General features: G+C 42.4%; 1 protein-coding gene across 1 annotated transcript; it reads right to left on the bottom strand.

The window, feature by feature from the left end:
- Positions 1 to 30740: 30740 nt before the first annotated feature.
- On the bottom strand, positions 30741 to 71389 carry cplx1 (complexin 1). Its single transcript, XM_029512824.1, has 4 exons — positions 71288 to 71389; positions 70215 to 70333; positions 36756 to 36931; positions 30741 to 31893 (listed from the first exon to the last, which is right to left on the bottom strand). Exons 2-4 carry the CDS (start codon positions 70243 to 70245, stop codon positions 31699 to 31701), a joined length of 402 nt encoding a protein of 133 aa, XP_029368684.1. The 5' UTR covers positions 70246 to 70333; positions 71288 to 71389; the 3' UTR covers positions 30741 to 31698.
- Between the last annotated feature and the right edge of the window lie 700 nt (positions 71390 to 72089).

Raw genomic sequence — 72089 nt, 5'->3', positions numbered from 1 at the left:
CTACATGCAGCACCCGAGGGGCCGGCATGTTGTTCAGCGCTCATGTTTACATGTGTGTCGGTGTCAGAACACACAACTGGTTCCTTTAATTTGGGCTCCAGGTTGTTGGACCGACTGCAAGAAATTGATTTCTCCACTGTTAATAAGATGAAGCGTATTGTAGTTGCATCTACTGCGTGTGCTTTAGGAGAGAGTGCAGCTGCTGAAGGGGCCAAAACAACGTCCAGTTGCTCTATAAATGATGCTGCCGCCATCACTAGGGGTTGCCTAGTGACAAAGTCTCGGCCAATGGGCTGGAAGGAGGCAGCCAAGATGGATGTGGCGTCATTTTGTCCCTCTTAATCACGACAAAAACTTTAAGCAAGTTTAACCAAGATATTAAAAAAAAAAAAAAAAAAAAAGTGAAGAGAAGTGTGTTGTCATTAATCGGTGAGATCTCATTGGCCGGTTCGTAACCCCCAAAAATGGATCCCTCAAATAAACTGAATTAGCTAAAACTAAAGTGCTTGCTGGAGCGTTTGTGAACACTGACGAGGGATAATCGTGGTAATTTTCTGGCGTCTCACTTGACATGAATATTTGATAATCAGCTCCTTCGTAGCCGGCTGAGGAAGATCAAATTTCACGCCACTCTCTGTTTCAATATTGACTCCTCAGACTTCAAAAAGTAAGCAGAGCAATTAATCGCTTTCTCGCAGGGCCCTGATGACTGAAGGCTTCACGGCTGATGATACTTTTACAAACTTTTTAAATGCCTCTGTTTTCTGCTTTCTCTTCCAGGCCTCCAGTCGCTGAGCTCTTCTCCTCGGTGGTTACCTCTTCTTACCTGCACAGCCTGAACAAAGCGGACACCAACGAGCTCAGCCGAGAGCCCGCATGGCTGGAAAGTAAGAAAAAGTCTCTTTCATCTTCGCCCACGTCTTCCTCCGTCCTTGAAGCGAGGACAGCGGCCTTCTTCTCTGGAAAAGCCCAGCGGGCAGCCGGACTCGCCACTTTGAAGATATTCTCTCTCCAGCTCAGAGAGAAGAGTTGACGGCTGAGACAAAGATGAGACTCCATTAAGGAATAAATCGGTTACTAAACAAGAAGATAACCAACTTCTGCAGGTTGTGAATGTGATGGAGAGCATCCATCAGTCATATTTCCAATACTCGTACACATAAATCACCTTCTCACACGTCATGACTGCAGGAACAGATTAATAATAGACACACAAACACGCACAGAAACACCCACAATTGTCTTCTTTATCACACTTGCTGATTCTTCAGTGAATTCATCCATCATGTCCTCACTCAGCTGACGTCTCCTGAGGAACCGGTTGTGATCTCTCGTCCTCACCTTAAAACAAACTTCTTGTTTGTGTGTGTGTGTTGGTGCGTGAAAGTGTCACCGCCCCCCATCTTTTGTCTGTGTTAACAAGCCGTCTTGTTCTCAGTCTTTGTCATCACTCATCCACAGAAACTCATCACGATGAAGGAATCGCATCATCACTCATCGCTGGTGTCTCCTTTTGACTGGTGAGAGTTCCTTTTTAAGTTTCTTCAGACTTAATCCATTAATCTCCTTTTAATATCATATTTGTGAATGTGCTTATTCATTTCTCGGGGAGAGGCCTGCTGTTTTTACAGATCAGTGGCAGCACTTCATCTAATACCTCATCCAACTTCTCTACCACAGCAGGTTCAGGATCATGTAAACAAAATCTTTTATTCATGATTTTTCTTTTGTTATTGTTCCTTAATCACCATCCAGGAAAATAAATAAAGAGATAAGTAAAACAGTCGTATCTGCACACTGTGGGAGGAGAACAGTCTCAGCTTGGTGGAGGCAGGAAGTCAGGACACTGTTTGGCGAGAACATAATGTCTTCTGGAAACTTTGGGTGTCTCAGCACAGAGTTTGGCTGAGCGGGACATGAGATAAAAACACATAAAGGAAATGGACAGGACACACACACATATATTTCCTCTCATGCTTTAATTCTTAGAAATCAGTAAAATCTGCTTATTGGAGCTAAAAGTGGTTCTAAACAGAATTATAATATAAACGGTTAAATGCCGGTATATAAATGTCATTAACTCATTACTGCAGGTATTGATGATTGAAAAAACAACACCCCCCTCATCACGGAGTCAGGAACCTGGGATCACATTGTGATGGATGTACTTTGCTTTTTCGTCTTTTCTCTCAAAGATTAACACCGTTAAACTCTATTCTGAGTTATGAGTGTCTAGATGGAGCCGGTATTATCCCTGTTGTCATGGAAACCAAGGCCGCATGGATAAGGATGCAGCAAAAAGCACGACTGCAAAGCTGCAGCTCCAGACCAGGATGAATGAAGCGAGGCGACGCAGACGTCACGTGACCGACCGCGGCCGGCTTCAGGTGACCACTTTGGTTGAATCTGCACATCTCTTCACATCTCCACTTCATTTCTAGCAGAAACAGAAGGCAGGTGATGATTTAAAGGATTTAGCTTCTTTGTCTGTGCAGCAGGTGGTTTAATTTCGAATAGTGAAGGAGCTGTGAGGTCTGACGGCAGAGGGAATGAATGATTTTCTGTGTCGTAGATGTTTGTTGATGGATGTTATGAAAGGATAGTCCGAGTATTCTAAGATGGTTTCTGCCTTTGTTTGTGTGCACGGCTCCACCACAGCCCCCACGCACACACAGGGAAGAACATGCAAACTCCACACCAAAAGGCCCCAGACCGGGACTCCAACCCAAGACTTTGTTGTTGTGGGGCACAAACCACCATGCCACCATGCCACCATAAGTGTGATGTCTTGTGCTGATCTTAAGGATCAGTATCTGGGTTGATCCAGGCTGAATTAATACTGCTGCTGCTGCTCTGCTCTGTCGTGTCATTTGGCTGCAGCGGTGAGTGACTGAAGAAAACAGACGGATTCACTGAACTCAGCTGCAGCTTCACTTCCAAAAACATCTCCAGCGCTGAAGCCATGTCACTCCAGCTCTCGCTAATGAATGTTCATTTCTGCTGATAACATGACGACAGCCCCAAATTAAAGCTGTTGGTTTGTGCGCTGTCAGTGTTTGAACGACCAGCGGCAGTCTGTTTGTTTCAGCAAGTTCAGAGCGTCACGTCACTGTCAGGGATGATTCTCTTATCACATCAACGTCTACATTTGTTGAATCCTGACCTCCTACAGTCGGTTCAGAGATCTCATCCTTTGTGCATTCACATGCGGTTTGCAGTTTTTGGCATGAAGGTCTGGAGGTTCCGAGAAATCGAGTTTGAGGCGAAAGACAAGAAGAGCTGAGTTTTTATTGGAACTATTTTAAGTTGTCCAACCAACCACATCTGCCGTCCACATGCATGATGATCTTTTATTAAAAAAAACAAACATCCTTCAATTTTCTTTTTCTTGGGAGAGAAAAATGTAACTAACTAAACTGTGGAAGATGCAAGCCAGGCAAATATTTTGGGATATTTTGGGACGGACAAACGGACGCTCATATTGGCACAAACGAGAAACGTCCCATTCCATTAATCACATTAAGATACATCTTAGTGATGAATTACACACCAGAAAAAAGAAACAAACAAAAAGCAAAACTTTTCCTGAGAATTAATAGGATAGAGTTGTAGCTGTAACATATTCAAATGTTTACATGTCAACAAGTTTATTTTAAGTAAATCTGGAGCTCAGTGATATAAAAACATCTAAACAATCAGATGATGTACATTCAGTCCCGACAGAGCAGAGAAACCTTGAGGTAAGATTTAAGTTCATATAAAACATAATGGGCTTTGTGATGAATGAGAGCTCCATGTGTAAATGTGCAGCATGTTACCGTCTGCGCTGCTTCTCTTTGTAGGGGGAGACTATTTCTCATTCAGGGTTTCTTCGATGTATAATGAATGTATTTCCCCCCCGAACAATCACTTTTATCTTTATACACACGCTCAGCACAGACAGCAGACCCTGCTCACTGTTCTACTCCTCTTTGTTACTCCTACATTTTTCTTTCTCCTCCTTCTCTGCCTCTTTTTTTTTTTTCAGTTCTCTCTCTGCAGAAAGCTTTAAAATGCAGCAATGGACTAAAACATTTTTTAAAAAGCGTGTTAAGTCGGGGGGAAATAAATTGAGTACAGACGTAACTATCAACCAAACCTGTAGTTGGCTATCACCGCTCAACCGTGTTTTTGAGGTGAGATCACCACCTGAGACTCAAACTGTTGTATGGGCTCCACACAGGGCTTTTAAAGAAATGATGATAAAGAAAGAACATTTGAAATGGATTATTTCAATCTTAGATCACCATGTAATGTGTGTTAGGGTTTGAATAAAAAGCTAAAACATAAAAGTAAGAATAGAGATGTAGGCTTGACAGGACACAACAAACTCAAACTCACACTTAAACACCTCACGCTGCTAAATGGCTGCAGCGCTGTGCAATAACAGCGTTTGGCGGGCTGCGGAGGTTCGGTGCTCGGGCTGAGGGTAATGGGATCTGTAGCATGGAGAATGTGGAGGTGGCATCGCTGCTAATCCCACCAGGAATTGGAGCCATTACGGAGATGTAGTCAGCGGCGTGCCCTTGGCCGACTCCGCAACGCAGCGACTGACCTCTAAGCACAAGCAAGGCAATTAACAGCAAATGAAATCCGTGGAAGAGAGCTGATTGGATTATTTTGGTTGGATTCTGCGGGCGCGGTGAAATGAGCAGGGAGATACGGCTGACGGAGCCGTGCAGCACACAGAGGGGAAGACTGTTTCTGCCCCAATTACTGTGCTGTAGCTGCCTGCGTGTCACAGGCACACCGGACCGATTCAGCTCTCTGGTTGAGCAACACCACGCTGGTTATTGTCGGGGTTCACCAAGCAAGCTTCAGACGACAGCAACATCAAACCACCAGCTGACTTCAAAGCTCCGTGTGGTCGTCAGAGAGAATCCCCTCCTCGACGTTCTTTGGGCCCTGAAAACGAGCCCAAAACCCAAACACACCCCAGATACAGGCAGCTCCTGTGACACTGGCAGAAAGACCGCAGCCATCTGCAGCCTTTGGCTCGCCGTTTTCCCTCTCTTAGTTTTAGAGAGTTCACCTGCTGAATATGTATGGTGTCTTTAGTTGGAACTACGTCTTCGGGGCATTTACACAAAGCCCGCAGCACTTCAAAGCATGCATATATAGTATGTTCTTTACTTCTACAAACCCATTTGGCACATGTTCTCCACGTATTCATACAGAATCTGATTCTCACATAGGAGCATGTTTTGCATTTCATCGGACTCGGAGTGATATTTCAATAAAACGGAGAGGTCAAATGTTCAGGCGGTGAATAATTTATCATTCCAGTGCTGATGTAAATGTGTGTCTTTGTCTTTTCTACTACCAGATCACACATTGGATCAAGCACAAACACACATCTGTTCAATTTGTGCAGGGCTTAGTCCAGGCGTAGCGCGAATGTCACATAATTTAGATGCTACCACCATATTTAAAATGGGCGCCGGCGTCTCTGTGAAGCTCGTTACGTGCATGATGCATGTTCAGAATGCCAATTCTGTTGATGGAGAATTACATGCTAATGAAGGGGAACCGTGAGTCATTCACATTTCTGAATCTTAAATAATGTCCAGATTACAAGGTCCTTGCAGCAAACACAAGTATTATTAATTATGAGAGCAGCTGTCCGGTGAGAGCGGCCTGTCATGGCCAAGCACCTTTTTCTTATTATTACACATACTGTAACCTGGCACTTACACTTAAAGCACTTTATTATTCTGACTCTTACCTGCCTTTGCTTTGGTTTTTGTTTATGTCATATAGATTAATGATGTCATGGGTGGTTGTGTGTGATGCAGAATGTCACTGTGATTTGATGCTGGAACAGAAAGGAAAACTCCATCTGAAGCGAATGTGCAATCGCTTCCTCTTATTGAAATCGTAAATCTTTTGGCGTGTCGTGCAGGTTACAGCGGACCTTTGAGCCATTCAGGATGAGAGGGATGTTCTGAGGTTTCCTCAGAGGTGATACTCACGTCTTTAGTGAAAATAAAAACATCTAACATTGAAATTTTATTTGCTTTAGGAATATCAGCTTGTGCTTTAAAACCTGATAGGGAATATAATTTCACTCGTGAGAAGCCTAATGATCCTGTGAAGCGTCAGGCTAAGATGTGCTAACTATGCCACAAGCCTGAACAGTAAAAGGAACAGGCAAATAAACATCTGTGTGTTAAAATGTTGGCAGCGCCGCCTCGGGCTTTCCAATGGAAACACAACCAGGAAAGCTCGCAGTCAAGAAGCCGTCGAGGGATTTTGCCCACGAGGGGCAGAAGTTTGAGTCATCCTCGCTAGATATTTATGTCTTTGGGCCATCAGCTGAAGTTTCAAAACAGAAGCTTCCCAGCATGAGAGAAACATTTGTATAGAAAAAAGTTACAGTTGTCTGACTCACTCGCAGATGCAATCGTCGCCGCCTCAAAAGGGCGAAGTTGTTAAGTCGCAGGAGGAGAGTTTAAGCGCAAACATCAGGGCTGTAATTATGTTTCTACAGCCCATCAGCTCTCTGCATATTGCCCAGGGAAGTAGATGTGAGACCCAGATGAAGGACGGTTCCTCCCCAGTCACTTGTTCACTGCATAAATTTCCATATGGAACCTCCGGTAATCACTGCAACACCCAAATCTTCAGCCTCAGTTTGTTTTCCTCTTTGAAATTCATCACAGCAAAAGCAGGCAGAGAGAAAAGCGCTTTTTTTCGTTCTTCATTTTGTACTTTGTCTTAGACCTTTTATGTCAAATCTGCATCATTAACATGAGAAATCGTGTCATGTTTCTAATATGAACTTGGCTGTTGCTTCCCAGCGAAAACCATCTTTGAAAATAAACCTTTTTAAGTTAAACACACAATTCAGAAACAATTAAAACAGCTGGAAGATAACTTCACATTTTGGCAGCCACGATGTGTGACTTTAATGGTTATATGCAGCTCTATTGCTGCAGTAAAGTCCGTCAGGATTCATGTTCCTAAGATAAGTACGACTGTTTCATACTGCAGAGGAGTTAGCTGTGATTACTCCAGGGACAAAACACATTTACACAGACATAAGGACAGAAAAACACTGCATTAGTTGAGACCCAGTCGACGAGGACAAGATCGGAATATTAGCTGCAGTCAATCGTGTAATTAAATATAGTTTGAGTGGAATGAAAATATTACTGCAGTAAGTTAGAATCCTCATTTATACAAACATAATTTCAGTTATGAATATGGATTAAATGGGGGGAAAATAAAAGGCACATTTACTCTACTGATATTTATATCTGATACAAAACAAAGTTTTGTGCTGATGCGGTTTCTTTTCCATCAAATTTGTGGACCAAAGTTTTAACATCAGGTAACTGGCTAATTGGTGCCAAGTAACGGTCTGGACCACAGCAAGGAACAGCAACCCCCCCCAGCTCCTAGACTGGACCGGACCAGACCAGACCAGAGACAGGACCCCTCCAGAGACTAGACAGGACCAGACCAGTATGTGATAAATGTATGTGGTGACTTGAGCTGCACGGTGTGACAGTGGTTAGCACCTGAAAAGGTGCTCCGTTAACTGGCTCATTGGTGTTGAGTGATGGACTGAACTACAGAAAGGAACAACAAACCCCCCCAGCTCAGCTCAGACCAGCGTCACACTGGACACGTCACCAGTCCCACTCTTCCTGATCAGTCATTAGAATATTAATACATCTTAGTGTGTACGTTTTTTATTGCGATATGAAATTGATTTAGCGAAAATCTGTAAACTCAGCTACTATTTCCCCACATTTCCATCATTGACTATAAGTTCTTTTTTGTTCTCCCTTGACAGCTGGATGAGGATTGAGAAGCAGCGACCCATAAATCAATGCACCAGAGAGTCCGCCTCAAGACAATACTTTCATGGCACACTGCAGTCACAATGCTAAATTGGCTGGATGAGGACAAAAGCACAAGGAAGATTCAATACTGCTCATGTGGCCCGGAGGCAACAATGGCAGCAGCACGGAGCAAAAATCCCTTCAGGTGAATAAATGTCAATGTCAGAAATGTTCTCCTCTACACTGTGTGGTTTTTACCACAAATCCAAATCCAATAGCTTTTGGTAAACTATCGTAGATAAGTCTTTTATCTATCTAATATGTATGTTGGTTGTCACTTCTTCTAGTTCACGGTTGTGATTTCTTGATAGATCTTTCAGTCACACTCAGATATGATGAGGGGCGATTATTTGATCAAATTCTGCTCCAATGAGACTCCATCATTTTCCACAGTATGGATTTTCTGAATCTAAAATAAAAAAAGAGATCACAGTGAGCCCAAATGAAACCCGAAGGAACCAAAATGTATATTGGTGAGCTTGTTTTTTTGTTTTTTTTTAAAGAAGATAAATACAAAAACAGGAAACATGTGATGTGCAAGAAAGAGAGAATCAAAATGTGCATCGGACCTAAAAATGGGTTTCCAGACATTTAAATTAAAGTAATACTGATCAACAAACAAACAAGGGCAAAGGTATAAAAAGGGAAATAGCTTTCAGAAAGTTTGATAGCAAACTCCAAAAGTCACCAAACTATAATATGACAAACTAAAAAATAAATAAATAATTTAAAAGGAAACAGGAAAGAAGTGAAATAAGCAACAAAGAAAGTCAAACTTCAACACAACATGACTAAATGAGAACAGAATAGATTATATGTAGACAAAAGGGAAAACTATACCAACTCCAACAACATTTAAACATCGAACAGTCAATCTGTTTTGTTTTTTTTAAGGTTTGTAAGGAGGATATTTTCATGTGTTGTGAAGCCAGTCACACTGTGCAGTCACTGTGACGCTCCTGGCCAAGTCCAGGCCGAACATGTTGGGCTCCGTCTGATTCAGACTAATTTATTTTGGTTTCATCTGACCGAAGGATTTGCTGCCAGCCTCAATCAGCCTCGCCTTTCCGTGTTCTCTGGAAAAGTTCAATCCTGCAGTCCTGTGCCGTTCTGTGAGAAGCGTGTTCCTTCTTGGATGCTGTCAGTCGAGGTTGACTTCATTGCAGAGTCCTTCACGCCGTGATCAGCTGCTGAATTGCTGCTTGCCACAGATAATCCTTATCGGAAGACGGAAACACTTTCCCGTGATGTTTCATCTAAGGTTGAATTTGAAAACGGGGCCTCCTGGTGTCAGTAGGATGGTTCTGCCTTTCCCATCCAACCACTGCTGTCACCACTTACACTTATTTTTACTTCTTTAAGCAGTTTCTTACCAAAGACTGAAGAAGCTGTGCTGGTCAAGCACTATTTTATAAACTAAACTACTGGTCACAGGTAGAGAATGTTTCTTGCACAGAGACTGTAATTTCAGATCCTTATTTTCAATGCGGTCTATCGAAGCCTGCTTTCAATTTTTCAAATATTCTCAATTTCGACAAAAAATAAAACATTTTTTTCTTCCTGCACTGAGTGACATTAAACTTCATGGTTTTTACAGCAGGTAGGAAGAATTTGAGCTCTCTTCTCCATAACATCTGTGAAAACTTTGGCATCTTGACTATAATTTAAAGTTGTGCAGCTTTAACTGAGACTTGCCCTCATAGAGTGGGTCTTGACCCACAGGCTGGTATGTCAGGACTGGAGAGGTAAAAATAGTCTGGAGCAGCCGCACGTTTGGGATTTCAGCTATAATTCACTACTGAGTCATATTTCAATATATTTTGATGTGAAACTTGCCAGGTGGATTAATAAAATCACAATTAAAGAGTCCACTTAAAAAGATTCTCACTCTGATTGTCATGTTTTGTAAAATTGAAAAAAAAAACAAACAGTTAATTTTATTGCTCCTGTTATCATTTATTGTGAAGAAAAGTTTAGTGTGAGTTGACCTGGTTTCCTTTATATGGTTTATCTTTATTGCAGACTCCATAAAATACAATACAAAAGACAATAAAGAAGCTCACCCTTTCTCTGGCAGACTATGATAGAAGACATTTTAAAAAGTGAGTAATGTAGTTTTTTTTTTTTTTCTGTCAGTTCAAATCAGTGGTTACAAACCATTTAATGTCTACCAGGCTGTAATATCTGGATGGTTTTCCAGTAAAAAGCATTCAGCTAAATCCGCTGAGATGATTCAGTTATTTTTTCTGCAGCAGGAGCCGAATACTGACAACTGACCCAACGACAGAATGAGCCTCATAATCAGTGAACTGGTTCTTTACGGGTCCATACAGTGACTTTGTGAAATCTTAGCGATGGTTATCAGTCAGCGGGAGCCCAAAAGAGCTAATTCTGATTTATCTGTTGAAGAAAACTAAAAAGCGGGGACGCCATTAATCTCTCTTTTGGAGCAAACAGGATTTAAAAAGAGATTAAAAATACACTTAGTACGCAGAATCTCTGAGCTGTTGTGATCGATGCTTGGTGTCAGTTGGGTCCCAGTGGAGGACTTCTAAGATCAGAGTGTATAATAACTTCTGAGGCATTAAATTAAAAACAGGACGGACCACCAGATAGAGCAGATAAAGCCACAGGATCCTAAGATCAGGGAAACAGCGAGGCTTTCATATCAAAGATTGTAATGTGATTTATGGAGACTTGATGGACAGAAACTGGCTTGATAAGAACAACAAACGTAAGAGTTTTGTACGTGTGTGCAAGGTGACAATGTTTAAAAAAGGTGTTTCAAGTTCTAAAAATCATGGAGACCACAGTTTAATCAATCAGCTTTGCTGTCCAGTAGAAAAATCTGTTGATTTTTCTTGTTACTGTTGTAAGGAGCCATCCACCAGTATGTCCAAAATCCTCCTCCTGAAACCTTTGAAACGTGTCACAAGTGTCGTGAGTGTCATGATTCAGCAGGTCTGCTGCAGATAAATGAGCCATCACGGTGCTTCAGCAATCCACACATCAAATATCACGCCACTAATTGGACACTTGGAATGCAATGAGATGACGATGATAGTTGGATGTTGTCTCTCAGAAAGCAGAAGTGCATAATTGGAATGCAAAACAGACGCTCCGGGGGAGCCGTCTCCACCTGAGCACCTTCCCGATTTTATTTATTAACCTTTATCTCGTCAACAGATGATGAACGTGAACTTCATCTGTTGACCTTTGGATGTTAGCTGCTAACTATGCAGGAGGAAATTGGGGGGGTCAGGTGCGGATAATGGCACGTCAAATATCCCTTTTCCAAGCTTTGTAATACCGTGCACAAATTGATGAGCCTCCTGTGCGAATAAAAGCTGCCGGGGAGATTGATGTGCCTCTCTCCTTCACGTCTCGCTTCCTCCCATGGCTGAATGAAAATCCTGCCCATCTAAAGCAGAGCTGGACAACAGAGCAGCTGCACCCCATTTCTAAATGAGCGCTCGCCCTTCGTTGAGTCTGAGCCTTTGATTCATGAGCGCCGGCTCGCTCTCAGTCAAGCTGATAAAACAAGACATAGTTCAGCGAATTGAAGTTTTGGTTGTTGTACTAATAACCAGGCATGACAGCTTTCAGGCCAGACATATACGGCTACACATGTTGCTGAGTTTCATGTTCAAAATACCTCTGGAGACATTAAAGCAGCTGCCGTGGGATTTCAAACACAATCAGAGCTGTGCTGTCAGAGCGCCCTTCAACAAAGCGCTGAATTGTTAATTGAACGCCGCTGAAATTGTACTGAACGAAAATAAAAATGCTACCTTCTTTTTTGCCTTGTTCCCATTTCTGAACGAGCGTGTTGAATAAAAGAAGCTGTATACAGTATGGAAAAGTATGGCTGTAGTGGTTCAAGCACTTTTCATCCATCCACCTGACAGGTGTGCCTGAGGCTGGTCACAATAACAACACAACTTTGCTTTACACAGCTCCACCAGCACGCAAGAAGTTTTTGTGGTGCCCTCTTTGGTCTGGAGAGAGGAAGCTTTGGTGAGGACAACATACGGAGACCTTTTTCCCCAAAACAGCATCAGCTGAATGGTGATTAATGGTGATTAATCCACAGCTACCCTGTGATTAATCACATTAAAAATTTGAATCGATTGACAGCCCTAATTTACATACAAATAGAGCCTGGAGCAATTATGGCAGGAGCAAAGAGGGAGCCATGTGACCGTTAAAGGGTAAAAAGTGTTCTCCCATGGCCAACCAACAGTCAATGAATTCTTTTCGATCAGCACGATCAGTGTTAGAGGAACGTCCCTGTAATTTTAACATAAACTAGCTGCATTCCTCTAAAGCAGAAAGTTGTTTTTAATGCCAAAACATATTTTATTATGAACCAGATCCCACGTGTCCGTTCCCGTGGAAAGTCTGAGGGGCATCTGAGCACCTAATGGAAAAGATGGAAAAAAATAGAGGATTAAAAAGGCCTAAAAAAAATTACAAACCTTAAATATCGTTAAGAAGACATTTCCAGCTGTGATTCTTTCTCTAATATGAAATCTTTCTGAAATAATAACTGGTTAAATACATTCATTTTGTCCTCAGAAAGTATCCATTAAACAATAAACTCTTTTGATCTGTCCTCTGTTGTTCAGTTGGCAGAGGGTCACTTTTCATAAAAGAAGGAGGACGAAATAAATCTCAGCTTCCTGCGGGGCATTTCCACTTTGACACAACATATATTTTAAGAGTCTTGAGACATTAATTTCCCATTTTCCTCTCAATCATGCCCAGTTTGGAATCCACGTGCTCCGCAGCCGTCGATTAAATTATGCAGGGGAACAAATTGGTGCTCTGAGCTAAAGGTGGTCCTTTTCATTCATTTCCCTCCTCTTCATTATCATGTTACAATTCAAATGAATAATTCAAAATATAGCATCACTACCCAAAAATGTCTCTGAGCACAAAGACAGGCCTTCACTTTTGGCCGTCTCGTTACTAATCTGTTCAAACCTTCCTGCAGGAGTTGTCGATCGGCATCTTATGGCTTTCTGCTTTCTACGTTGTTGAGTAAACAACATCAAAAAGCTAAGTTTCCCCTCGTGGGTTGTGTACTCTTTAAAATAGCAGGTATTTCAAAGTTACTTCATGGTTTGATGTTGTCCATCGGTGTGTGTGTCAGGCGGCTGCTGTGCGGTTTGTCCCGGAGGACTTGCCGTAGTTTCCTTTCCTCTGCGGGAGGTCTGCTGTTTTTCACTCTTCGTTCATTTTTCTCTGCAAAACCCGAGAGAGCACATGTCTGTAAGTCAAGTTTAGTCCTTTGTGTTTATTTTATTTGTGGTGTTGTTCTGAAACAGTCCATGTTTGTGTAAAAAAAAAAAACAAAAAAAAAACAACAGAAACTTACAAACGCGAGCGATGCTAACGCGCTAGCCCGTTAGCATCAAGTTAGCATCAAGCTAATTGCTGATTATTCAAATTGACCTTGACGTTTTTTGTTTTTTTTTAAGAAACCAGTCCAGTAAAATTGGGACGATTTAGAGACAATAAATTATGTTCAGTGCACACCAGTCTGCAGCTGACCTTTATCTAAAAAAAGAGAAAAACATTTTGAAGTTAAAAGACACAAAAGTAACTGGATTGTTGAAATGAACTGTTGTGTGCCTTTAATGGGGTAAAATGTAGTAAAATGGTTTGTTAACTTTGTCTGAGCTGCTTTGGAGTTTGTTCGGTGATCCATTGGCCGCTACAGTTTTCACTCATGTTGGTTGTGTTACTGTGGTACCATACCTGTCTGCAACAAACTTTGTATACTGCTGTGGTCATGTCTCACGCCGTCTCTCTGTGAATTGTATTAAATCCAAAGTGTGTCCGTAATTTGGATTTAAAGTGTTCAGGTCTTATCTCCGGTGGTGGCCAAAGTTTCCACTGGTGAGTTGTACAGTGATTAAAATGCCAAGTATTTCAAAGTTATGTCGTAGTTATCTGGGAGCGTTTACTCAAACTAAAGTTTGACTAAACTGCAGGCAGGCAGGCAGGTTGTTGATCAGGATCTCATAGTTTCATGCGTTTTACATTTATCCACTCATTTCATGGAAATCACTCAAAGTGCAAATGTAGCCTATAGCAAGGTTTGGCTTTTTACTGTCAAAGCTATTTATACTTCTTTCCTTAATAAGACATTTAAGCCCCATGGCCTTGCAATATTAATGGTGTGCTGGAATAATTAATTTGTTTCCAGTGCTGGTGGTTTATTTTTTATTTATTTTTTTATTTTTTTGAAAATATAGCTTGTTTTCTCTGTTTTGTCAACAGAGTTAATAAGGAGACCAAATGTTTTGGTCCAGTAATTTCTTAGAGTTGCTCGGTGCTGTGCTTTTTCCCCAGCAACCTCCGACAGGCTTACATTTGTTGGGGAACTATTTTCGGATGCAGATAAATCCAAATGTGCTGCTGGAGTGAACATCTGTAGATAAACAGATGGACTGAGCCAAAATAACCTACCATGGTCATGCTCATGGTGATGAGGGACTGAACCTTTGAGGCTTGTGTATGTATTTTGGATGATGGAGCACACTGAGTCCTAAACTCCAGGGGGCACGAGGCAAAGACTAGCTACTGCACACTGAAGGGGTTCTGGGACGGGGCAGCACACAGCGTTGTGTTTTTATAGGACGTTTAAGGGCATTTATAGCTGGTATTGTGAATAGTATAATTATGAGGGGCTGTTGTTGTTTTTACCCTTCAGAGGATACAAAAATGTGGCTGGTGTGCCACCTCGAACCAGATAAAACATAACATACCCACATTCATCATGATTTCTCAAAGATGGTGAATTTTATTAACATTTTCTTTATAAAACATCATGTTCAACCGCATTCAGCAAATCCCACGACCCCTTAAATGAGACCTGGAAAGCAATTGGATAAATCTTTCAGGGTTGTCTTGTTTTTCAACATGACAGTTCAGTACAGTCCTTTCAGCTACCTTCAGCTCCTTTCTTCTTTCTTCTCCTCAAACCTCAATGTGACCTTGAAATCCTTTGCAGCTATTTCCTCATGTGTATTTTATATACCCATAAATATATTATATATATATGTGTGTGTGTGTGTGCTGGAAATGAATGACACTTCTACACAAACGACTTCACCACAAACTCACATTTAGTGACAGTTGTGTACGGTTGAGGTATCTGGAGCTACACAAAGGTTGCTGATGGGGGACTGAACTGATCGATGAGGAATGAGGAGCGGTGGGTGTTGGTCAACCAGGGAGCTACAGGCTGCACTGCAGCAATCCATCATTTTGGGTTTCCAGATCTTTTCCACACCCTCCACATATTGACTTACTGGGTGATACATGGTTACAGGGGACGTGTGATGTTTTTGCTTTTGTTGTTGCTTTTTTTACGTCATAGACATCGTACACATGCCCTTTCAACCACGCTGATATTCTGGTAAATAATTTATTTATCCTCTTTCCTGCAGGAGCTCAAGTGTAAGTAGGCCAATGTGTGGCGATGTGGTTAAACACCTCTGGTAATTCCGTGCATTAAGCTTTGTTGTATTTGCTCTTCTTTCAGCTCTTGCAGTGCAGTTGTAGCTTTGATGCCAGGTCTGTTCAGCTTTTTTGATCTCAGAACACAGAAGCCTGCAGAAAGCTGGTTTGGCAGTGGTGTTCAGTTCAGATGGTGGATCAGGGGAAAAGAAAAAAAAATCATCCCCAATGTGAAGACCCAGATAAACCAACAGTGATCACAAGCTGGAAGGTAGTCTGTCGCTTTTGGGCAGGGAAACTCCTCTCAGTCTGTCTGCTGCAAGAGTGAAGAAGATATTTATTCTCAGTTTATATATGGATATATATGTGTGTGTGTGTGTGTGTGTGTTCTTACTAAAGTTATTTAAGCAAATCTCATATTGAATTGTGGGTTTCATGTGGGTTTCATTCATTTAGCGTCCGATATACAGGTATCAAACTAACTCTTTGTAAATTGAGGCAGCGATGTAGCAAAAACATTTTTCAGCAGCAAATCAGCAACGACGATCTCAATGGACATGCCACACATCTGGTAACGTAATGTTTTAAATCAAATCACTTTCTAATCCTGCTAGGTTGTTCCATTGTATATAACCTAACCAAAGCATGGACATTATTGAAAAATTCAACCTTTTTACAACTGAAGACATCATCTGAAATTCACTGCAAAGAGTTTCCATCTTAAAAAGGTCTTAAAAGGTCTTAAAAATCCAAAGCACGTTGTAGTCATTTCAAAAGTGCACTTATTTATTTTTTTCATTGTGGTTATAAAATGCTGTGAAAGTAAAAGCGTATGTGCAGGATGAGGTAAAATCAAACAGGACTTTAGAAATGAAATTATCTGATTAGTGATGAAGATGAACATTTCAGGAAGATAATTATAAATTAAACGGACTTCAGAAGGATATTGTTCGCAGGATATTTGATTTCAGAGTTTCAGTGTAAAACTAATTTGAAGATAAAAGTAAATGAATCTACTATAATTCATCTTTCTCTCTTCAGGGGGATGTATAATGTTTGAGTCCCGCACTTATAAAACAAACTTTTGCAATAAAATCTCATAGTTTTAGAAAAACCATTCCCCCACAATGAGAAAAAAGCGAGTGTTTTAATCAGCAACAGAGAGAAAATATGATTATCGCAGGATTTCCAGGTTTTGGTTATTGTGATCCTGCAGAGAGATACTTGATATTCGATTAAAGCTTACTCTCAGCACACACAGCAGCAGCTCAGCGATGGCCAGTCCAGCCAACATGAAGCCTTGTCTGATATTTTCATCACAGCCGCTTCCACACTCGGATCAATGTGTCAGTTTCTCCTTCAGTTGCGCAACGATAATTCTCATCAGCATGTGACAAGATAAAAAAATAAAATAAATGTAAGTGGCAGCTGTCACACATCATCAGGGAGAGGGAACCAGACGTCTTAAGGGTCCATGATAGAAATTTAATGAGATCTTCTCTGTACGCCGCCACAGTTTTGTCACAGCTGGACTCTGAGCGGTTCACTGCCCTCGCTGGGGAACTCTCACTATAAATCTTGTTATTTGTGCATTTGTGGCTGACTGCGGCACACCAGATGACTACAGTTAGCCACATGCTTCGGTTAGCTGAGGGGAATTTGAACCAACTCAGCGGCAAAGCAGCGTTCTGCTGGATGGACTGCTGCTTTCATTCAAATCCCGAGCATCTACCTCACCTTCTTATTATAACAGGATAAATGGTAAACACAGAACTATGACTTATTCAGCATGACACTGTCTCACTCTGACACACTGTCACAGGCTGACTGAGGAAGTGTGCAATACCAGGGAGAAGTGTGTGCGTCTTCCACATCAATGTTTCAGTATCTCTTCAACTCTACTGGTCCCTGCAGAGTCCAGCCCTGCAGCCCCCGCCTCAGCAGCCACACACAGCGTATAGATCAGAGCTGGACTGAAGGAGACCAAGTCTGTCTTAAATGCCTGTGAATGGAAATACTCCGTTAAAGATGGCTGATAGTGGTTGTTATTGTCTTAATCCACCACTTCTTTTTAAGGACGGCCTCCCTGTCCAAAGTCCTGAAGAGAGTGTCCCGTCTCGTCTTTTTCTGCTGAACTGGACTATATAATGCTTCATGTACTAGATCTGCCATTTCAGTTTTGAAAGACCAACAGCCAATGAGGAAGCTTTGAATGACCGACGGTGCGAACACGATTGAAGCGATGAGCTGACCTGAAGGTATCGGACAACCCTGGATCTTAATTGGAAGGTCGAGAATGAACTCTCATCTTTGAGTCAAAATAAATATAAAATCTTTAGGAAGATGGAAGAGCCAACGAAAAAGAAAAAGAAATCTAATTTTGTTTTGTCGGCTGTTATAAATTAGAAAGTAAAAAATTAAAGTTAAAATTTTTGTGGGGCCTGGTTTTGATACTGCAAGTACATTAAAATAGGAATGGATTTCATGTTTCCTGCAGCATTTAATTACACGTGATTCTTAAACACCTGATTATAATCAAGATAATTATGCATGAGATGAATATTTCTAAGATCTAAGAATAGGCCATGGTGGAAAGACACTGGTGCAAAGTAAGGACCAAATGAAATTTAAATGAGCAGGCTAATTAAATGTCTAAGAGGACTGTCTTTACGAGGGCGCCAACTGTTTTTGAAAACCACCAAAATGCGTCTTGTTTTATTTCTAATTATAGTATATACATGTCCCTTGGGCTGCAAGGCTGTCTGCACTGATATTAAACAAATTAAAACAAGTTTGGAAAGTCCTTTACAAAAGGACTGCATGAGCTTGTAGTCAATGAATCATTTTCAGTCCAGAAACGTGATAAAAGATTAAAAACAAAAACAAACAAAAAAAAAAACAAACAACAACAAAAAAACAAAAAGCAGCCCCTCACTGACGCTTTATATTAACGACTGGTTCATGAATTTGATATATTTTATCAACCACCCAAATGCATCAGTAACATTTCCGGTTTGTGTAAGAAAAATCAATCAAAGGGAAGTCTAGACGTGACGAACAGCAGCCCCGAGAAACACGAGTGATTTAATCAGCTTCACAGAGAGGCGAATTTAAACTGGGCGTCAGGCAACAACCATAGACAGAGGCCCCCTCGAGCTTAATCTGAACTTTCAAAGAAATCCAATTAAAAAAACGCAGACACTAAAGAGACAAATACTCGCGGGGCATCTTTTGTATAACACCGCTTCTGTACGAGGAAAAATAAGGGTACTTTCTCACCACGACACCTGGGGAAAAGGCCCTGGATGCTGTGGCTATTAAAAAAGTCAGCACTTCCTTTTGTGCAGCACAAATGCGGAGTCTGCCCTGACACAAACACTGTTTATTAGCTCCGTTTGTTTTCATGGGGTCACATCTTTCTCTTGAGACGACAGAATTGGTATACACAATTAAACTGCAACACAATAGCAGAAGCTCAGACCAGACCTGGAATTGTAAAACCTTTAAAACTGCCTCCTTTATAACCTGAAATACTAGAAAAGGATACAAATAAAAATAAAGTGAGACACTTTATGAGCCTTTAGCATGCTGCTTGAGGAGTTTGTGGCGTCCGGGGCCAAGATTGGCATGGAATCCTCAAACAAGTTTTATTAAAGGTGAAACAAAACTAAGAATAGATATCGAACTAGTATAGTCCAATAAAGACAAAGATGTGTGTTGGGCCTGGCTTTGGTCGGGCCTTTTAATGTTAACTCATTAACGATGACCTAAGATACATCAACAAATACGCACATTTCAATGGATATTTACACTGAGCTACATAATCATGCAACAGTGGATGTCATTGATGGTCGGACATTGTGAAACTGCAATATTCTGGCTTCTTTGACTCCTCCAAACTAAATGTCAACGTGCCATTTATAATCCAGTCCCATCCACACTGTGACTCGTGCGACCCCCAAAGTCACTTCTTGGTTTGTTCTTTCTTCATTTTATTTTCAAGAAGATTGATTAAAAAAAAAAAAAAAATTCAATTAGGAGAAGTTGGTTTTGTTGTGATTTATGTTATTGCCTTGGTGGCATGAGCTCTACTTCCTGGACTGTTACAGTGCGATGTGACATACGTGGGCTCTTTGATACTCTCGAGGTTTTTATGGCGACTGTACTGCTCCTTTTCATCCCAATTATAATTCCTCACAACATTCCTTTACACCAGTTTGTTGACAGTTAAGCAAGTGGAGTGCAGATTTTCTCACTAAACCCCCAAAAGTATGCGCTGCTCTGCTCTCGTGTTGCACAGCAGTGCACTTAATCTCAAGAACTCAGCCGGTCTACTCCGGTTCTACTTAAGGTGCAGTCTGCACTGCGCTGTTTTCTCTACTTTTGCATTTTTGTTTTAATCACAGTTTAAACGATTTTCAGGAGGTCGAAGATCAAGGTCACCCCGAGATCACATTCATTCATCTCCTACCGTTTATCCATTTTTGGGTCACAGTTCTTCAGCCATTTCCAGCTCACACTGGGCGAGGGAGGGGCTAACCTTGGACAGATCACCAGTCTATCGCAGCTGACCTCGCACAACATCTTGATGTATGTGATATTTCAAAGCCCTCCATAGGAATTTCATCATTTCAGACAACTCAGAAATTCATATGGTAATTTTGACATTTCATATCTAAAAGGTCAAAGTTCACCTTCACAATGGTTTGCACACCCTTGACCCTTGAGGCCATTATTGAAAGCTATAACTCGGGAAGGAGAAGATTGTGACCATATTTTCCTGACAAGGCACTGATTTTAGTCTGCTATGATTTAGGAAATGATATTTTTGAAAGCATGTAGAGCTTTCTGCAGATGAACTGTGCAGCAATAGGCATGAATTCTTTTCTTCTGCCTGTGGACTCGTAAATGCTGAGCTGACCCAGAGCAAACAAATGCAATATTTCAGTTGAGTTTCTGTGGCATTAACCATTTACGGCAGAACTACATGAGTGTGAATCTGAATTTAAACCATGAAACTCTTCTGCATGAATATCAAACATTGAACCTTGAATTAAATGACCTTCTCTTTTAGCCACTGACTTCACATTGAACATCGTTCTGCTTCTAACACAAAAGCCCGACATTTCAATTTCAAAGCTGCCCAATTGCTTGAAGCAGCCCAGAGTCCCTCCTTGCATAATTCTTGGCCCATCTCTTGACTCTGGAACAAATGAGTGTCTTAAATTAAATTTGGGACAATTAAGCTGCCTGCTATATGTAATTGGTTCCTCTGGCCGGATCAAACCTTCACAACATTGAGGCCTGGATGGGGGGAGATGTGGGCGGAGTAAGAAAGACAACAAGGGAACATGAGCTGATGAGTCCCAGATGTTTCATCAAACACTTTGGTAATAAGATATCACAGAGTTTCCACTGGGAACCAGTTCAGCCTCAGTCCAAGACTTAGATTTCGCCCTTGTCTCTTTTCACTTTGCGGTCGAGGCTTTGACGGCTTGTAATCTCCTGTAAAAGCTGATGACTTTCCTCAGACTGAAGTAAAAACAAATTCAGATTAAAAACAGACACTTGTTTGATTATTTAACAGCAACCGAGTGGTTGTTCGAAGTCTGACAGTCAAGAAGGGACGTTACATCATACTCGCTCTTTTGATCAGCACATTAAAGGCATCACCACTATGTATTTCACTGACAAGGAAAAGATGAAAATGTGTTTTCTGTCAATGGCATTTACTGGAATTGCAATTCACACCTTCGCATCACCCTGCTTGCTTTCTATCCTGCCACGTGTCTTTAAATGGTTCAGAAGAGATCAGCTAGAATGTGAACCATCTGACCTTGTTCAGAATTTAAGCTTCCTTTTATGACATGAAATGGGCTGGTCCCTTCGTAACTGTCTGATAACCCAAAAAGATCCACTCCACCACTCTCACACAACAGTCCTGCAGCTTCCTAAGGTGAGTCAGAGGATATGAGACTCTGTTGAAGCCTTTAAATCCAATCTGAAGACTCATCTTTATCTTTATGTCTTGACTTATGTCTTGACTTTCAATCAGTAGCTTTCTGATTACTTCCGGCCTGGTACCTGCCACCACACTCAGGATGTTCAGTTTAGTCCCCGTCATCCGCTGATTCTCGCTGTTTATTTCCTCAAACACGTGACCATCCAGGCTGTGCTTCCTCTCTCTCCCTTTTTTCTACTCCCACTCCTGTATTGTCAGTCAGACTCCCTTTCCTGGACCAGCAGATATTCTGGTACCTCTCGCCCTCCCTGACGCCTCAATCCAGATGTTTTGAATCTAATCTTCGTCCTCCAGGAGTCTTAGCTTTCCTCTGTGTGTCTTTGTTTCCTTCTCCCAGATGGGTGAATGCTCTGCTTGGTTTTGTCTTTTATAGCCACCTGGATGGTCATACGCTTCATTCATGTCTACAGTGCGTGGTGATGTCATAGTTTTTTTTTTTTTTTTTATATTGTCAGTCCATTTTGGTTCATCAGGTCAAATGTCATAATGCTGTATAATAAAATTAGGCTTGACCTGACTTAAAGACCCTGATGCACTTTTGCACCCTTCTCTATCACAGTCAAAATGCAGATGTCGAGCTCAGAGCATCACGGTCTGTTATAACATTTCCATAGATGACTGGCAGTTCAATTTTGCAGCTCAGCAGAGCTTAATCCAATGGAACCCTTTCTGGGAAGTTAAGCTCCAGATTTAGTCCAGCGTGCTGTAATGTTGACTGCATTGTCCTTGAAAGTAACAAGATGGAGCTTAGGGAAAGACCTAAACCAGGTCTGATTATGTACAGAGTTGAAGTAGAGGCAGGAAGTAAAAACAGAATATTACAGGAATGTGTAGTTAACATTGATAGGTTGTTTATTTTCACAGAGTTTGCCAGGTTGAGCTTACCGTTTACAATTTCTTTATAAACTGCAGTGACAAATTATAAAGTATAAATGACGTACTCTTTGTCTTTAATGAAAGTTTGGGCAGCGTTTGTGATTGTTCTGCTGCTGACGCTGATCAGCCCAGAACGTGCAGTCCATTTTCCTACAACTAATTACAACTACTAAATACTAATTTGGACCAGAAGAAACCAAATTTGGAGAAGGTGGCACTGAGCAGGATCAAAGTTTCAATCTGACCTCATCTGGAGACCATCCTGATTGTGTTGTGCAGTCGGTCAGTCACACACTAGCCACGCCTCCCTAATGCTACAAACAGACTACAGACTCATGGGGAAAATGTTTACAGAGCTAATAAAGAAGTAGTAAACATTTTCCAATAGACTTCGGTCGTAAGGTCGTAAGCTCCTGCTGAGCTGCTGAGCTGTTTTGTGAGGGTTGGAGAGTGCTGGGTAATGGCCGGTTTTGCTGATTCCCTTTGTTCTTTGTTAAATATGCTCAACACGATGCAGTGGTGGAGATTCAGTTGGATTTTGGTTTTCCGTTAGCTTACTTAGCTAACGCTAGTTGTTTTCCTTTTAATTTGAATTAGGTAGGCTGTAAAAACTTTTAGTTCTTGCAGAGGCCTCCTTTTTTTTTATATTCTGTTTGTTCTGAGTCCTTGTTCACCGTTATTAAATAAAATCTTGATAATAATTAAGTAACAAATAACTGCTTTACTTTTAACAACTGTTTTCTTCGTGTTACTTCTCTTTTCCATTGTGAGCCCGGTTGTAGCATTCATATTTATAGAGAATCTGCAGCAGAGAGGCATGAATTTTGTCTCCAGATCGATGTATCCTGACTGTACATTGACTCCGTTTTTTCTGACGCACTCTCAATATTAAACATGACAGCAAAACAGAACAGTTTAATAATCTCACCTGAAGACAGAAAACAACAGAAAGGCAACAAGGCGGCAACAACGATTACACAAATCCATCGATGTCACATTTTCAAGACACTCTGAACTGGATCACCGTGAACAAATAACTGCATCTCTGAGCCACATTAGCTGAATCGGCACCAAAGCTGGTTTCACAGTGAGAGCGCTGGTTGATGAAATGTAAGATGATGTCTTTGTTTTTATTTTTTTTTGCAGACAGGAGAAGCAGCACATCAGTAACAGTAGCAGAGTGACAACTTATCCCCCAAGGATACGTTACTGAAGTGCAGCAGTATTTATAGACAGAGCAAAGCATCCTGTTTACTCCCCTAAATCCTCACGGATACACATGCAGTATTCACACTACCAGTCTTCATCTTCTATTTATAGAGGCAGGAATTTTTCATATATAAAGCAGGCCTGTGTGCTGGATTAGTCAGTTCAGCAGTTGTGTGGCAAAGACTTGGGATCATCGTATTCCAGCTCGCTGTTCAGACTCAGAGGAGCAATGCTCACTAATTGAGGTCAGGATTGCTCTTTAACTGAACTTTTTTTTTAATGTATATATATTTATCCTTTTTATGTTATGTGTCTGCTCCCCTTTATGTGGCGAAATGGAGGAACGGTCCCCTCGGAGTCCCAGGCTGAAATTAAATGCTTTATAATACGTCAGACCTCTTGCCACTGAGGTGGATGGATCTATCACTCACATGGGCAGGGAGAGAGAGAGAAGCTCTCTGGGCTACTTTAGTCATTAAACAGTCCTATTATAGCTTCATCTGAGCCGCCACGGCTGCAGCGGTCTCCTGTCAGTGGACTTGTCAGAGACTCTGTAGGATGCTTTGATACCCATCGAGGTTGCCTGGATTCAGAGACAGTGCCGGTGCTCTTCCTGTGCAATGGCAGTGATAGATTACAAATCCCGTGCACCTCTCCAGCGGTTATTTGCAAATAATCAAAAAATATGCAAAACTGGAGGTGTATCTGTTTGGAGCGCTGGCTGTGTCCGTTGGGTGGAAGGAGCTGGGAAAACAGAGTTCTTTCAGGGCGGCCGCCTGTCTCTGTGCATTAGTCCTGCAATATGGAAATGCAGCTCTGCCGGTCATGCACTGTCGGCCCCACAGATGAGAACCTATTGTGTTTCACGCTGCTCCCACACACAGGCACTGTTAGATAAATGGCATGTAAACATACAGTATACGGGCCCCTCTCTTTTGGTTGTCTTTATATTTTAGTCACACACATTCAGATGCAGAAAACACACATTAGCTCATTGATAAATGGAGCAGGCTTGTCGGGTGGCTGTGCTTTAAGTGTAGTTCATGCTAATTTATGGGCTAATACACCAGCATGGGGCATTTTTCACCACAATGGCACTATTTGGTGGTTGGAAAGAATAAAACTTTTTGAACGTCATAAAAAAGGCCGGCTGTTTCCAAACAGTCAGGTTCTGACATTTGCCCATGACTCATGCACACATGCTGACCAATCAGTGTTCCCTTTAGAGACATGGTCCACATTTCACATTTCCTTAAGAAATATATTTCTATCTTTCATTACTGTAATTTGAATTTTGCTGAAAACTGGGACAATTTGGCATGAATGTTGAAAAGCAAACCACTTCGATGTTTCTGCCAACATTTGTTGTGGCAAATAAAGATGTTTGTCCATAAAAATTCGTCAGACTTAAAATCACCTGATTCGACCTAATTCCTTTCCTCTTATACAATGGAATGGCCCTCGCCGTCATCCATGGTCGCAGCGACTGCTGAGATCTTCTTTAAATCTTCACCCATCAACGTTAAGTGTTTGCTGAGTGGGTTGAGTCAGGTTATTTAAGCGTGGGTGGCCAGACGAGCAGGTGACAGCCTGCTCTTTCTCAGTTTGAGACCAGGCCATTATGAATCTTTTCCTCCTGGTCCCCTCATGACTGGTATTATCAGAGTTTGGTGTCAATGATGTGAACTGGAGCTACTAAAATGACTGCTGATGCCTGCTCCAAGACAGAAAACACAGAAGTTTATCTTTTCTAATGTTTTGTTTTTATGTGGAGTGCAATCTTACCAAATTCACTGAGCTAATTGGACGATGGAATCCACAAATATGTTCAAAATGAAGCTGGATGCACGTATGTAGTTATTCAAACAGCATCTTCCAGCTGTGTGGTGGTCACTGCTTGCGGTTGTGGCGCGTTGATGTTGCAAATAAAATTCAAAATCCAGAACTATATTTAGTGTCTCTGACCATCGTATTAAAAGCACAATGACTATTATCCAAATCTTTACCGTATAAATGTTACATATTGGAGCTGCAGCTGCTTTCTGGACCACACAACCACAAGATCTCCCCGTTTTACAAACACTCCAGCAGCTCGATACAGTCTTAATGTCTTTGCTTCTCTTCACGGTCTTTAGCTTTGCACAGTGATTTAATGTGCATCTGCTCGGCATGCTCAGAAATACATCACAGCATTTCACACTTTGACCCACTGAGGTTTGGTTCAGCCAGTGTTACAGAAAACACAGCCAACCTCAATACGAAACAAAGCAAAACAAAACCGATCCTGTGCCAGATTTCCGTTCTCGCTCCGTGCACGATGGCCAGTCAGCTTTTCCCAGCGGAGAGCAGTTAATTGACATCGACTGTAGCAAATCTGCAGGACACCAATTGAGCTGTGGCTCCCCTGCAGCCCGAGTGCTGCTCAAAAAACACAAAGGCAGCTCGGTTTGAAAAGGCTACCTCTGAGCGTGAATACTAATGGAATGGATTTATACCTCCATTTGTTGGCGGGAAACGTGTGGACTTTTTATTGTCGAGGAGGTGCCAAGACCCTTATGTGTCCTCGACAGCCTGAAGTGGAGAAAAAGAAGCTGCATAGCGAGACCTCCGCCACAAACTGAGCAGCGAGGAGCCGTGATGGAAGTGAGCGTGAACATGATGGCGAAAAGATATCTAATCTAAAAAACTGTTGATGTAATTATGTTTTTTCGTGGCCAAAGAACTGTCATTAGTTTTGCTTTGGTTGTTTCTTTTGTTGTACTTGAGCTCATTAAATTTATCTGACCCAATGTAAATTAGCTCAGGAAGGTGGCAGGATAAGAATAAGTATCTACTAGATCAATAGTAACAAATCAAATGGTAACAAATCTGAGAGAGAATGAGCTGGTAAGTCAGTGCTCACAAACTCTGATATTCAGTGTCACAGCAGGTTTAGTGTTGTTCAAAGGAGGTTTAAAACACTTTACTAAATCTGAGGAAACCGCCAAATTGTCCCTGATGGTGCGTTTAGGAACCATTTAACATTCAAGTCCTCACAGAATTGCAGTTATCACGAAAAGTAAGGTAATATCGTTGATTTGGAGAAATTGAGAGGTTAGAAGTTGAGAGTGATGGACGGTGTCTGAATTTGCTAACATTAGCATTAGCAGCTGTTAACAGTCTCATAAAAAGCATTTCAAGTTCATCACAGAAGATTTGCCTCCAGTGGTGGAAAACAATGCTTGAGCCGCTTTTATTATCTATCACCACTTTTCTTCTACTGAGTCACTGTAATTACCAGGCTGCCCCGAGGAAGTAGCTCTGTTCAGAGGATGAATCCGACCCCCCCAGTAAGTGTGTTAATGCTAATGTTGGAGGTGAATACTGATTTCATGTTAAGCTGAATCTTAAATCTGTAAATCAGACCCAAGCTGCCGTTGATGTGTATTGACTTAATAAATACTATTAAAATGTTGATGTGACATTGTTTGTCTCTTCGTTCACTGTAGGAGCGACGGCAGATTTAATGATTCTGCGGGAGCCTCGAAATCAAAGATGCACAACTTTTCAGTTGAGCAAAGGTTGTCCAGTGTTAGCTCTACGGCGCATGCCTTGTTAATAAGAAGAACCTGTCTCAGGCTTTGGGGGTGTTTGTATTGTGGAGCTGGCAGAGCGTAAATCACTCACATCTGTTGCAACAGACAGTAAAAAGATTTTGTTTTCTCCAGTGATGGTCGAACCACATGTGCTTTTTGAAGCATGACAGCTTACGACCAAGATGGCTGATGCGCCAGGCAAGTCAAAAACAATCATATATGTGGCACACAGAACATTAAAGAAATTATTGTGCACAACTGTGTTCATTGGTCTTCCAAAGAACTTTTTTTTATTTAAAAAGATACAGCTACACTGCAGATAAGGAGACGACAGCCGACCTGTAAATGTCAAATTTCTAAGTGGAAGGTAAAGACACTAAATGACTAAATGGTTTTTTGCACTGTGCATGTTAAAAGGTGACATCGGCAACCTTACGGAAGAACCTTGCTTAAAATTCAACCCACAAATCCAACAAGCAGCAAACTCAGAAATGCCAAAGCGTCATAATCAATTAACTTTGTTTTAACATCAGACTCCTTTTCTCACCAGAGTTAAAGTCGGAGCCATCTCTAATCCTGGCTTGGCCTTCCTCCATAATCTCTTCAGTGGATTTGTTTGATTTAAAAAGGTTTGCTGACACCCGTATCATAGTCCCAATTATGACAAACAGACTGCAGTGAGAGAGAGAGACAGAGATGATTTTGCATCGTTTTGTAATCTCGCTCGCTGTGACATGATCACATGTTGGGTCTGTGTTTTTCTGAGAAACTCTCCAATCACGATTTGAACGACACAGTGCCTTCTGTTTACAGCCCTTTTAGCGTTTATTGAATAGATGTTGAAATTCTTTTTGAGGAAAAAAAAATGTAAATAATAAAAAAACAAAAAGCACAACAGCCATGTCGAGATGAAAGACAGAAACAGTAACATGTGATATACATTGAAGGTCTTTGCACATATACTTCCTTCATGAATGTCATGCAAATGGGATACGACTGCAGGTCGCGTCTCAGTCTCACAAATCAGGAATGATCTTGCCTCCCAAACCAGAAATGAACTGCACGTCTGCTTCCATATAAATATTTCTGAGAACTTTTTTTTTGTTTGTTTTGTTTATTTTCTTTTTATTTTACACACAGAAGGAGCAGCAGCCAAAAGCCGGCCGCAGAACTGTTTGAATGCAGAAACACAAGACGATGAAAAATTCTATGAAATCACTTTATTCTCAGAGTGTGCGGTGATTCCATTTTTGCAGGAAAGTTACAGATTTTAAATATCTGTCTAAAATGGCATGCAGTGAGGCTAACAGGTGGAGCTTTGAAACACAGAGGACACGTAACGAGTATATCAACAACCTTGCCTACATCGCACACCATAAGCATGCATACATTTTGTCAACAAATAGAGCGAGAGAGAGACACAGAGAGAGAGAGAGAGAGATAGGAGGGAGAAGAGTGAGAAGATTTCGCAGTACAAAAAAAAAGAAAAATGCACAAATACTTTTTTTTTGATTGTTTTTTTTTTTTATTTTTTATTCCTCTCAAAATATCAACCACCAGAGGACAGAAACGGGACCGACCACAGACGAGAAATAGCGGATCACTGCACCAGAGTAAGCTTCTTCTCAACACGAACAGAACGGAGAAGGACAGATGCAGGAGAGAAAAACATCAGACAGTTACATTCAAGTCACATCAAAAAAGTATTCATCAGGCAGTTTATCTTTTATTTAAATATCGTATTAATGGCTGTATGAGTGGCACAAATGAGTGACCCCCCTCCACCAACCTGAGGAGGGTTTCTGATCTACCCGGCTGTAAATATATTGATCACGCATGACTTGGGCAGTTTGTTTGGGCAGTGATACATAAGCCATTTGGAGCGCAATCAATTGGCATCGAAGAGATAATGTTAAATGAGCTGACGATGACAGCGGCGGTGAATGAATGAATGAAAAGGGTGATGCGGCCTGAAGCGGGGAACGTCCTATACAGGGGCAGTAATTGTAGCTTCCTAGAATGTTTTTGAGGGTCAAACGAGAGATATGTTGTTTATAATTAAACGTCTGAAATTGTCCAGTTTTTAGCTGAGAAGGCTAGTTATGGTTTAAACGTCTATTTCAACCAAAAAGCTCAAATACCTGAGAACTTCAAAATAAATCAAGTAATGCAGAAACTGAATGAGAATGAGACCTGCTGTCTACCACTACCAGCACTATTCTTTGGTTTGATTGGCTAATGATCTGATGATGGAATGTGGATGCTGTGCGGCTCCCCAGCTAAACGTATACGAACACGGCGTTTAAACAGAGGCTGGCAAAGGCAGTTTAAAAGTACATTTAACTCACAGGAAGTTCGACAAATGTGCTCTACGTGACCTTATCGCACTGTGTCCTGATGTTTTTAGTTACTTTTTTTTTCCTTGTTTGTTTGTTTGTTAATATATTCAACACGATTACAGAGCTCACGAAACGCAGCTTTGACGCTAAATCTTCCCTCGTCTACGCCACAAAAGTTCACAAGTTTATATTTAGCGTTGTTGTCGTGTTTAGCTGGCTTGATCAAAAAACAATGTGGCAGAAAAGTTGGTCTAGAAAACGACGACAGCTACTGTGCGTATGTGGATCACAAAAACGTTTTTCTAACAAAATTTCTCACAAGATTTAACTGCTCACTGCTAATAGCACATTTAAGCTTTCCCTTAGACGTCCCGTGGGATCTTTTTTTTTTATTTTATTTTTATTTATTTTTTTTTATTTTGTCTGTTTGTTTTGTCCGTCGCCTACATGGCAGCTTAAATAACTTGGTCACCTTGTGAATCCTTGTGTGTCTTAGATTCACTCAGAGAAAGTCTGTTTTCAGGTCATGGCAACATCAGATTATTTGTCGTCTTGTACTTGTAGGCGGACAGTTTGTGTGTTACCAGCGCAGGTCTGGTGGAATGTCGGGAATATCTGGAATGTTTTAACAAGACACAGTGGAATGAGGAAGAAATGATAACAACAACAACAAAGAATAAAAACAAGGCATATGGAGAAATATTTGTTTCTATCCTCATATGACCCCCTTTAAAATTCGTGCCGTTAGACTCATTTCACTTGAGTCTGCAGGACGGGTAAACATTTTCTCCGTGCTAACGCCGGCCTCTGAAAACCTGCAGCGTGATCCACCTTTTGGTTTGTGAGTCCGAACACAAGTTTGTTGCTGTGCTCGTCATTCTGTGACGTGACTGAACAGTTTATAACAGGAAACAAATCATCCCACCTTCCCCCCTTTTACTCTTTTTTTTTTTTTTTAATCAAAAGTGTCGCACCTACAAACGCTTCACTGTCACTATGAAGACACGTGTGTGTCTTTAACATCGACTAACACATTAAGGAGTAAGTTTAAACACACAACAATGAAGATTGTCTGTTATTGCTGATTTGGGACTTTGCTCCCATCAGTTAAACCAACGGACACAGGACAACTTCATGTCGAACAATATATTGCACTATTGTCACTGTCTGTTCACATATAGTGTGTTCACAACATAGTTGTGTTTCCGAACTTTCTACAATTTTTTTTACAAAAAAAAAAAAAAGTATTATGAAAATCATCTTATCTGGTCGCACTTTTACTCGCCCTATTGCAAAGGCAGAGTGAGCAGTGACACCTGCCGACGAACACAAAACATAAAAGGTGAATTTATAGGAATAAGTTCCTCGAACTGATTTGAGCCGAATTCTGGGTTCGGAGAAAAATTTAGTTTTCTCCATGGAAGAACGTTTCAGACACAAAGTCAGTTATCGCCTTCTGTAAACGGTGGATCAGATGTCAGTCAAATAAAAATGGAAAACCAGTTATTGCCTCAATTATCAATGTATTTCGCTTCATCATAACAAATAATATGGTATCCATAAATGTACTTCACTTCACCAGAGTTGACAAGCATGCTTTATAAAAAAACGGAAAACAAAATAAAGCTTAATTTCAGATGATGAATTCCTTCACTTCCTGGTTTTACACACGTTTTGACTTTGCCAGTGCTCATTCCACACGTTCACAGTAAACCAATAAGAACATGAGGGACAGTTTATGGGGTGAATCCTCACAACGGCGAACCAATAAAAATGCAATTATTTATATACATCTCATGTATCAAATATTAGCAACAACATAACAGGAAAATTCAATCAAATTTTGATATGATTTGGATAATTTCTTAAAAGTTAAAAATATGGCTTATACTCTTCGTCATATGTCATATTTCACTCATATATAGTTTTCTTTTTTTTATAACCCGAGTCTATTTACAAACTAAAGAGGGTGACTGATGAATGATCTTTTTCTAAGTGTTAGACATTTTGGCGACGCGCCGTCAGTTTGCTTTAAGGTTATGACCCCGAATCTGTGTAGGCGTTACTTACTTTTTAAAAAGTTTATTGTGGAAAAATGTTTGCGATGTGAGAATAAAAAATAAGTGCCATCCTCAGAGATCTTAAAGCAAAGTCATGACATGCCACCGGTCCAGGACGCTTAGAAGTCGGGCCGAGAAGGTGGGCGGGGCAGTGACGGGAGGTGTGACTGCAGGTTTGGCGGGGCATCGGTTCGATGAGCGTTGTAAGAAGTTAATCGTATATATCTGTATATCTATATGTACCACCCAGAAAAACAGTTACTTTTTATTGAACATATCCATGAGTGGGGCCGGGATGAACTTCATGACCGTGTCCACGATGCTCTCCTCTTCCTCCTCGTCGCCGCAGCCTGCGGGAACCGCCTTCTTGGGGCGGGTGAGGCTGCCCTCGGAGGCCTGCTCCATCGCAGCCGCCGCCTCGGCTTCCTTCTCCTCCTTCTTCTTGATGCCGTACTGCGCAGGAAGGACAAAGGGAAAGACGAAATTGTCACCAGCACTTTGATAATAAGAGAGTTTAGTAATTGTTCTTCACCTTATTCAGTAAATGAGAACAAAAGAAATCAGCTGGAAACTAAATTGATTATGTAAAAGCAAATATTTCATTTACTGGTGATTACACTCTTCGGACACCATCACTCTCATTCAGTGCTGTATTTTATTTTAAGCTTTCCTATTTAGAAGATATATTTGTGGTCTCTCTTATAATTGGTCGATTGCTTTCTGAATCGTATATAAACATATTGGATTTCAGTTAAACACTCAGTATTCCATATTTGCGAGTTTGGATGGTGGATTCAGGTGGGCGGGGCTTGGGGGTGTGGCTAATTACTTTTGTTTTGACATCACAAAGTTACTGAAGTCCTGACTGCTGATTTTAAGGCTCATATAATTTATACTTAAAGAAGACACGGGAATCTAACTTTTTCTTCATGCAACTGCAAACAAAAAACTCCAAGCTTGAAAGTTTCAGAAATGATATTCCACAATATATCTTTTAATAAAATATTTTCCTTAAATTTCAGTTAAAACAAGCGCGTTTGTCTTCCTGCCGGACTGCCAGCTGTAGGATGATATAAATCAGCAATATAGATGTTGGATGATATACAGAGATATATCAGTTCTAACTCCATTGTGAAACCAGCATCTTTTCTCCTCTTGTTTTTGCATTAACCTTGCAAAGGACATTTTGTGCATGCGTGGTATGAGTTTGTACAAAAATCAATCGAGCTGAGACCTGAAGGGAAATGCTGCGGAGGACAGGAAGGTCAGCGGGCTGAGCGATGTTTGAGCTTGAGGCAGAGATGTGGAAAATGAGCTGGACTCCTCAGTGACCTCTTTGCTGCTCTCCCAGGCTCACAGTAATGTGATCCTGCAGCGATAAATATCTTAAAGATGGAGTGCTGTTGTGAGGAGGTGTGTGTCGGCAGTGTGAGCATCTGCGTTTGGTTTTATAGGAAAAAGTAACCAAACACAGCATCTGTTTTGTTTGTTTGTCTGTCATTCATCTAGCTTCATGAAAGCTGCTGTTGCAGCTGAACCATTCTTTTGTCAAGGTTTCCAAAAAATGTCTCGTTGGAAAGGTTTGGAAGGTGGACGCCCTTTTTTTTTGTTTTTTAATCTCTTCAAATTCATGCATTATAGACTTACTTTTTATCGTCCTTTTATTGCTTGCTTTGGCCTTAATGTCCTGATTCTGTTATATTGTTGATGCTTTCTCTGCTGTGCTGTCAAAGCACTTGGTAAACGCTGCTTTTAAAGGTGCTACAGTCCATTAATACTGTTATTACGACTATCAGACCATATTTACAGCTTTGGAGAGCGATGTGGATTCACCATCTCCCCCATAAGTGGGACAAATGGACATCCTCTCAGAAAATTAAAGCACCAACATTAACCATTACAAATGCAAAATAGGGTTGAAACAATAGAAATATTATTTACAGTAGTGAGAGCATTTCAGCAGCCATGTGAATGTGTCGGACAACAAAAGACAGTTGATTAATATTAATATTCATATATTTAATATTAATAGCTGGTGCGGCAGCACTTAAATGACAAAATGTGAAAAAACTGAATCAGAAATGATTTTATAATCGAGTATAGTCGAGAATAAATCCAATATTTGAGGAGTATGCAGCCCATGAAATGCGGGTATTGTACACATTACCATGGCAAACCGCCCCCCCCATCAGCAGATTTGGTTTAGCCCCACTAAGGCTGATTGAACAGACCATCAGGGATGCGCCGCCATGACATCATCAACCTTCGCCAACGATCTCATCACTAAGAATCACTAACCAAAAACTTTAACGTTGGACATTGACGACGAGATGCTTTTGGTCCCGCCCCTTCAAGAGAAGAAGAGACGCTTTTAGAATAAAATGATGTTCTTGAAAGTGACGACACAATGAAGAGCTGAATATTTACAGTCCCAGACGTCCTCTGTGACTAAGTGGTTGAAGATGGATGGATGGATGGACAAAGACAAGCTGCTGCTCGGTCCAATATGCTGCTCAGCGTTGGATTTCAAGGATTCATTTCTGCAGTAAATGAGACCGTTTGAGCCGCCGCTCTGCGAACATCCTTATCCATGTCGGCTCAAAAGATGATGCTCTCTGATACTTAGTCTTACAACACAAACGTTTGTCCTCAGACACTGTGCGTCAGCTATAAATGGCTTTTCGAACAGTTCATCTGCGGGTGCAAATTCAAGAAATCCTTCTGTGGGTTATATCAGACGAAGGAGAGACAGAATTTCGAGAAGCAATTCGAGCATTTTGGCTGAATTTGATTTATTTAATTTCTCCATTTATTTCTCTGTTGTGAGAATTAAAGTCACTTATAAACTGTCTCGAGCGTTTCTCTACATTTGGTATGGAAATAAAATGCCTCTCAGAATCGGAATATAAATGAACCAACATGTGTAATTAATGTTTAATCTGCTCCTCAGGATGCTAAATCTCCAACTTCTCAGAAGAACAAGCTTATGAAACGTAGCTACGGCTGTGAATGCTTCTCAGATTTATTTTTAATGAGACATTTCAACAACATTAAATCTAACAATCCATCCTGCAAACTGCTTCAGTGTGCAAATGCTACCAATGACTCTGTCCAAGTGTAATCAGCTCCATCAGTTATTGTGCTCTACACCATCCTAGATCTCCTCTCATGCTTGTGATTTATGTTTTAGATGCTAACCAACTTCACCTAATGTTAAATGTACATTAACAATGCTCCAGCTCTCGTATTTCTCATATATTTCTTCAAATGCCGCAGAACTTTGGAGCAAGATTTCAGAATAAGACTTTCATTTCGACGGCTGGCAATACAAAAAAACCAAACACTGAAATAAAAAAAAAAGGACTTGATTGGTTGGTAGAGCTCTCCCCTGGATATCCTTCTGCTCCTCTTGTTTGTTCTCTGCCTTCGCTTCATGCTGCTCTGTCTTGTTCCCCTGCAATCTGTTTCATTCTGCTTCTCTGTCGCTCTCAGACTCCGTCCTCAGTAACAAAGGCTTTGCACCATTTGACAGTCGTGCTAAGTCAGCCTCTCTCGCGCTCTCTCTGCTCGCCATAATCAAACACTTTCCAAAGATTTGCTGTCATATCGCTCCCGCTCCCTCCTCCCCGTTCTCTCTGAATTGTTCCCAAACTAAAGTAAAGACCGGCTGCGGCTCAGTGGAGGGCACAGCCACTCTCCAAACTCCGAGGAGAGTTTTACAACAATAGAAGAGTTTCAAACTCAGCTTCAAAGCGTCTTCAAGTCAAATAGTCAATGAAATATTAGCGATATCGAAAGCATCGTTTCACTGCGAGCTGCGGATACTTTGATATCATCATTTTTCTACTTTGTTACATATTGATGAATTCATCTTTGATATTTTATTAAAGGCAAAATGTTGTCGGAGAGACAAGAAAAGGGTCAGTCGGACCAAAAAACATTCCTTTGAAACTTCGGAAGAGGAATTTAATCACCATGAGAAATTAATGACTGCCTGAATAGCTCATGTTAACTAATGGAACCAGCTTGTAATTGTTTAAAGGACAAACTAATCCAACTTCCTCTGGACTTAGGAGGCTAGGTGGCTTCTGGTGTGTTCTGAATGTAGGACGAATCCTTCTGATCATCCTCTGTCATGCTTTTGTTATAAAATAGTCACCAGTTCCAATTAAAGTGTTAACTGAAGTTCTTGAGTCTATGAAGGTTTTAACTTTTGCTGTGTCCCAATTTAGGAGTTGGATCCTTAGAGACCGCAGTTTGTGTCACAGTCGGCGCGACAGGGTTTTCCCAAAGGCTCATTCATGTTCTCCTTTTGTCTGGAAAAAAGCAATTATTTCAACAAATCAAACCTTCCCGGTCAAATCTATCGCAAGATTTAAAAAAAAAAAAAAAATATATATATATACATACATATATATACAGATTTAAAAGCATAATCCTTGAGCTTTCTGTGATTGAATGATCCAAGAGCTGTTACTGTGGCAACGGCTGCTGCAGCATAAACATCAGGTCAGCTGTTTGTGTAGAAATACATCCACCGTTGTGCATAGGTTATTGTGCACTTCCATCATGGACAGGATTCCTACAAACATGGGCTTTTTACGCAGCTGCAAGAGTCTGTTGACAAAAATCGTGTTTTTAACCTCACAGGACACGAGAGTCGCTGGTCAGCTGGTGAGTTTATGTTCTTGTATTAAAGACCCCCTAACCCAAAAATTTTAAATGCTCTGTTATGACTATTTTTTGATTGAAATCTAAAATGCTCAGTTATGGCGCACACTAGAGACTCTGCAGCTGCTGAGATTGAAACCGAACCCAAACACTACATAGACATGTTAATAATGTGAAGAACTCAAATAATAACACAAACGTACAGCAGGAAGCTCACTTTTTATGCAAATATGAGAACAGGTCTTAGTCTTAGACTTTTTTCAAACAGAAGCTCTGTCTTCGAGGAGAGAGAGAGAGATCAAATCCATTGGTAGAGTTGGTGGTCCACTCTGAATGTGCTCTGAGGGATCAGATCTCAGATGGGAGTTCACACCTGAACGTTAAGATGCTAATATCAGATCAGAGTCCGGCTCTCTGAAATGTGAAATGTCAGCGTTAAAGCCCTTGTGCCCTTTATCATCATCACCTGCCTGCCTTTTCGCCAGACTGCCTTTGTTACTTCATGTGTGCCTTTGAAATAGTTTTTGAATTTGCCCTTCCGCACTGAAGCCAGCTCTGCATTCATTGTACATTTCCTCCTAAACATAAAAACCTTTGAACACTAAATAAATCCTGAAGCTCAAAGGAAAAAACGACTTTCTTACCTTATCCCTGATGCCCTGTCGGATGTTTTCTCTCTCAGCTTCCATTTTTGCATATTTGGCCTTTCTCTCCTCCTCCTGTTGCCTCAGCGCCTCTTGCCTCTCTTCCTCTTTTTTCTGAGCGTCGGGATCCTTCTCCTCCTCCCCGCCGAGCATCTTGCCCATGTCTTTGGTGGCCCCTGTTGTCGGTGACAAAGAAAGGGAGAAGTGATACGTCAACCAAAATGTCAGCCATAAATCTATCAGAGTGACACCGGCGATTCGCCCTGATTGCACAAAATGGATCGTAGCTGCGAAGTGTTCCAAGTGTCCAGTTGTATATCTTAAGATTTCGATAATTCAATAGACATAGCTTTTGTAGTCCAGGCCCTCTTTGAGACCAGAGAATGAGCGGCACAATCGGTCCTTGGCTGAGACAAAGACAAAAGTGTGTGACACGAGGTGAGCACCGCTGACAAGAGCCTGAGATAAAACACACTGATAAATTATGATCAATTGTCCCAGCTGCCTTTGTGCCGCTCATCTTGGCTTTTACAATCTCCACCACGAAGGTCACATCCTCGTGGAAAGCTTTCTCTTTGGACCAAAGGTTTAGAGATGTGAGAACAAAAGGCCGCTCAGAGGAACTCATCTCCCGCCTGCGCTCGTAAGATATGCTAACGGAGAGATCAAGCACATTATAAGGAGTTATTTATCATTAAATGCAGTGCTTGTTCCAGCTTTGACTTATTCTGCTCCCCGTTCGATCATTAACCTTAGAGTTCACATTTAAAATGTAAATATTAAGGTTTTATTGGTTGGTGTCATTAACAAAGGCTCTGAAGCCTAATTGATGATAGCATTTTGATGAAGACCGGCTCATTAAAAGGCCGTGGGCTTCCAGCAAAAGTAACTTGACTTCTCCGTCAGCCCGGTTTGTGCTGTGGACACCAAATAACACGTTTACATCGCAGAAAGGGGAAATAGATGCTTGCTTTCTTCTGGGCCAAGTCCAGAGACCTAAATGTGGCCACTATACAACATGATTGTCAGATTTTACATCCACATTTGGACAGACGCACTCAGAGAAGCTTCCTGATAGTAACGTAACAGCTGGAATCCCCCAGATGTGGAAGTATGTGGGCTGAGTAACTCCACGTGTTGGAACCGAAGTTTTGTTTTGCTATCTGGGGTCTAATTTCACCTCAATTCTTTTGTTTATTTTTTACGTTACTTGATGCTGTAGGTACTCATCTTTGTGAGCTAGCAGGAGGTCCCCGCTGCACACAGACCAGTCCTGAGTGTCGACCTCCGTGTTGCACATTGCTTCTACATGGACCTCTTGGTGTGCATTCTCACTCCTGAGGCTTTAGCTCATGTTTCCAGCTCAATGGGTGGAAAGAAGTCAGCACTCTAACAGTGGCCTCGTCGCACCCTGAACCCACGACTCCTCTGCCTGCTTCCAACTGGCTGGCAGGAAATTGATTTTAATGAGAAGAGGACCTCCAGGAGCAGACCAGGCATGTCTGAAACATGCATGGTGCTCTCGCTGTCCGGAGTTCAGCTCACTTCCTTTCACTTTCAGCACCGCAGCCTGAGTTCAGCTGCCACGCTTCGCCTCGCAGGCTCTCTGGAGTAAAACACTCAAAGACACAGCCATCTGCTTTGGCCGTGAAATTGATGAGACAGCGTTGACCTTGAGGTTCTTGGCTGCTGGCCGAACTTTCCGTGCTGACAGACCAGGATGAGTGCCGGTCTTTGGTCATGTGGACCAGGAGGACTGCTAACAAACAGACATGTTGACTTTTTTTTTTTTTTTGACATGAAGTCCTCAGTGTTTCATGGCTGACATTGATCTTTATCCTTTTTTTGTCCTCTCTCAGTATCACAGAATCTGTTTATAGAAGACATGCAGTCATCAGATTTCTGGAGAGTTTCCTGTCATGTATGGAGAAACATTTGACTTTAGTTATTAATAATATGTGTTGAGTTCCTTTCTTGCAGTAACATTCATGAGAACACGTCTTCACTCTGCACTCACGATTCACTCAGTGCTTCCCTGGAGGCAAAAGTAAAACTGCTGAATGGGACTAAACTTTCTTTTTTCTGTCAGTAGCCTGAGGAGATTTTTCCCAAATCTTGTATGAGTAGCAGAAGTCGATGGTAAATATTCATAATTTAAGGGATAATAAAATCTTCTTTGGCCAAAGTGAGGAGAGAAACTCTCGAAGCTAAAAACTAGTTCAACTTTTGAATCTAAAAGCAGCACATGAGTTTTGATCTCAGTAGTTTTTATATCTGTCCTCCCACGCTGCTGTCGTTGTGACCTAGTTTTACCTTCTCATCAGCACTGCCACTGATACCGCAATGCTAATTCTGCAGTGCTAATTTATGCTATGTTAACTTGGGTTATAAAGTGGACAATCAGTTTTTTATATACCTTTACAGAGTGAAAGTTAAGTGCGTGAAATAATGATGGGTGACGGTGTATTTTTATTGTGTGGTGTGTACATTTGTTGAATTCCACAGTAATTAAGTGTTTTTGATATTTTCATCAGTAATTCTTCTGCAGAGATCAAACTGTAGTTTTTGGCAGTGTCTCAGTTCATAAACATCTATGTGTGCAGTCGCTGTCTAGTTCGAAATGTAGGCAAATTTGATCTAATCTCTGGATGATGATTTTTGCCTCTTTATTTTCAAACCTTCACATGACTGAGCCCGACGCTCAGGGCTAATTAGCTTGTCTGATTGTGACAAAGTTGCTGTCACAATCCCCAAAAGCCTCGATGCCATCAAACGCCGCCAGCTGTGGCATCTGGGAGTGCTGAGCAAAACAACAAAGCTCCAGAGGAGAAGCCGGGAACCTCAGCTTTGGTTAGAAGCACAGAGAAACAAACGCCATGTGATGGGCTTAATTAGAAGATACAATGAATAACTCATAACACAACTTTAGCTGTTGCCACAAGCTTGTTTCACTCTGGGCCTCGTTCCACGACTCTAATCTGGCCCATTTACAGAAGGGGAGGCAGATGCCACTTCAACATCTGGACCAACTTGGACACACAGCCAGACTCAAGACTGACGATTCAGGCGTGTCATTGTGCTGTTTACTTGAAAGGGAAACTGCAATTAAAGGTCTTATTTCTAAAACCTCCGATACAACACAAGCTTGATATCAGGTTAGGACGAAGAACTTCAAAAATGTAGCTCACAATGAGAGGGGAAGGGCGGTGGGTCATGAGATCAGTGCTGGTTGATTGATCAGCTGCTGCTTGTTGTCTAATTCCACTCTGCCTATGAATGGATTAACGCGTTGGACCACACACACAGGGATAAATTAGACTGTCATGATTTCATGTGTGTGTTGACGTTGATCATCTGAGCAAAGTGAAAAATACTGTGACCCTTCTCTGCAAAAATCCAAATCAGAGTAGAATCTCGTTCTGTGAGTTCAGGTAGTTAAAAAAAAAACAAAAAAAACATCAAAGATCACAAAGACCATGTTTGGATTAAGTTGCGTGATAATCTGTTTTTGAGACATCCATCTTTGGGATTCCACTCATTAGTCGCTGAGATACTTCAGCTGACTGGCAGGCTGATATGTGCTGCTGGCGTGGCTAAATCTGAGTTAAGCCACTCAGCTTCGCTGCAGCATCAGTACAGTCCTTTGTGTCCAGTGATAGGAGAGCTGGTTTTCTGTGCTAACTCATTACAGCCTTAAAGGGCCTTTTTAGGTCAGCTGAGGCCTGGGGGCTAATTTCTAAAGTAGGAGAAGTCTTCCTCTGCTAAGTGTGGAAATTAAAGAGTAGAAGTGGAAAAAGGAGATCAGGGAAAAGTCTGGAAGTTATAAATGGTCATGTCATGCACAAGCAGGCGTCAGATTTGGATATTTAGAAGTGTGTATCTGTGGTTCTGCGTGTTGAGACCAAAATGTGCAGCTCTACGCTTTCCACAGCACAATATGACTTGTGCTCATATTGTGTGTGTGTGTGTGTGTGCGCACGCGTGCAGTAATGCTGTCGTAGTAAGATTGAGTGTGTGTCCTCCAGGTGCATTTGGACTCCAAGAGAATTTGCACCTGTGTGTGTGTGTGTGGGTGGGTGTGCATAAGTTACGATTTGTTTATTTCATGCTGAGCATCCCAGAAGACCTCGAAGCCACACAACAAAAAAGCGAGAGAAGATGCTGAAAATGAAGCCAGAGACAAAAGAAAGGTTGAGTAGAATGAGCGTGAGATTATTTCCACTACAGTGAAACTAATCAGAGAGAAAAAACAAAAAACTGGGGTAAAGACGGATTATAAAAGAGGAGTAATGTCTAGAAAGGAGGACGATGTAGAGAGTCACTGAGATCCCAGTTAAGAGGAAACTAAGAGATGAAGATCAGAAGAAGAGGCCGATTTGGAGAGAAATGGAATAAAAGGACGAGGCTGCTGAGACAAAATGGGAGATTCTGCGGGAGAAAAAAAAAGTGATAGAGAACGAGCAGGAACAGCGGGACCAGCTCAAGGACTCTGTGTTCCTGCTCTCCCATCTGTCGCCGTCCTCAGCAGTCTCATCGGGTCTCTGCTTCAACCCCCCCAAGGCTCACAACAGGCACGACGGACCACCACCACCACCATCATCATCAGCAGCCTTATGCCCCCGGGCGGGGCAGGGAGGTGGCTCCAAAACCCACTAAGACCAGAACACCAAGGGAACCTGGAGCAGCAGCAAAGAGACTGGAAATATTCAGTCGGCCGATGTCAAATGGCAGTCAGACGCTCAGGAGCTAAATGTCGCCATGTTGAATTTGAATCACGAATGTTGAATTTACATTCAGTCAAACAGACAGTTAAACTGCTGGTCTTCTCTCTTCCTTCAGCTCATTGATGTGGACCTCAAAAAAAAAAAAAAAAATCATTATTATATTTCAGTCTCTGTGGACCTTCGTCAGAAAGATAATTCATCATCAAGAAGTCTCAGAATTTTTTGATTTCTTTTTTTGGAGACGGCACCGTCTGGATGTGCTGAAAACTTAAACATCATATTCAGACCATTTCCAGCATTTCGAAGCACCCAGGAGTGAAACCAATCAAGACTTAGTATCCGGATAAATGGTCTGTTTCTCTGGAAACATGCTTGACATTGATACTATCGGCACAAACTTTCACTTAAGGGCTTCCCACCAACACAGAGCTGTTAACAGAAGATGGCCTTTATCAATTTATACACCATCTTTGGTCACAGATACCCTTTTCCCCACTAAACATAGTTTTTCTCTTGACACACTGTGCAAAAATCAGTATTTTGGGTCAATGAAAGTCCACGTTGTTTAACAACTGCCCGGCTGATCATCCTCTGTTTGATCATTAGCAGCTTACCGCTTCTGAATTAGCCATAAAATATCATCAACAAGTTGTTTACATCCATGTCGCACAATTTAATGGCCGTGTAAACCGTCATGGCTGCCTTGTGATGCTTTCAATGAGCTGCAGACGTGTCAGAACTCCCACACAAAGTTTAATCAATGTCAGACCTCCAGCAGTCGAAGCAGCTCTGAGTCACTTTTCACACTGAGCTGTCAGTGATGGTCCACCATCGACACCGTCAGGGACACCGGTCTGCCTCAGAGAGCTCTCATTACACTTTAGGGAGAAAAAGAGGAGGAAGCTGTTTTCGACACTGAGGTTCGTGGGCTGAATGGTGAAGTAAAATCTGATCGACAGTGTCCTCGTGCATTCACACGGACAAACGAGACTTCAGCAATGTTTATCTTTGCGTGACAAAAAGAACAAAAACCCTGAGAAGGTGAACAGAAAGCTCCCCTGCAGCACTGACCTTCAGAGAAAAACACGACCTTCGAGTCAGTCTCACCAACAACAGTTCACCTGAAAGAAAAAGATGTCTCCCGACATGTACACTTTGAATCATCTAAAACTAGAACGGCTGTGTTCAACAAAAACTGAGAGAGCGATACAATCTGGCTGCCGAAGTAAAAGTGTCTTGTAAAATATATAATTCAGTCAAGAAAACCAATCAAAGTGAAGATGTAGATCCATCAACTAGCGAGAAGCTCAGCAGCAGCAGCCGAGGAAACGGGAATATAAAAGGTGTCATCAAAGGCGCCCCCCCCCTCACCAACCGCCCAACCACCCACCCCGTCTCCAACATACCTCAGTACGTCTCTGGAGAACTTGGGAAACAGAGGCATCATTCCTGTGCTTTATCACCCGTTCGCTGCCATTATCATTAGACGACAGCCCCACAGAGTCTGGCCTCGGTAACGAGCGAGCTGAGACAGACCACATTTATCAGCTCTGAGGTTGGCATCAAGGACGAGACCAACCAACCATCCACACACACACTCCGAGAATCCAGGTCACCAAATCCTTTCTCACTACGGTCAGACAAAAGGACAGTGGACTGTTTGGATGACCTGATGTAATGAGCAGATAAATGAGAAAAGACTTTAGAAAGGTTTTTGGGATCAGAGACCACCAATATATATGAAGATATGAATCCCATCAGGATTTGCAAAAATAACCTCATAAAAGAAAATAAATTGAGAAAACATGAACCAAAATTTGATCTCTTTCACCCTGTTATCCTAAAATCTCTGCCAGATAAAACCACTCTAGCTCTCTCTTTCATGGTGCAATTCGCTGGTTCATTATATGATAACCAACTTTGAATGGAATTTAGGTCTGATGGCGTCCTCGGGCTCTTCGGATAAGCACTTTCTGCTGGATCGTGTTCTTAAAACCAGCCTGGGGCGCCACGTTTGGTCGCGTGCCAGAGAAAAACGGAGGGTGCAAAATTGCAGATCTTCATGAGCAATTTACTCCGGAGTCACTGCAGCAATGAGTCATGGAGGCGAGGTCACTGGTGGCGGGGTGGCCCCGCCGCCAGCGACGCCAACGACACCACCGTCATGGAGGCACAGAGAGTGAGGTCTGCTGGATAAAGTATTTGAATCCAATTTAAAATGTGCATGTAAAGAAGGCTTAACTGCATTTCAGAGGACATGGGCCTGTACTGAGTTGTTCTGAGTGCTTATTGTGGAAAATCTTTTTAGATTTTCAGTGAAAATCAACCACAAGCACAATGACCCCTCATCAGGACTTAAAGGGGCAATTTGGGGGATGCATGAGGCAACACAACCGCATTTCAGCCTGTAATTCACTGATGAAAGGCCCCGGTCCTTGTATTTTTCTTTTTTTTTTTTTAATAAATCCTTGAATTTTACAAAATTATTTTTCTTGTGTTTGTGTGTTTGGAATAGCTGATGCAACAATAAACTGCAATTCAAAAACCATCTTTGGCCAAAAATAATGAAGTAATGCTTCTCCCAAGAAACAACAGTGTTCGACAAACCCTCAAAGCAAAAGGATGCAAATAAACCACCAAGAGAAAACAATCAACAAAAGGCTAAATATGACTGTCAGACTAATGTCACTAATTTTACTGTTCATCCTGAAAATCGGGCGTTATTAGTATTTTCAGTGATTGATGAGCGATACGCGAGATTAATTTCTAAAACTTTAAAATCTAAGATCAAAAAATAAATGAATACCTTATTTTTACCTTGATTTATCATTTCAATTGTCCTCCCCACTTCTAGAAATTCACCTGGAGCTGGTAAACGTAACTTCAGTGTCACATAGTCCTCCCAATAATTATCATGGGAGCAGACGCCGAGGTCACAGTATTGATCCTAACCGTGCGGCCTCTGACGCTGTCTGAGTGTCCTTGAACACATCACAGATCCGCTGAGCCGGACCATCCTGTCAGAAAGATTTATTTTGTTTGGGGATCAATAAGGTACCAGACAGCACTTTGCCTGTCTGCGGTTCAGTCCCCATGTGTACGTACATTACAGGAAATATTTAGAAAATATGGGTCATTCATGGTGAGTAAGAAAAAGGTCTGCAGACTGGTTTTATCATCGCAGTGATAACTCTTCTTCCCAGGTTAGAATATAAGAATAGATTTTAGTTCTAAATCAGCTTCCTTTCATTGACCGTTTCCTCTTCGAGCTCACATCATGTGTGCACGTCCGGACAGTCCAGTAACTGCTGGACCCCCTCCAGGTTTCCATTCTTTGTCTGTTACAGCTGAATCACCCCCCCAACTGCTAAAAGTTAATTCAGTTCTTCCATTTTTCTGGGGTAATGTGTTCTTTACTGTAAATGTGTTGTTCCTTCTGTTTGAGCATTCGTTGCACAAAAATATCAATAAATGGTGATGAGGTGCACCCAAAAATAGCACCTCCTTCTTTTCCAGATGGGTTTAAAAAGCTGCACGAGATGCTGCTGGTTCCTTAGACCTCTCACTAAATGAAAATTGGATAATACAGCATCTCTAACGATGCTCTGCGATTCAAATCTTCATTTCCTACACTGGCTATTTTCTTTTACACATCCACGACAATGTTTGCTGTTCGAATTAAAACATGAATATTATAAAAACACCACAGCGTCGCTTTCAGTACGTCACTGCCGCTGTAAATATCCGCTCACACTGGACTGTCTGAAGTCATCACCTTCCAGCTCTTTTCACTTAAAGATTATTTGTAAGTTTTTGTAGTTGATGTGTTGAAGAGCTCTCAATGCCAGCTGGGATCTATGGAAAGATGTGTGTGTCTGTTTTTGTGTAGAAGTGACGCATACGTTTTTTTTTTTTTTTTTCAATGTTTGTAGAAGTGAGAAACTGATTTCTTCCACTTGCATGAATGGGAAAATGGTGTAATCTGAATAATAATAATAATAATTCATGTGACGTTTGCATTTGCAGAAGTAATATTCCACACATGAGCACGGATGCTAATGCACCACCTCCCTTTTCTGTAAAACGCCCCCTCATCGATCGCAGCTAAAAGGACAGCGGCATCTTTTGACACTGCTCTCCTTTTTACAACGTTTCCGGATCTGTCATGTAAAAAATAAAAATCAATGAGCCGGGCTGTGATGGTGATGATGATGATACAAGTGGCAACATCTAAAGGGCTAAAACTGAAATAAAATGCTCCCTGCTGTTTATTTAAATTACATTTAAACCACTAAAAGCCTGGAGAGGTTCAGGATGTGAACTTTTTTTTTTCTCCATGAGCTCATCAGCTAAGTTGTTTACTTCATTAACAAGAAATTAGGACAGCCAAAAAAGACCCCAAACTTTTTTTTTTTTTTTTTTTTTTTTTTGCATGGATTTCAGGAAAAACATTTCAAGTGCACCTTCAGATGTGTTCAAGATGTTTAATGCGAAACTGAAGATGGAGGTAAATGAGCAAAACCGCTGAATTGGAGCACGGCCTTTGAGGAAAGTCGTCTTTTCAAAACCTCGAGCTTTCGTTCTGAGTGCCGCGGCGCCGCCATCATCATCCAGACACAGGAATTACCATGAAAGCCCTGACAGAGCTAAGCTGGAGGAGATCTTCTCTGGCTATGTATTCTCAGCATTATGCATGCACATTGATCCCAGAGACCACCGGCTCTGCCTCCCCCCGCCCCCCCCAGTTATGCTTTTAGCTCCTGCTCTGCCTCCTGCCTGCCGTCTCTATGCTAATATCAGGAAGTATGATTCCGTCCTCGGTGCCTCCTGATGGCTGCTGCAGAGCTTAGTGTGTGAATTAGCCTGATGGAGCCTCGACCCCCCACTACACAAAATCACCCCCTCGCCCCCCCGCCCTCCTCTTAAAGCACACTCATCAGTCTCATGGGGGGGGGGGGGGTCTGATATCAATCATAACTAACACCATTACTCAAACAGGAGATTGTGCCAACTTCCACGCCGTCACCCGTGACTTGGATTTGTGCAGCTCTGGAGCTTTTTGAGCGTGTGAAATACGAAAATGCAATTTATGCCTCCACATATCACCCCCCACCCACCTCCACCCATCCCACCCCCATAGTGGCAGCATGAGCAATCACTTGGGAGGAAAACGTAGAGGAGGACTGTAGAGCTCTGCACGGCTCAGCGTGGCTCACAAATTCTGAGCCAACGTCTCTGAGGGAAAAACGTCGACACCCGCCATCCCATCCTGGTTCATTCAGTCCACATCTGGTGAATTATTATTCCTCTGCAGTCACATCCAGGAAGGATCTGATCTGATCGTACATCCAAGATATGTAACAACTGATACCGCCTGGAGCTGGAGAAACACACGCTACAGACATTCTCCTTTTCTGTCTAGTTTTGTAGAATGCCTTTAAAAAAGGTCTTGCAGTACTTGTGCTACACATCTGCTAAATCCTACAACACCACCAATATCACAGTGACACGTGTGAAGACCCCCCCCCCCACACACACTCCCTCCATCTTCCTGTTTGGCCTGCTTTTGAAAGGAAGTAGCAGCAGATCGGACGTCATCTACCTGAAGTGCTGGTCTGGATTTGTTTCACTCTGCTTCAGCTCACACATGCTGATTTTTTTATATATATTTTGGAAACATTCATACAACACAACCGCTTTATGCAACATGTAATGTAGGTGACTCAAATGTTTGATTAAAGATATATATATATTTTCTAAATGTTTAGAGAATACACTGAACCTTTCTGTAAAATGTCTGCTCTTTACAGCATTATATTTCCTTGTGGTGACTGTTTAATGGTTTTGTTTTCATGTTTATGCCCTCACATTACTTTGAGTCACAAGCCATATTTTCTCCTGCTGCCATCACCATAAAATAGAAATCTTGTATTACATGAATCTTAAGTTGAATTAAATCACAGTGCCCTTTGCTTGTAGACGGAAATAAAATGACACTAAAAAGGAATGTTGACCTGAAAACTGGTGCCGAAATCCTGAACCATCTGTGGCACTTTGAATTTATAGCAGAAGTTAATCAACTTTTAAAACACCAAAATTTATTTGAGCGGAAGGCAACAACAAAAAAAACCAAACTTTGATGTGACGTTTTCTCACCATCATCCCGTCTGGAAGCACAAAGACAGCTGGAGCGGAAATACGACTGTGAATCACAGCTGAGCAATCGCAACCTCTCGCTGTAAAAACCTGTGACACTATTTAATATGAAAACAGTTCCTTTGCTTTGACAGACTGGTGAATTTGCAGCAGGACACGATGTCTTTATGACGTTACTTTGAGGACGCCTCGCTTTCCTTTGAGGAGCTTTCAAAGGTCTTGTCCCACTTTCTGTTTTATTTTGAAATGGGTGTTTCAATATCCACCTCCTGTGAAGTTTGCGTGCTTACCTGGCCCCACCCTGATGTGTTACACCTGTGTCTCGTTGTCGTCCTGTTGCTGGTCTATATAAGCTGTGCTCTCGCTGCTTTCTATTTGTTGAGCCCACCTTGGTCCCGATTTGTGACGGACCAGATACAGATTCCACTAACTTCAGGGACGGGGTGCTATAACGGTTATTATAATTAATCTGCAGACTGTGGCATACGTTTATGTCACAGATGGAGGTGGTGTTGTGATATAATAGGTACTTTTTTGTTTTTAATTTTATCAATATACATTTTTAACAAATACATACTGCATGGCAGTTACGACAGACAAGTTAGTTACTGTGCATGTTTGATTCACCACTTTGGTTTTCTTCCTGTTGGTGTACCAGCTCCTTTGTCAGCACTGCATGTTGTCTCCATCATTTTAGTGTTTTTATTTTTCCCCCTCGCTTAAGTTTACATTTAATGTTAATATAAATAACTAAATAACTGCTAGCGTTTTTTTTCCTACGTTACTAAGTGGACTCAGTCAGTGATTATGGAGCTATTAAAAATAATTCAGCGTCATAGGCGTGTTTCATGAGCATTACCTATACAACGCCTATGAACCAATCAGATTGCTTGATTTGAGCTGACCACTTTATAAATATACTCATGATGCTAACGAGCAACTAAAGATCTTTTCCCATTTTTTTTTTTTTTCTGGAAATGATCTATCATATCTCACTCTTTTGAACTCTACTTTGGAATTTCAGACCAAAACAAACACCCAACCTCTCTGGCCTACACCTTCCCCCAAGAGGACAACTCCTACTGTGACCCCGTTGAGGACGGAGAGCTTTCCACACCGCGCAGTTTTTGCTCATGGAAGCTGCAAAAACTGAAGGTACGACAATGTGTTGGCTTTACTTTATTCAGACGTCCTAGTTTTCTCTCTGCAACTCGACTGAGCTCCAGTTTTGTGCCACTTGCGGCCATTTAGGTGTAAAATGTGTGACCGACCGTAGCAAAAAACAAAACAATCCCATCATGCCTCCCGCCCCGACTGATTTTCAGTCACTCTACACACTCTGGCACGCTCAGCGGGCTCGGCTGATGTTCGGGTATTTCTAGATGTCTGATGTTGGCGGGGCGACCCGGCCCCTGCCTCTCCTACAGCTCTTTGAAGTTCTTCTCAGGCAAAAAAGAAAAAGCTGAGAATTGAGGTCACCACTGGATTCTCTCTGAGTTCTCAGTGGCAGGCAAGCTGTCTTTTTATTTCCGAATTTGAAGAAATTTAATCCCCATGTGACGGAGGAGGGAGGGGGAGTGAAAGAAGGTGAGAATCTGAAAGACTGAAGCAGGGGAGAGGGAAAGAAAGAGGTGGGAGCTGAGGGTCGGTTGTAGGAAGCAGACTGTGACGGCCCGGGTTTGTGATGCTGACTCATCCATGCCGACGACATTGTCCAGCAGACGAAGGCAGCCAAGGACAGAATATCAATGTGTGGAGCTGAGAGAGGCGGGGGATCGCTTTACAACTGTGCTTCACAAAATCTGACAACTCTGGTTACGATAAGCTTCGCACAGGCTCAAGGTCTTTGTGACAAAGCTTTGTTTGTCATTGCTGCTTTTTTGTCGTCATCTGTGAGTCAGCAAACCTGCTGCGACATCAAAATTATGACAATAAGTGGAAAAAATGACCCCTTAATGACATCAGCTGCCATTTTGAAGCCTCCAGGCTGTAATTTGGCTCACAGCCATCTTCAGTCTTCTGAAACCAGAAGACGAGAACTCCAGACAGAGAACCAGCTGACTTTGTCTAGAAAGGTGATCATCTGCAGGTGATCGTTTTAGATGTTTGGCAGTGTAAATGATAAATATTGGTCTGTTCCTGATGTGGATTTTCTCAGCAGGGATGTTAAAGCTTCCTCTTTAAAAACAGCACAGATACTAACCCAGTTCAAAAACAGCCGCGTCACAAGTTTTCAGAGATGCAATCATCTGCTCTCAGCTGCTGTTGGGCACCGATTTGGTCTCTATTTGGAGATGATGATTACCTGAGCTCTGGTTTGTGATGATGCTGACGTCCACATCTCTCCTGCTCCGTTATGATTCAGCCCGACAAAAACACCATATTCGGTTCAGCTATTTGGGCTTTTGAAGAGACGACACTTGAGATACATTATGTGTGAGGGCAGTTGTGCTGGTGAGCATCCGTCCTGCTAAAAGCGTCCTTCACCGAGACGGCGTCGCCTCCGGCTGCAGGTCTGCTGCTGTCTGACCTCCGAACAGACGAAGAGCAGACAAACACAATATGATATCTCCTTTAGATTTCTTCACGTCTGAGTCCGTCTGGGCCCTTTGAAAGTATCTAAACACATTATAATGCTCCTCCATTAGAAATTCCTTCCTGTTGTAACGAGGAAGACGGTCAAACCAAAGTCAATGAGGACGCCCGGCGGATTTATTAGGCCGAGAACAAAGATGGATGTTCTATCTGCAAGAACTGCATCCCTCTGAGGGAGGATCGTTAATGCTGCTTTAGCATGTCTTCATTAAAAACCTTTAAATTATGAGGTAAAGTGGGGGGGGGGGGGGGCTCCACCTTAAGCGTTGGATTATGTCGGTGTGTTCCCATAAACTTCCAAACCTCCCAGTGGGCCGGTGCTTGCAGAGGGCACACAGTCGGGTCTGCACCTTTTTATACGTACACAAGATATAAATATAGATGAGAAAAACCAGCGGCAGTAGAGAGAGTGAGTTCCGAGAGAGCAGGACTGAGATGAAATCGTTTTAATTTGCACTTGCAGCTGATCCTTTAACCAGCACAAAAGATTATTTCAGGAGCACGCTGCCGCTGAAGGATTTGTTTTTTTTTTTTACAAGAACAATTCCGAATCAGCAAATTATACATTTCCATCTGTCAGCCAAACACCTTTTGTGTCGCCAGTAAATTCTGAAAGAGGCAGGAAAGAAGACGAAAGAAATATTCAGACTTATTTGTTTGTCTGGACGCTCTTACAACATCAGTTGTCTTTGGATTCATTTGTTGAGTTGTTTACGACCCTCTGACTCACATCTTAACCACAACTTTGCCTGACGATAAACTTCAATAAACCACCAGATAACAAATAGAGCATCTTAAATATCCTCATTAATGTGAGTTTGCCCCTTTTATATTGGTAGACTTTTTAGAGCTTGGAGTTATATTAACTTTCCAACTTCCAGAAAAAGTCAAAGCAATGAAGCCTTTGATTTGCTAAACTCTGGAGCTTTTTGTTCTCTCGCAGCAACATTTTATGGCCTGAAGCTTTGTTGTGGTTCAACAGCAGCAGTTCCAGTTAAAAAGGTCTGATATGCTGATGCTACACTCAAGGTGACGGTAAGCTTGAACTGTTTGGATGGGAGCGGCCAAGTTAAAAAAATAAATACATTTTCATCAACAATGAATGTGCACGTAGGAAACTGCTAAAATATTCTCACATACGAGAATTAAAACTTGAAGCAGTGGATGAAGTGTTATTTGTGACTTTACCAAATAAATTCCTACAGATCTTCATAAAGATCTGCCGCCGTCTGGGTCTGACTGGCTCGATGCCAGAGTTGGTGGCTGCGTGTGACTCATTGTGAGCAAGATGCATTTGTGTACATACGCAGCCGCTCGGCTGCACGAATCACGTTAACGCATGTGACGGGAGCAGCTCACTCGGAAAATTAACCTTTATTCCTCGGGGGTTGGGGGCAGATAGTTGAACTCTGGGATGAGACGCTTGTGTGTGCCCGGTTGTTGGGAAGCTAAGTGGACTTGGAGGGAATCAGACGAGGAGTGAACTGATAAAAGCTGTACGAGGAGCTCTGGCCCAGACAGCAAACGGTTCAAATCAGACCTGAAAGGTCGCTATTTTTATCCCACACAGCGTCTGCACTTGGGTGCACCGTTTTGATATTAAAATCAAACACTGGAGGTTAAAGAGCTAAATTTCAGCTTTAATTCTTCCATATGAGCTCTGTTTTTGCAGCTATAATTGTGGGTTCACATTAATCAACAGAAAATCAAACAGCTAGGTTTTGTTTGATCCACAACTTTTACATCATGTCGCCCAGATTTTACATTTGCAGTTTATTGTTGGTGCTTGTTTGAGAGCCGAACACCTCATTAAGTGAGCGTCATTTCCAAACATGAATTCAAAATGTTTTGTTTTCAGATTTTAGGATGTTTAAGGGGAAAATAAAATATGGGATCAAACCTTGTGTGTGACTGGGAGTGCTGTGATGTATTCACTTAAGATTTAATCATCACTCAGACAAAATTATTTATCCAGCTCAACATCTGCTGCGTCACTGATTAATACTAAGAAAAAACACTTTTACCAGCCATCTTTGACTGTGCTGATATATCTTATAGCACATAGACAAAAGTACAGCTGGCATGACTTTGGCTTTTATTAGTCATTAGTGACAGAGAGATGACAACACGGATCTAAGAGCCACAGGTCGAACCAGAAACCCAGGAAATGCTCCTGAAATACAGCCGTCTGATGAATGATGTTTAAAATGAACTGCACATTCGCACTCTTGCTCAGAACCTTTTGGCCCAAAGTCAGCTACAGTCCAGCAGATTTAGCTCAAATGTTTCGCCCTCAGGCTGGAAAAAAAACAAGTTAATCACCGCTTCTCGTGTCACGTGGCTCTCCGTCATCTCCGTTTTTCACAGCGACAATTATCAGTAATTAGTAGCTTTACAGTAAGCACGCCGTCACCGCTGCGTCATAAATGAGTCTCATCATCCATCTCCTCATCATGTGACCCTCATTTGGTTTTCCTGCAGAGGCTCAATGCATCATTGGTGTCTTCAGACTTTAATCTGAAAGTCTGAGGAAACCGTGTTGGTTTGAGAATAAAGTTTCTTAAAAAAAAAAAAAAAAAAAGCAGCTGAAGAAGAATGGAGACCCATTTAGTGGAAGTGATTCATCTTTCCAGAGCAGCTGTTTTTAAACCCAATCTGGGGCTGTTGTTGTTTTAATGTCTACATTAGCTGGTTAATTAATCACTCTAATGGAACCTTACTGATGCTGTTTGTTCGTCCTGTGCGGCCTGAATGTAACACAACCTTTAACCAACGACTCCGAACATGAAAAAGGTCAAATCATCAGTGAATTAAACTTTTCTCAGTGTGGGCACGGTGGGCTGTACAGGATCTGCAGAGGAACCAAAAGCACAGCTTCAAATATTTTCCTTTAGCCCAATTTCCACTCCAGAAAAGCACCTCTGGGTCCCATCATGCGAACGGCCAGCGTCTCGCTGTATCGTGTGATGTCCGCCATCTTGTTTCAAGATTTTCAATCTTGGAAACGCAGTATTTAAGTAAAAATTCATTTAAACTGGAAATTAGTGGTGAAGATGAGGTGTGTAAGACATGAAGAGGGTTGCTTTAATCTTTCTTTTCCATACTCTCTTGTCGTCTCTATCAATACTTCCCATCTTCTCGGTCATCCGGGCTCTGGTGTGGCTCTCGCTGACCTGCGGGACTCGTCCCTTTGTACTCGGACCACAGATATGGATCGAGACGATATTGCCGCTCTTTTGTCTCGAGGACAAAAACTGGCATTGACGTTTTAACTGTGGACTCGCCTGATAACAAAGCTGCCAAGTCACCCTCATTTCTCTGGCAATAGAAAGAATGATTCTCCTCTTCAGCGTTAATGTATGCGAGGCCAACGGGAACACAGACCTTCACAGCAAACTTCTTTTTAAAGTCCTCCGAAGTCTCCACCTGTCCGAGCTCTCAGGTAAACGTCTGACAGGACGCCCTCGGCCCTCTCACCATGAACGAATAAATTACAGAGCTGACATGTCCTGCTTATCCACAAGAACAGCCGATTCCACGGACCAATGTGCTTTTCATTAGCTTCCTGTTTTCAGACAGACAGGAGCCAATCTGCCATCATTTTTTTTCCCTTTCCTGAATAAGTTCCTTAACCATGCATGTATCAACAGTATCTCAATAAAGAGAATACTGTTGTACACTTTGGGAAAGGCCAAAAGTCAATCAATGGTTTTTAATACGCCTGCTGACTTTGTCACAGATTTTAAGGAGGAAATTGACCCAGTTGAGAAATATTCATAGTTTTTTTTTTTTTAAACTACTAAGAATTTCAATCAGGTCCTCGCTGCTCTTCTTTGCAGTAACAGCTGCCTAAGGACGACGTCATACTGTGCAGCTAACCGTTTCAGAGCAGCAGAGCAGAATTGATGACTGGTGAAAAAGGCTTTAGCTAAATGTTGACAGCACGTTCTAAAAATAAAAGAATTTAAGGCTTTCTCGGTTGGTTAAATCTGAGACATCCATAGTTACCGTGCAGCTGATGCAGAATAAAGTAATTCATAATGCAGTGAGCAGGTGTCGGTATCAGGAAGGAGAAAATCATATTTAAATTGTGACAAGTCTTTCTAATAATTAAATAAATTTTACAATAAATCTGTCTTCAGCCTGCTGTTAAATGTCAGTCTTGGTAGACCGCAGAGGAACACTGGATGCTAAGCTAAGTCTGAGATGCATCGCATTAACAGCCTCCTCTCAGCCTTTGTTCTTTTCCACCTAAATTTACTGCATCTTCTTGTCGTCCGTACGGCTGCCTGCATCTTCTCCACACGCGTCGACACAATTCCCGTTTCCAAAGTCTGTTTGATGTCGTGGTTTAATTTTTCTCGTCTTGCCGACGTGTTTGGAAAAGTGGGAGTCGTGTTTGAATCTGCACCTTAATGCCATCTGAGTTGGTCCTCTGTGATTCATGAAAGCAGTGATGTGGGATACGAATTAAGCAGCCTAATTTCATGCCTAGTTCCTTCGCTGCCAGTGACACATTTAACCCCCCCCCCCCCCCCACCTTACAAAAAAATCAAGGCGCCTGCCATCCAGCTTACATCTGCAAACTAATTAGAGCACCATTGTGTTGTTTGGCTTTGTTTCCATGTCTTTTTCCCCCAGAATTCCTCTTTTCCATGGCTTGGCATCTCACTGAGGATGTATTTGCTCCGATCCATAAACTGCCCTTCGGTGCTTTAGCTTTTCTTTAGTCATTCACATGATTTTCTGTTTTAACTGAGGAAGAAATCAGCAGAGGACCCAAATCTTCTAACTCTGGGGAAAAAATAAAAGTGTAGCACTTATCCTTTTCAATCTGCCTCTCGTTGGGTGAAAGGCTCTTAGTTTAATTAACTCCACATCACTTTTCTGGTGCTTCAGGGTATCTAACCTGTGACCCCCCCCCCCCCACGTTGTCAGTGATTATGGTACAGTACGACCTGGGCTCCGGCTCTGGAGGTGGAGGCTCCATGAGGCTCTGAGGCTCTATGCAGCTGCTGCAGCTTCAAGACCTTCAGCTTTTTCATGTTTGATGTTGGGCCAAAAAAGAAAAAGCCTCCATCAGTTGAAAGACTCGAAGAGAAAAGGGGGTAGCTCCAATCAATAACGGGCTTCTTTTCTAAATCATCGTGCAAAAACTCTTCTGCTGGCACCCTGTTTGGACTTGAAAGCACTGATTTGCCGCACTTTGGCGAGCTATTCAAACGTTTTCTCAGCAGCTTCACCTGCTGAAGACTCTTGGGTCTTTTCTATTTCAAAAAAGAAATGTAGAAAGAGCAACATGATCAGAAAACTCAGATCTATACTTAAATTTTTCTGTAGGATGTAGAAGGTTTATTATTGATCTCAACTTAAAATCTCACTCTCTCCTAAAAGATAACTTCAAAGGTAAATGTTCCAAGCAAACTCTGTGTGGGTGCCCACAAAAAGCGTGTTGTACCACATATGGAAGCCCAGAGCGGAGCCAGCTGTGGACAGCACAGCCGTCCTCTGAAAGATGAGACTCGGTGAGTCCATTCCCCCAGAGTCATCACCTGAGTCCAGCAGACAGATAAAATGCTGCTATGACTCAGAGAAACGGGGATGTGCAGGAAGGCTTCCAGCTACAGAATCCCTGAGCCCCAAAAATAAAATGTCTTGTGGGGATTCCACTCAAACTGCCTTTGAAAAGCATTCAGACTTTTAAAAACTCTTCAGCAGCTCCTGCCTAGTTGTCAGGATGAAGCTACAGAAGCAGCAAATTCACAAACCACCCAGTTGAGCGACTTCAAATCAAAAGTTCATTTGCACAATAAAAAAAATCAAACAAAGCTACTTTACCACGACTTGGCTTGCATTGGTTCGGCGTGACAGCTGAAAATATATCCAGCGATTTCTCTCTGCCGACATCGATCTTTGTGCTCCTCTAATTTGCAGGAACTGTCAGTAATTTCCAGCTGAAGGGGAAGTCGATGTGAGGGAAGTCCACTGTGCTTTCTCTGGAGGAAGTGACAGTGTGAGAGAGCGCCGCACCTTAAACGTTATCGCACCATGAGTGGACTGGAGTTTAGAGAGATTAGAGATTCAGCTCTGTGGTGAAATTATCCAGCTCAAAACTGGAGCGGAAGGTGCAACAGTCTGCACCGTTTTATTCACGTCGTCTAAACGCTGAAGGAGATGGGTTCCACTGTGACCTCCTCTAAGTCTACCTGCGTGAGTAATTAACTTCTTGGTCACACCTTGCTGCTCTAAATTCCACCTCCATCCCTCCTCTGTGGTCATTCTTTGTCCTGCTCCTGTTGCTCCTTGCCGGGAAGTAAAAGGAGGAATTTCCCTGAGACAGATGGTGGGTGACGTCGCCTCCATCTTAGCAGAGTCAGGGCAGCGTTGTGTGCTAGCTGCCCCCCCACCCACCACCACCTTAACCACCCTACCCTCCACCACATGTCCTTCTCCCCTAGCAGTTGCAACGCTACCACACTGAATACTACAAGCTATTAATCCACAGAAGCGTACAACATCGTGAGCACACATTTTCTGCATGGCTTGACTCAGCAGGAATGAAACCACAGAAACCTTGGCAGCTTTCGGGACGAAGGATTGTTCAGGACACTCGGCATATGACAACCAGCAGGACACGAAGCTCAGAAAGAAAAAAAAAAAAAGGCGACGCTCATTGTGAACCATGTGGTCAAACATGTAGAAACTAATATAAGTAATAATGAATCCAACTGTACTGACAACCCGGAGAATGTGTTTTTGTTTTTTTGTGCATTTAAAATATTCATTCTGTGCAAACTACCCCTGACTGTCCATCTGGACTGAAGGCGATCGCTGTTCCAGAGTTCAGGGTCCGCCATCTAGAGTCCTGCTGGTTTCTATTCCTGCCAGCTAATCAGGGGTGTGTTTACACCTGGTGATCAGGTGAGCGCTGCAACACCACGGACCACCAGCTGGAGAAATTAGATAAAACTGAGCTGTTACTGGCCAGAGAGGATCAGCATCCAAACCCGAAAGAAGCAGCTCTTAATGCGCCGCTTCCTGTGTGAATCACATTCAAAGGCGCACTGTGCTGTTTTGTGCGTACTGACAACACAACACAACGATACTGAAGTACTGAACTCTCATATGGGAGAAGTAATTGCACAAATATGAATATTTACATATCAGAATCCTTTTTTTTCTGTAAAAAGTCTCATGAGTGTATTTAGATTTAGATTAGACTCACTAACCTGGTCCTAAATATAAAATCTTGTCACACCTTGAAGGGATTGTTGGTCGAGTCCACAGCTCTCTATTACATTAAGGGATTACATCACTTCCCTCTTGATGTCATACTTTTCCCCTTGATTCCCATTTTACCCAGAAATAAGTCAAATTTTGAGACATAAAGATGCTCTGAGTGCTGTTTGCTCCATCAGAATAAGCAGCAGCCTCGCTGTCTCGGTTTCAGGCAAAAGAAGAAACTCCCCGATGGCAGCGGAGGGCTGACCTTCAGTCGACTTCAGTGGACTCTGCTGTGTCTTTGATCCACGCGGCCTTCAGATGGACCCTGAGCTTTTCTTACTCACATCAACACCAAGAATCTGTGGATGGTATATGTGTGTGCAGATAACACACACTAACACTGTCGATAGTGTGTGTGTGTGTGTGTGTGTGTGTGTCTATACTCTGTATAACTTTACAGTAATCACTTCTAATCCCCCAACTGTGTCATTTTCATGCCAAAGTGACATATTGAAGAGGGCGGCCATTTTGGAAGCCGGTCAAGAAGGTGCGGCGAAGGTCAGCTGTTGCTTTCTGCCCTCGCCAGTGATTTACCGTTGTTCTCACTGGGCGGAGCGGCCCAGCATGTTAAATCAGAGAGCCAAGTAGAAAATTAGTTCTTATCTAAAGAGGAAAAAAAAAAAAAACAAAAACGTCATCAGAGTTATTTTAGGCAGCCGTGGTTCCTTTATATAATCAACTATAATTACATAAGTTAAATGTCAGGAGGCTTCACTGTTGTGTGGCAAAAACAAAATGATGAAAATGTCATTTGTGGAGCGAGGAACATGAAAGAGCAGAGAGCAGTGTTGCAGAAAACAGTTTTAATGTTTGTTCTGGCCTTTTGTTTCAAGTTAACGCTAGCTATCAGCGCCACAGTTTTTGCAATGCTTTCAAGACCGTGTTAAGTTGTGTTTGTTTTGCAGCCGAAGGTGTTAACCGAGGCTTCAGAAGTGAAAGTCAAACATTTTTGTCACAGATGATGTTGTTCATCAGTTTTAGAAGAGCTACTGGGCTGAAAAGACGTTTCCTCGTTTCACCAGGAGGAAACGTTAGAGGAGCCGGTTAATTGAAGTGATGGCTGAAACTTTAATTCTTTCATATCATAGTATCATTCCAAAGATTTGAGTATGTAATGGTAAAATAGCAACTCTGAAAACTTGCAAAGCAGCTTTCAGGCTAAATGATTATTTTTCAGTTGTGCTAAACTGTGCTGAGCTGTTTAGCGTTGTTAGATGTTAAATCGGCACAGACAGACAGCGGAGGTCGGCACAGCGATGTTGCATAATGCAGGTGCAAATATTGGGCCCAAACAGATGACTCATTTCCTCACAGCACAGCCACTGCAGAGGTGGAGAGGGAGCCCATCTGAGACGTCCATGTGCTGCTCTGTGAATTTGAAATATGTGCGTTTATATTTTCATTTTCACCTTCAGCTCAGCGTTCGGTTTCTGCTTGCCCATGCACAGTTCTATGTTTTACAGCCACATGGTTGTTGAGCAGTGACTCAGTAATTCCTCTGCCGTGCTGGAAAACGAATGTTCATGACCCAACTCTGCCCGACAAAACAAACTCGGCTGCCTCTTCAGCTCCTGCAGCAGCAGCAGCCATCGATAACTTCTCGCCGCTTCGTTTGTCACAGCAGCAGGCGGAGTCTCTTTGCATCAGCATCCTCTGAGCGCCCCAGCAGGCCACAACACACATCAGCGATTCCCTCTGTGTGTGTGTGTGTGTGTGTGTGCGCGCGCGCCAACTGTGCAGCTGCTGACCCTTCCAGAAAGTTTTGATGCTGCTTGAGCCAATTCTTCTGTCCTCCATCTGTGCACACAGTTAAGGTCCCATATTTAAACTTTTCCTGTCTTCCAGTTTGAAATGTTGAAACCCATAAAAAGACACCTTCATGGATTTCAGATCCAAAAATCAGCGTAGCTTTTCTTTGATCCTTTGACAGTATTAATACAGAACCTGGACCTGATTTCTAATGAAGAGAAGTGGATCTCTTTATACGCCATGCGACCAAAATTCAATTTTTTAAATGCATGCTGACACACACAGTGTTTGGGACTCTCCTAGGAGTCTGCTTAGGTTTTACTGTAGAGACATCTAATTTATGCTAGAGGTGACGTAGTCTTGCCTGTTGTCTCAGTGATCCAGAGTAAAAGCATGTCCAGGGAGGCTGCAGCATTAAATAGGGCCTCATCTATTATTTGTCTGACATGGTGACTCGTATCGAACCTGCACTTCAGAAAGCTTGGCAGCGCTGCGTGGAGGTCCATTAGCTCGTCCTGTGCATCACATACAATGGTACTGTACAGCGCTCCACAAGTCACAGCGCTAATGGCAGGCTATTAGTGTTTCAGCACTTTTACTGTCGTGTAAAAACTTTTCAATTAGAATTTGAATGCTTTTGTATTGAAGGAAAAAAAAAAAAAAGCCCCACAGAATTCCTTGATATTGTTTTTGTGTGTGTGCGTGTGTGTGTGTGTGTGTGAGAAATATTGGCCTTCTTTGTTTTTAGATTTGTTTCACATTTGCATAATTTTTGCCTTTTTCTGACAACATGAAGCTAAAATGAGCCCAAGAAAGCAGCAAATAGGGGAAGTGAGAAAAGGCCAAACCTATAATTATTAACATATAGCCAAGGTTTTCAGAACTAATTGGAATTACACCCACCAGATGAGACGTGGAGTCCCTTGATGTATTTTTCAGGTTGCGGTAAAGAAACCAGCTGGCTGGATGAGACTGGCAGGATGCCAGATGCTGTTGTTATAGATTCCTGGCATTGATCATGTACATGTGTATGTGTTCTGCCAACAAACCTGTAGGATGCAGGTTTATTTACAGTCTGAGGTGTTCCAGTTTTAAAAAGGCTCCATCTTCACATTCACGCCCAAAAGAAAGGCTCACATAGAAAAAGGTCACAGATCAGATCCACTCGGGGGCAACAACCTGTTGTCCAAAAGCGCTACATGCTTACAGCTAACACTCATTACATCAGAAATCAGTCACCTGACATCCAAAAACCAGAAAATAACACCTGGGAGCACGCTGAGTCAACTGCGGATTTCAGTTAAAAGGAGCAGCAGCATTTTCTGCGCGATAATGATGATAAACACACAAACACGCACAGGCTCGCACAATGGAGAGGCTGCTCCATAACGCTAATGTGTGCTAGTCCTCCACAGAGTATAGTTAAGTGTCAGCGTGCAGCCTCGGCGTTCACTATTTAACCGCCTTCTAGGTCAAAGTGTGAATCAGTAATAAGCATCAGCGCCTGGTGATGCAGGTGGAGCGTTTTTGATTCCCTGAACTCTCCACCGAGATGAAAGGAGAAAAATAAAACGCAAAATAAAAAACCATTTGGAGACATGATTTGTAGAGGGAAGGGAAAGGAACTGATGTATTTGTGCGTTTGCATTCAGCCGGCTCATTTGTCTGCACGGATGGCTGATTCAGGCCGCCGTGTGGTTTCAGCATGTGACTGTGTGTTTATTTTACATACCAGCGGCAGTCTGGGGAAACCATTTGTACTATTCAGTGCGTATGGATTTACTGAGGTCCTCAATTAATTGGCCAGTGACATGAAATTGCTCATCGCTTCACATGAGGTGAGATGTTTTATCCATTTAAAAAAAATGGCAGAAACACTGAAGTACGATCTGCTTCTTTTATTGTGAAGTTGGGAGAATAGATGCTGCACCAAATATTGCACTCAAGGCTCACTTCACATTATTTATGAAATCTGAGCTGATTTGTTCACCTTTAATGTGCTCTACTACAGTTTATTCCATCCTCATTTCAGTTTGATTTGTATTAACTGTTATAGAATATAGTCAGCTCGCTCTGATACAGAATGTCAAACATTAGATACGAAATGCATTAAAATCTTTTCTATTGACTTTAATTCGAATTTAAAACAATCAGGATTTTTTTTGCTATGAAGCTCCGCTCAGCTTTTCATGTCAGCTCGTTGTTTCGCTCAGAAGATCTGTAGTTTCTCTGTTTTGGTTCAGTCGCAGAGACGAAGTCAGTCACTTGTTACCTTAATTAGCTGCTAAAGAGAGACATCTCTCTCTGCGTCTTCTCTCACCGCCTCATCAGCGTTAAATAAAAGACCACAAGCTATTCCGGCTAAGTCACATTTACACCAAAAAGTCTGAATTGTGACGAGTGACTTGTAAAACAAAACAAAAAAAAAAATGCCCCCTCTGGTTTGACAGTACAAACTAGACAACTCTGCTGTTGTGTTGGTGTTGTGGCTCCTTGTGCGTCCTGTATAGCTGTGCGTTCAGTTGTGTAAGCAGCCATTATCTCGCTAACGTGTCTGCATGGAGAGAACACGCGGGGCACTTTCAGGGTGAAAAAAAAAAAAACAAGAAGCTGTGATTGACAGCCACTCTTGGCCACACAGGGATGTTGGACCGCTCGGCTCCTGGCAGGCTGTTTCAGAGCAGAAACCCCCCCACGGATTGGAGAATGTCAATCTATTGTCGTTGTTACATCAGGGCAGAAATATAGTTCAGAACTGTCCAAAGGGCATCTGCACCTTCAGCTGAAGACAGCAGAGAACCCGAAAACAGGGAAGTTTAGACTTTGGGTCCATTTGAGAAATCATAATGGGACCTATTTTCATTTTCAGACATTAGACCTTTAAAAATTAATATTTCTGTCTCTCAAAATTTGGATGTTGTCCATCTTTAAATCCAGAGAACGCACAAACATGATCCAGGAGTTAGTTCAATCTGAAGGAAATTGATCTCTGATAGTTTGTTTATTTTATTTAAATTTAAAATTTCTTTTAAAGAATTTAATTTGGTAAGTCTGTTCTTTGCAGCTCAAGCCATCAGGGTTAATCTGCTTTCTGACAGGAGTTTGTCTTTTACCCCCCCTCCCCAAAAAAAAGATGGCTACCAGCCTCAGTCTGATTGTGTTGTAGTTGTTGTGCCTCTGATAATAATTTGTCTATTTGTGTTAACAGCTTGAAGTTGTTTTTTGTGAAGTGGCCTGATTTCATTCTTGTTTTTTTCATCAAACTGTGTTCAGTGTTTCTTTTATCATTCACTTCGAGGCTGTTGATGTTTAATGATGTATAGAAAAGTAGGACATGATTAATTTCCCTCGCCCTCTTTGGGACTAATATTGGACCTGACCTGGTCTCGATTAAGTCGGTACCATTTGAAGTTTAAGGTGGTTGATGGCGTAGAAGGTTCTGGTGCTGTTCTTCCGAATGGGAATGACCCAAATGATGTTAAATAAAATCCTATTTCCATTTTAATTGCTGCCAAGAGTCCAGATCCGCCAGAAAAACGCCTCGCAGCTGGTGTCTGTCACTTCACCATGATGATAACACAAAGGCCACACACGCTGACATGAAGGATTTGCTGGACCGTCAATGCCAAGTAAAACATCAACGCATCAATCATCTCCAGTCTGACATGGTTTTAAATTTGCCCCCTCAACAGAGACAGGTGAAGGACTTTGTTTTTTCTTTAAATGTTTAAACAGATTTTAGACCTAAAATGATTCATGCCACCTTAACCAGGAGGTCCAAGGGGAAGTGTTGGAAATCACTGAGCCAAAACCAAAAGACACAGCAATAAATAATTGTTGGATCTGTGTCTGTATTTGTTATGAACATTATTTTATCATATAGTTCTTGAAATGTAATAATGAAATGTAACAAGTACCTGTTGAAAATATTTAAGATATATGATTAGAGTATTAGTTTATATAATCTTAACTTGTCTGGCTTGTCAACACTAATTCAGATGTTTCCAACAGCAGTTTAACTCGTTCCTGCAGGTCACCAACTGGAACCAACCGGAGATATTAGGAAATAGGGGACATTTCTTCATATTTCCGGTCCATCTCCACCATTGTTACATTCAGACAGCCCAAAAAAATCAATTATAGATATGAATATTTTAATAAGTAAGGATTATTTCTTGTAGGGATCGAGGAGGATTCATATCGGTTTCTTCCTGTTGGGGATGAATGTGATGAGTGTCGGAGACCTCGGGAGCTTAATAATGACCCCAACACTGATTTGTCCTGTTTTCTGTCATCAGTGCTGAGATAATGAAAGCCTGAATTATAAACTAGAACCCAGAGAGTAAAGTGAAAGTTTATTTGCAGTTCCGTTTAATTTAGTTGAATAATTTTTTATGACATTTTTTTCATCTGTTCTGTAAAAGAAGCAGATTGTTTCCCCTCCAGATCCAAATCCTCTCTGCTTGTCGTTTTTACTGTGAACTAATGAAAACACTTTGGCTGTGATAACTGTCCTGGAGGAGCGTTAAAAAAGTTTGAAAGAAGAACTTGTTTTTAATTAAACTTCAGGTTGTTTTTAAAAACTAAGAATGACAGGTGTTAATGAATGATGATAAAATCCTCCTAAAATCAGGTACTTCAACGGTTTCACCAGCGAACAGTTTAAAATCCAGAACTTAAAACATGAACTTTGGGGCAGCTGCCCGTCTCTCCTGTAAGAGTCCACCAGGTTTACAACGGCATTAGACTTCAGGTAGGCATCTAAAGAACGACTCTCCTAAGACAGACTTTTTTCTAAAATAAAAAAAATTAAATCCAACCTCTCAGTTCTGTTAATCCTGGACACATTTTTTCTTTTTTTTAAATGATACGAATCAGTGCTGGAGTCATAAATTGTTTCTGGTCTGAAGCCCGAGTTAGCCTGGGGATCAGTTCGTAATGTTTTAGGCTTCAAATTAGCTTTCGTGTTCTTTGTTTTTTGCCTTTCTCTGAATCGGTCGTATTTTCATTGAACTCACCTCCAAATGGAGACCAGTCTCCTGTATCTTTATCTGAAAATGGCCCCAGATTGGGGTTAAATTCTGTTATTCCTGGTTGACTCCACATAGTACATGAAAAAAAAGCGTGCTGTGTCTTCAGTGAGGAAACATCATTGCTGCACATTCATCCATCAGGATCACAGGAGCCTGTGAATTGCATTAAAACGGACTGATACCCACCAAAAAACATTATTCTTACGCAGCAAGTCCGCTGAAAGCATCTTAAACGTGAACAGGCTCATTTGAGCGCTATACTGATGTTGGACGGCGGCCCACACACACATACACGGGAGTTTGGTTCGGTACAAACTTGAGAGGGGACATCCATCAGTGTCAACATCACAAAAAGTCACTTCACATGTTTCTATATCTCAAAATAAACAAATCCCAGTGAATGCGCTGCCGGGGGGGGGGTCAAAGGTCACACTTCAGTCATACATCTTCATATAGTGATATTCTCCAGGGTTCTTCAGCTAATCCTAACTAATCCTTCAGGATAATTAGGTTTTATCTCCTACGTGAGAATCACAGATTACACCTTCGTTTCACATTTCTATCTTCAGCACTGGTGACGACAGTAACCAGTTGGTCTATGTTTTAACGGATTGTGATACTACCGTCTTGTTTGTGTGATTCTGTTCTTTTGTTTTTGTTTTTACAAACGTGAAGTCAAACCTGTTTGTCTCACTAAATGAATCTGAACTACAGCTGAGTATCAGTCAGTCGAGGCTAAGCACAACAGTCGTCCTGAATGTCCACATACATGGGGAACATTTTATCTGTTGCAGAATAAACTTGGATGTAATCTGAAAGTAGCGGTGAAAGCATTCAACTTTTATGGGATCCAATTCAAAGAGCAGCGGTGGCCTTGAGGTTAGAGACACTTTGTGACAGATAGTAAATGTCTCTGGATGCGTTCTGACCTCTGTGGCTGCACACTTCAAGTACATCTCAGTGTGGTATATTTAAGCGCTCGGTAAAGTGGAAAAACCATGTCTTTGTCAGAAGGAAGCAGACAGAAAAAAAACTTCTAATGCAGCTTAAAGATGCGCCAAAAGTTTATTTTTGATTACAAGGGCTGTTTGGAAGTCTCTGATGGCGGTGGCGTTGATGATCGGCGTCTTTTGGACGTACTTGATGCTGCAGTGAGTCGCTGATGGAAAGTGACGAAATGAGCCACGGCTCATTTGTTAGCGTGTGAAATGTGACGGTTTGATGCTGAAATGAAGAAATGGAGAGTAAGCAGCTGTCGCATGAGGAAAACTCACATGAATCTCCTTTTTGAGAACAACTTTGGAGCAAAATGTTGCTTCACGAGTTTTTCCGGAAAAGGTCCAACAGGAAATGAAGTTTATTTACGTTGAGCTGAAGCAGCGTGACTTTCCCTTTCAGCTCCTCTGATCTATGACTCAGTGTGTATTTGCATTTGGCCCAAATGTGCCACTGCGCCTCCAGTATTATTGTCTGGTGTTATTTTGTGTTTACACACACACACAACTTTGTTGTCTCAGGGAGTTTTTACATGTTTGCCCAGTCGATGTGCGTCGAAGGCTTCGCTGCAGCTGCTCTGTCTGTTCTGCTGTGGTTTGGTTCCCCTACTGTGGTTTCTAAGCAGGAGGGAGGTCTGTTGCTCTTGCATCCCACTGATTACGACCCTGTGTGTGTGTGTGTGTGTGTGTGTGTGTGCGCGCGTGTATGTGTGTATGTGTGTTTGTGTATTGTGCGGTTTGTTAATCAGCATGTGAGTAGGTTTGAATTTGGTTGTGCATCAACCATCACCTCTTGCTCTCGCTCTCTTTTTCGCTTGCTCTCTCCACCTTACTTGGACGTGCACACACACACACACACACTTTTATCATCCAATGCCAGCTAAAGCTGACTACTGGGGCCAACAGTATAGTCTCCCTTGTCTGTTTGTCACAGACTTTGCTGCTGTCCTCTCTCTCTCTCTCTCGCCACACTCAAGTCAACACAAAGTCACACACACGTTCTCCTGGTGGCAGCCTGATTGAGGTTTCCGTGCCTCGCCCTTTAGATTTACCGTAATTGTGGAAGAAAGGTAGAGAGGAAGATGAAGGAAAGTTAAAATGAAGGATTGTGAGCGATGATGGAAAAGGAGAGAAGGTTCTGGGCGCTGAGGTAAGCAGGAGATGAGTGATGAGGACGGGAAAGAGGTGGCGACGACGGGTGGAACTAAGGGAGGAGGGGGAAAAAACGTGACTGAGAGGCTGAGGAAGGTCAGAAGGGAGGAGTGAGCAGAGAGGAATGATGAATGGGGAATGATTAGAGTGGGAGGCGGGAAAGAAGAGACGAGAACTCCAAGGGCTGAAAACATCTCCCATTAAATCGAGATTACAGCCTCTGCCGGTCTGGAGTGCTCTGCGACTTTACAACCAGCGCTGTCAGCCGCTGAAGATATAACACCCAGTTTTAAAGATCAATTTGTCACTTTTCATCTCCTCCTACACCTCATTCGCCTTCTACTCCTCCTCCTCCTCCTCTACGACGCCGAAGGCAGACCAGGAGGAGCCAAAGGAAGGAAGGGAGGGAGCCGGAGGTTTAGCCTCGTCGAGAGAAAGAGTTTAGGAGCACCTTTGATGATGTCATCTGCTATAAATCCTCTCCCGCTGCACTGCTTCATGTTCACGCAGTAAAAATCACACACAGACATACAAATGCTGCAACGGCCCTGCAGATTGATTCAATTCCTCATTCATCTTGACTTTTCCTTACACGTCCCTGATGAACCACCTCAGTGCTTCCCAAACTGAGGTGTGGGGACTGGAGGAGTCCCTTTCGGACTCCATGATGGTCCCAATCGAAAAGGAGAAAAAGCTGCAACTCCATTTGATTCTATTCGTTGGTGCAAAAACAGATTCCCACGCTTTTCACCGCTATGTTGCGGTTTTAATCCCATACACCTCCTAATCTGTCTCACTCCTCTCAGTCCCATTGAAATGTATGTATACCTGCCATATGTGTGTCATTCATCTTCAACCGCTTAGCCGTTTCCGAGTCATGGGTGGAAAGAGCCTGTTAATACCAATAGTTGGCAGCACCTGCTGCTCTTAAATACATCTAACTGCTGGTTAATGGGCTCCGATATTACCCAGGACCTGTGCAGGCTGTTAATGCTTTCCTTCAGCTAGCCTCATCGTATATCGGCTCTGAGGTCGTTCACGGGGGAAACTTTGACAACTTCTCATCTACGTCTCGCATTTCAAAGGCTGTGAAGGAAGCGGAGGTCGGAGACGAGGCTGCTTCCCACTTGCTCGGTGAGGCGACCTTGCTCTACGCCGCGTGAAACAGACAGAATAAGAAACAAAAAAGAATCACGGCCTTGATGGTAGCAGATGGAGTGTGAATTTCTCCTCAGAGTGTAGAGACAGAGAGAAGTGAGATAATAGCCCAGAGCTAATCCACTGTGCTCTGAAAACTCATTACTCCTTAAAAAGGGAGCTTAAAAAAAAGGAAGTGCTCTCCAAGATGGTAAGAACGCTCTGCCTAAGGTGAAGACTTTGGCGCAAATGGTTTGGTTTTCCTTCTCTCATAATCTCCTTTATGCAAAGTTCAGCAGATTTGGCTCTGTCTTTATTGACAAGGTTCTTTGTATAAGCTTGGCGGTGGGAAATCGGCGGCTCCCCAGGACTCACACTAGCACACTCACCAGCTGCGAAAATCCATTTTTAATGCTCCTGAATCATTGTGCTCCTCAGCAAGTGAGCTGGGGAGGAGCAGGTCGACGTAGCGCAACTGAGAAACATCTGCTCTCAGCTGGCACGCTTCACACCGAGCACGTCAAGTCAGGAGCAGAGCGTTGACGTCACATTATGAATTAATCTGAATTAACGTGCCGTAGGGTTGATATTTCAGGAGGGAAAGACGTTCAGCAGCTGTTTAATGAAGTGCTTCTTGCTCTGCCTCATGCTTTTACATCGGCGCTGTGCAGATTCAGTGTGATGTGGCCGTCACCTCCAGAGGAAACGGTCACAACTGCCTGTGTGTGCAACATGAAGTCATGTAATGGAGAACGAGTGGTCAAGCAGCGCAAGTCAGTGTGGCTGTGAGCTGTGTGATTGTACGTGAAGTCAGCGTTCTTCCATCCACAAGGTGGAATATAATCGATAATATATCGCAGCAACACCTGCCACTCCATTATCAAACGTCCCTTCATAAGACAGCGATTAAAAGTCCAAACGGTCTCAAGATAAGCATCGTCTTAAATTACAAATCAGCTCAATATTCTATAGAAATACAGTGAAACTGCAGAGAAATGCTCACAGCAGGACTTCTGGGGGTGTGGCTGTATAGTTGTGACATCACAAAGAACCAAAACACAGTCAGTCAATCAGAAGAGTAAAACTGAGAGATGTGAAACTATTCTGAGCTCAACATTTCAGATACAGAACACGTTTGATGCTGAAGTCTTGAACAAATTTGTACTTTTCATCACTTACAATCATCCCAACAGACGGAAACTGAAGAAAACTGTGACCAAGCGTTTGTGTTTAGTGACATTCAGTCTTTGCTGCCTCCATGCTGTTCAGTCTGGACTTCTTTCACTGTACATCTGGGCATCAGGTGGCACCTGCACAGAGCTAATGGCTCCTCCACAACATGGCTGAATACGCTGCTGCGATGCGCCCACGCCTGCTCACAGCTCAAAAGCTCCTCCAGAAGTGAGCACTTTTCATTTTACGGCACATTGAGGGTTTGTTTGGATCAGTGGTGGATTACGCTGCGGAACTTAGTTTGACAAGCTCCGCGGAGGGAAGTTGGTTCGATGCTGAAAGGTCAGCGGAGTATTCCATCGAGTTTAAGGAAAATCTGTTTCATGTTTAAAAGATGCTAAGTTTGACTGCTGTCAGGATGGAGGGAGGGGGGGTGTTACATCATCCTCCAGCTCCAATAACGCAACAGTTGCAGCAGCTTTGCAGGTTTTAATGACACCATTTCAAAGAAGTGTGAAATAATATGAAATATAAATGTTAAAGTCCATGAAAACACAACTTTCTGCAAAAATCAGGGCTGCTCTTAGCGGTTTAAAGCTGCCGAGGTTTGAGCTGTCAAATGCTCCACTCAGGCTTTGTCCACATGAAAGGTTGGATTTCAGTCAAATACGATAAAACCACAACGGGACACATTCCTAATGAAGCAGCTTAGCTTTAAATTCTTAATAACGTTGATTGCTGCTTGTGTATGTTGAGGAGCTGCAGATATTTTTCCATGCAGGATGGAAACGGCAGCAGAGCAGGCTTTTATTTCTTCTCGGCTCTGTACAAGCACTCACTCTGAAGGGCTCCGCTGTGGACGAAATCCTGCAGCGTCTCTGATCTGTTTGAACCGCTCAGGTCCTTTCACCTTCCGCTGCACCATCTGCATATTCACACATGATAACAAGTCCGCGTTCCTTAGAAATTCATTACTCTGTTATGATAATCTCACATCAGGGGAGCCATTGCAGCACAAGCAATTAGAAAATTCACATGCCTGAATGCTGGAATGAAATTATTGAAGATTAGATTCAGCCCCGATTACCCCTCCCATCCCCGTCAAGAGGAGTGTGTGGACTCAGCTCATGCAGATAAGAGTCACTGCAGCGTCCAGTCAAGAGGCGGCACGCACACACACGCCGCAGCAAACACCCCACCTCACGCCTCCTGGTGAGCAGGCTGCACGCTCTGGAACATGGAATGCCCTTTCGGCCACAGCACATCAGTCTACGTTACAAATCACCCGCCTGTTACAGTAAACTGTATTCAGCTTTGCCCCCAGGGGTCAACTGCACCATGTGAAAGGAAAAAAATCAGCCTGCCATGGAGCAGACTGGGAGAGAAGTTTGGGACGGACGAAAGAACGCCTCCAGAAAAACGTGCAAACAGATATCCAAAGAAGAAAAAGGTCAAACTTACCTCCCAACGCTTGCTTCATAACGAAATTCATGATGATGGCTTTTAATTCCCTGCCTCCTTTATCCGAGCGATGTTACATTCAATAGCTGCAGAAAAGTAGAAGCCCTTTGTCGCCAGATCTGGAAAGAAAACGACATTTCCCATCATAATGTGGTCACGCTAAACGAGAAATAAGACCGCGAGTAGCATGCACCACACCGGAATATTAATGACTTCTGGGTCTGCTGGAGCTGCACTTCCAAAGGAATATTTAAATATTGTAAAAATATCAAAGCATCATTTCATGGTAGAGTCACAGCTCGCAGGCAGCTCCTTGGCTCTGTAGGTGTGTGTGTGTGTGTGTGTGTGTGTGTGTTTGGTTTGTAGGTTTATTCATAGCATTGACTGAAGGACACTGAGGTCAATGGTTCAAACACACACACACACACACACACACACACACATACACACACCAACCATCTCCAGCTCCAGCTACTCAGCCCTAATATTGAAAAAGGATCCGGACAGTTGTGGGTGTTTGGTGTGAAGCAGTGACGGTGTGTGTGTGTGTGTGTGTGTGTCACGACAATCAGCAGCTCTGTCCGTTTCGGGCTGCTCTCAGTTTTGGAGCAAAGTGCGCGCCGCCGGTCTTCGGCTCGGCAGGACCGGGTCGCTGTCGGTGCATTTTTCCTGATCATGTGATAAAACTTTCCATCCTCTATCGGAAGGACAGGCAACCCGCGGAATAAAAAAAAAAAAACAAAAACAAAACAATCACACGTTTATTCAGAAAGCTGCTCGTTCTGCGCGTTAACGGAGCGGAAAACGTGAGCAGACCGATGCGTGCGCGTTTTGGCAGCTCGCTGTGCGGTAAGTGTGTTCAAAAACCGACCCGGTCCGAGCCTGGAGGCAGGAGATGGGCGGGAAATCAGAGCTGAGCACGCGCTTCCTGGTTCCGATCCGAGGCTGGTTTCAGCACCACCGCTGCCTGGACAGCTCCGCACAACCGGATCACAGACGGCGAAGAATCATGCGTCGATTTTTTTTTTTTTAATTATTATTAATTATTATTAATAATAATATTAATATTTTACCTGAGTCCGGATCCCGGATCAACCAAATCCTCCTCACACACTCCAAACACACACCGAGCCGGGAACTTATCCTGCAGCAGGCGAACAGCAGCACGGCCGAATTCTAACTGCTCGTCCCTCTCATCTCCGGCTGGCTCCCCGGGGCTGCAGGAAAAAAGGAAAAGGACGTCCTTGATGCTTCCTCCTGCCTGCCGCTTCGTTTCCACACACACACGTAGAGAGAAAGAGGAGGAGTAGGCAGGGTGGAGGGGGTGAAGCAGCTGCCGCTCACACTGTGATGGGAAGGAGCGACTGAATCATAAAAGGGGGAGGGGGCGTCCCACTAACGTCCCACTAACGTCCCACTAACGTCCCACTAACCGGTAGAGTAACATCAATTACCCCCCCATCAGAAAGGAGACTCGGTTTCTGTTGGATCGTGCTGCAGTCCAGGTGGAGCGACGTGACAAATCACAAAAATCACAAAATGTCCCACTTTGTGGTCCGTTTTCATGCTGCTGCTGCTGCTGCGGAACGATCATATTGTTCTTTATTGTATTTGGATGAAAACATGTCGATGTTTCACCTGAAGGGAAAGGTTAACGTCGCTGAGGGATTGTGGCACAACGCAGGGCAATGTGAAAATGGATGGCGGGTCCAGGTGGCCTGATTTTAGGGCGTGGCTGCTTTGTTGTGACATCACAAAGTTACAGAAGTGCTGAGAGCTGCTTTCAGGTCAGTTTCTGAATGCAGGCTGAGCTCTGTGATACTTTCAGTGTGTTACTGTGGAAGCCGGACCTGGTTTATAAGCAGAGAGGACTAA

Source organism: Echeneis naucrates, chromosome 10, assembly GCF_900963305.1.
Source record: "Echeneis naucrates chromosome 10, fEcheNa1.1, whole genome shotgun sequence".
In the NCBI taxonomy this organism is placed as follows: Eukaryota; Metazoa; Chordata; class Actinopteri; order Carangiformes; family Echeneidae; genus Echeneis; species Echeneis naucrates.
Note: the sequence above shows the minus strand (reverse complement) of the source record. Positions and strands in the feature narration are given on the sequence as shown.

Bases quoted from the DNA above. Each gene is read 5' to 3' on its own strand.
- cplx1 (XM_029512824.1), bottom strand. From the start codon at position 70,245: ATGAATTTCGTTATGAAGCAAGCGTTGGGAG. The intron at 36,932-70,214 runs GTAAGTTTGACC...CACCGACAACAG, and splicing joins TATGAAGCAAGCGTTGGGAG to GGGCCACCAAAGACATGGGC. The intron at 31,894-36,755 runs GTAAGAAAGTCG...CTTCCTGCGCAG, and splicing joins GACAGGGCATCAGGGATAAG to TACGGCATCAAGAAGAAGGA.